This window comes from Ixodes scapularis, unplaced genomic scaffold (genome assembly GCF_016920785.2).
Source record: "Ixodes scapularis isolate PalLabHiFi unplaced genomic scaffold, ASM1692078v2 PGA_scaffold8__174_contigs__length_109621045, whole genome shotgun sequence".
Classification (NCBI taxonomy): domain Eukaryota; kingdom Metazoa; phylum Arthropoda; class Arachnida; order Ixodida; family Ixodidae; genus Ixodes; species Ixodes scapularis.
The window spans coordinates 12,111,923-12,184,011 of record NW_024609883.1 but is presented as its reverse complement, the minus strand read 5'-3'; the positions used below and the strand labels follow the sequence as shown (position 1 = coordinate 12,184,011).

The window sequence follows — 72,089 nt, the reverse complement described above, 5'->3', positions numbered from 1 at the left end:
ACACCCTTCATAAAAAAAGAGGAAACAAAATTGGTGAGCTTTTCTACGGATCCGCTCAAGGGCTGGTGAGGTTTTCTCTGCGTCCGTCGGTTTTGCGTTGAGTTTTACTACGGTGAGGTTCTCTCCGGAATTCGTATTTTTTGGGAGTTTAATGGGGACTATTTCCAGATTCCTCATGTTAAAGAATATTTGAGTATAAATAGAGGTTTAACGCACAGTCGTTGCTGAAAAAGTGTTTCATTTCTTAGTGTGTACAACCGACAGCTGCTAAACGTTTTTCTCTCAGGGTATCAGAGGAAAAAAGAGAAAGAGGAAATACAAGGAACAGAAAAAAGAAAAAAACAACGAAGTTAACTTCGATAAATGCACTATTTCCGGTAAAACAAAAAAGTAAAAAAAAAGCACGAGCAAAATCGCACACACCAAGCACAAAGAAAACAGTAACTAAAATACTTTTTTTTTTGTCGACGTTATAGCGCACTCAAAAAACTATCGCTCACGCTTCCAAACACACAAAAAAACGCAGCTCTTACTAACAACTTTGTATTCAGTGATAAACTTCGGCTTCTACTTGTACTTGAATTATCACGCAACACAGAGTTGTTAGTAGCCCTTTATAAGTGTTTTGTTTTTGTGAGTTTGGAAGCTTCAGCGATAGTTTTCGAGTGCGATGCAATGTCGACCATCACGAACAACCGACTCGCCCAGTCTCAAGTTTTAGCAAAATGTTTTTGTTTTATTTCAAATTTTTCTTTAAAATTATATGAAAATAAGAATGAAAAACAAAGTCGTTTTGGCTCATTCACAACTCTCCCCCTATGTAACTATCGCACGCAAACAGGGGGCCCACTTCACCACCAGAAAAACAGAAAAAAGCCCAAGGGGATGGCGAAGTGAGAAGCCAAGGGTCGGCTCGGACAGGCGCTAGCGCCCAAAGTTCCCAGAAGTCGCGCAGGTGGGCGGTGTCGCCTCAAGGTCGACCGAACCCTCACGCACGGATCGAGAAAGATAAACACAACGGGGAAAAGAAACAAGGGGTGGGTGGACACAAGGCCCTCCTCGCCAAAAGAAAAAGGATTAAGAGGAGCAATCGATGGCATGTCAAGAAAGCAAACATTTTCACAGCAGTTTATGACGGTGTCCCTTTGAAATATTGATACCAAGGTGGTACATCCTGCTAAGTTTAGACATGTAATAAGACTTTGTTTTCCGTTTGATGTCATTCCTAAGTTTACTTTTCATTTTGATTACATTTAGGTCTGTAGAGATGTCATGGCTGTCGGAAAGTGTATAGCAATTGGTGAGTGTCCCTTAATAACGATGTCGAATTTGTGGCCGTAAAATCGCTCATTCATTGCATTTTTAGTTTCCCAATATATTGGATATTACACAGCATGCAGTCTTTTGGCTGTATGCACCGTTTTTTGAATGACAATTCATCACACGTCAACTGGCAGCGGGGCAGGGCAATTCGCCACAGAGGGCAATCCTTCATAGGGCAGTTCGTCACTGTGACGATACGCCAGTCTATTAACATATATATCTTTTTTTGCGTTTTTGATGTTTAACGAGCATGGTGCTTCCAAGTGACTACAACAACCTGCGATTCCCTTCACTGCCTTAATTATGTTTTTTTCTCAATACCATAATACAGACTCATTATTTGCAAACTGACAGTGACTAATTATGTCTCGTACACCAAAATTGTGGAATCTCTCTGTCACTAATGAAGAAATGCATAAATAATTGGTAGGGAATTGTGGGGTGTTACGTGAAACGTTTCATTCGCGCATGCGCAGTGTGTGCTTGTGTCGTACACGTAAATGAGCTAGATTATTTCCGCGTCGCGCATCATGTCTGTGGCTGTGTCCCACCTCCGCAGTCTGTGTAGCGCAGACCTGTATGTCTCTGTCTCGCATGTGGACAATTTGCATTTTTTCCGTATCGCGCATGCCCACCACACGGCACCGCCCGTCGCAGTAAAGCTGGAGTGAAGCGAGCTAAAGAACGTTTCACTTTAAGAAAGAAGCATTGAGAATTGCCCGAAGTCGCGCACGCTGCCTGCTTCCGCGACACTTTCGTTGTGATTACCCCGCTCGCAGCTTGGCCAACACCACCAAAACAGAAGGCCTGTGCACGCGTCGTCACAGTGGGATGGATCGAGGCGTGGGATTGGGCACGAGTGCTGTGCCAGTGTTCGCCTGGGGCTCGCGTCCGATCAGCGCGTCGAAAGTCGCTCTCGGGCCCAATAGCCGAGTTAGCATTATCTGGCTCTGATGACGTTTCATAGAGGGAGAGGAGACCACGCGAAAACCTTCTTCTGTCTAGGTGGTCTTGGCTTGGCTGAGTTCCATATCCGCCATAGCTTGCTCCTTTTATACTGACTTAAGGAACGCCCAGAGATTCGGTGAAGCACAACTAACGCTGACTTGCAGAACTCTATCGGGGGCATTATAAATACGAGATAAATGTTGTTGATTGCGCGTGCTCCATGAATAAGGTAAATAAAAAAGATCAACAATTACCTGTCCAAGTCCCAGTGATGAACCAGCCTCTGACGAATCGCCATATCTGCCGAATTTTTCTGCTACCACATACAAAAATGGCATATCTGGACTTACATAAAAACATATATTGTTATTTAAAAATTGGGCATATCTGCCCATATAAAGCCTATCAAGTTTATATAAGGCATGCCTGGCTAGATATTCTCAATTTTGTATATATCGATATCTGGGTATACCAATTAGGGGTATATCTGCCTCTCATATAAGGACAAATACGTCCCAATCAAATAAGACAATCGTTATATTGTTGCTTTCTAAAAATATCTACCAAAAGACACTTCTCATCTGTGTAAGAAAAATACCAGCTGGATATTGAGCATGTACCAACCTTTATTAATTTTTACAAGAGCTGCTTTACGCCACTCCTGATTTCGCTCAACTTGGTTCGAAGGGAAAGCTGGATTATCGACATTCGCCTGCGTCCATGAAACGTGCATCCACGAAAAGGTGGCCGTGGAAGGAGTCATCACGAAACGCAGGCAGAATAAAAATCAGTATTCTAGCTGCAATTGTGACATGATTTTAGACGGCCAATGGCAGGTGACTGCTGGTAGAATTTCGGGGAAATTATTCTACCGGCTGCCACGGGATAGACGCGGTCTAATTCTAGAAGCCATCTGGAAAAGTACCTGTAATATAAGATCAGTTGTCACGAAGTAGGTAGTAGCGGACGTACGTTGACAAGACCGGATTTGAAAGGTGCAATCCCAGATATATATATGTCGACACGGGGAAGGGAGAACCACTCAAACACAAAGACGACAAGGAAGGGGTTCGTGAAGATTCAACACTATGAAGCACAAGCTGTCATTTATGAAACCGAACACTAAACGGATCACAAGAATTTCTCGGGCATCTTTGAAGAAATCGCGTGTTGCTGATATACGGGTAGGACTTTTCGAATCTACTACAGAAGCATAATCCATAGCAGCCACGCAGGGCGCAGCACACGCTAAACTAGATCCGCAAGCAGGAATTTCGAGATTTCCAACGGCTAATCCGTCACACCACGCTACCGCGCTTCCGCCATTTCCCGCGAAAAGAAAGCAGAGTCAAGCGATATAGTCTACGGCTGATTGGTTCCGCAAGTGTGCGACATCTACCACGCTTTCAGCTTAGGAAGAGAGAGAAAAGGAGAGAAGGAAAAGCCAAAACGGAAGTGTACGCAAACAAGGCTTATCTTCTGGGGAATTCCAACAAGGACCACAACGGATGCATTTGTCACTTATACCCAAGGTTGATATTGCAGTCAATGCTATGTGTGCCCTTGTGTTTCAGGCAGGTACCGTGTTCAGCGTTATCCCGAGCTTCTGGACTGTAGTCACATGACCCTAACCGGAGACACGATTGACATAAAACACGTATAGCGTCTGCCCTGCTGTGAATGTTGAGTGAACAGGACAGCTCTATGAAGTTCAACTTGTGAAGTTCTAAAGAAGCTGCACAGCCCAGAAGTGACCCAAAACGAGGCAACTTTGAAGTATAACCCACATTTTAATTTCAACTGAAAAACTAAGCGCGACAATTTGCGCACGATGTCCAAAAATAAATAGATAAATAAATATATATACTTTTACCAATAAATTTAAAATTATGTGTACACTGTTAGGGTCGCGTTCATAAACTTCAAATTTTTTTACAAATGAGTTGCACATAAAAGACACCACGGAAAGCACATCTTCCGACTTTCAACACACGATGAATCGCCGGCGCTCGCCAACGCCCGGATGCGATGCTGCGCGAACGGTTTTTGAAAGGTGCTGCATAGGGTACTCCGGGCGCGGCGGCTTCGCAGCTGTTCGAAGGGAAAAGGATTCGCGACGACGAAGTGGCGTCTTGCATCTTCAGTAAGCTAACGGTTCATGTTACCCACTAAATTGAGTGGGGAAACATGAACCAAATTAGTTTCACTGCTAGATTTTGCGGGAAGATTGGCGTCAGGTGTCATAAACACCAATTCATTTTCCCGATAAATTTCGTGAGGTGGTTACAGCGATGCCGACGGCGACGCCGACACCGCTTAACGCGAAAACGGGCGCCTGAGAGCTGCAATCTAAAATCCATTGTTTGATTAACTCGCTTTCCGATCTCAGGCACTTCGTCATATTGTCACACGTCAAACATCAACCAAATTTCATTAGCCTTTCAACCTTCAAAATGCACAATTGATTAATTAGTCCAAATGTCTGGAATAACTTCACCTTCAGGATGTTAACAATAGTTAACCAATTACATTAGACTCATGCAATATAGATAAATCAACTATTGTCTTCGCGAGTAGCTATGACTTTTTGCTTTCACGACCAAAACGGGCCCCTATATCATTATCAGGGGATAGATTTCTACCCATATATGCCGTGACCAAAACGGGCCCCTATACCATTATCTGGGGATAGATTTCTACCCATATATGCCGTGACCAAAACGGGCCCCTATATCATTATCTGGGGATAGATTTCTACTCATATATGGCGGTATTTGACCTTTTATACAGCGATATACTGTCGTGTTTTCACGCGTAATGGCGACATATTGGCGTACTTACGCAGTTATATCGCCACATATGGCAGCATTTGCCCACTCATATGGCAATGTCTTGCCGTATTTGCTCATTAATATGGCGGTATATGGCCCTGATATACTTTATATATGGACATATATGATATTTTCCTATGGAACGAGTAGCACTATTACGAATTGCGTTTCGACGAACGGCCCGTGTCCCGAGACCAATGGAGACAACCTGCTTAATATGGATATCTAATAGAAGTATTTATTTTTCTGCGTGATATCATTCCTAACTCCACTTTCCATTATGATTACCTTTAAGTGTGTGTTGACATCATGGCTGTCGGAAGTGATGTGTTTATACGGGAGGGGCCCTTATTCACGATGTCGAGATTGTAGCCATAAAGTCGTTTTTTCATTGAATTGGTAATTCCCCAATGTAATCTTTATTACAGATCCTGCAGTTAATGATGTATATTGCATTAGGGGTTGTGCTGCCGAGATTTTGTTTAATATAAAAAAGAAAACAGAAGATAATTCGAAACGTTACAAACTCGGTCAGTTCTAAAGGGAAAAGCTGGCATCGATGGCCAGGCAGGGACCACAGCCAGCAGTCTCTTGAGGTGTTTTTTATACGAGGGACACAAAATTCCTCTCAGCCAACTATGCTTACGGAATATGGCAAATGAGGTTCGGGAAATATTTCCCAAAGTTTTTCGTCGCCGTGCATAGTATTTAAATGGCGTTTCGACATGTAGTTTAGGCTGGATATGTTCAAATAGTTGTTTGCAACTAAGGATGCGCTTGCTTTGTTGGAGTGGACCTCTAATTCAGATTCAAGGAGTGAGTTACGTTCTAGGGCGGAGGCTCCTCTTCCGGCGTCACTGAAGATGAAGGTTGGATGTTTTATTTTGGCTAGAGTGTTTGTAGACATCTTATATTTTTCTGAAAGTTGGAGTCTTCCGAGCAAACCCTGCGTAACCGAAGAAATGAACTGCACGTAATATATATATATATATACAACGGCATGGTGGCGGGGGGCCAAAGGCGTGGGTATAGAAGAAGAAAATAACCCTGAGTGAAAAACAGCAACAACGGACGATTTAATCATCGACGTTTCGGCCGGAGTCCGGCTTCAGGAGGCCAGACTCCGGCCGAAACGTCGATGATTAAATCGTCCGTTGTTGCTGTTTTCACTAAGGGTTCTTTTCTTCTTCTATATACATATTGTTTTACCCCTTGGGAGGTAACGATCCTAGCGAAGAATTTGACGACTCTCAGCTGGCTTTCTGTACAAGTCTGTTAGAGTCTACTTCCCTGCTTCTACACATTCACATCCAGGAAGCTCATGTTGTTCGCTGAGTCATTGAAGGTAAATTTAATACTACGGTGACAACCATTCAGGTAGCTCAGAAAGGCGAGGAGCGTTTTTTCGTCATCGTTGCAGATTATGAACATATTGTCGATATAACGATCATTCATGGCCAGTGTTTTGGAGTAAAACCACACACAAATTACCTCAAATTTACGTATACTATATTAGCGTAATTCGGGGACATCCCACACACCATTGCAGTGCCATGAATCTAAAGACAATAAGTATTAAAATATTACAGCGTTAAAATCATTCTAAGAGGCAAAGGTGCGCCGAAAGAACTTCTACTGGGGATATTTTCTCGTCATGTGGGATATTACTGTATATAGAGTTTACGTCGTTAGCTACCGAAAATCTTTTCAGGGTTAGTACGTTGGCTCTATTCGTATGTTCAATTAGATTACGAAAATGCATCGTGTCTTTCACGCAAGACCCCAACATGGGAAGTAAATGCTTGATTCCTTGGTCTAGAAATTCGGAAATCTGTTCGGTCGGAGTGCTTATGCCCGGAATGATAAGCCTCCCAGGCTTTTCAGGTCTGTGGAACTTGGTAAGTATACAGATGATGACTGGATGAGAGTTGTTTTTGTTTTTGTATTTCGATAGATATAAGTATATTCGGTAATATTATTTTTGTATAGAGATCTTGGAGCGTCCAATTAATGATATTAATAAACCATTTTAGTGTGGTCGTGAGGTAGGTGTTGATAAAATTCAGTTTTATTGCTACGTTGATGCCTCCGGTAAGTACTGTGCCCTGCTCATGATCATAATTCCGCCACCCTTGTCCACCGGTCGAACAATGACGGTCTCTCTGGACTTGAACTCATTAAGAACACGTTGTGCATTCCTGGTTAAGTTACTTTTTTAGTGAGTTAGCTCGAGCAAGCGAGTTAAAAAATATCATTGAGAACAGCTTGCACATAGCTATCTATACACACTTGTTTTAGTTGAGTCCGGGGTCCAACAAGATTTTAATTAAACATTTAGTCTTGCGCTCCCTAGATTTTCACTGTCCGCCTCTTCTTTATGAAAGTATGTCTCAAGGTGTAGCCATTGCGAGAACTAGTGTAGGTCACCTAAGGGTTCAAATTCGTTTGCTGTACGAGGGGTTGGAACAAACATTGAGGCGTCTGGATGAGATTGAAATTTTCGTAGCGGTCAGAGAGACTTATCAAAGCTGTATGTTGGGCTAGTTGGTATTGGTCTTGGGTTGCCAAAGGCATGGTAGCGTTTTTTTGGACGAGGACAAAAGAAAGAAAGACAAGACAGACACGAGCGCTGACTGCAACTATTTAATCAACATGGAAATGAGGCATATATACACGCTTCGATCCTATCAATCAACCAACCCCAGGCCTAGCCGCCACTTGCATGAACTGCACCTCCTTATCGAAAAGGTCGATAGATGCAACGCTGACACACCCCAGCCCTGCCCTTTTTATTTCGTCTGCTTCGATAATCTCCCTAACAGTTCTATTTTTATGTCTAGCGAGTACGGAGCATGAGTCAAACAGAGGCTTGCACCCGCAGTCATGGCAATGCATTGAAAGGTGGCCATCCCGATAGTTTTTGATGTTTAGGCTATGTTCTCGGAGCCTATCGTTCAGGCATCTCCCAGTCTGACCTACATATTTCTTACCGCATGTTAAGGGAATCTGATATGCAACACCCTCAACACAAACGACAAACGGATTTCGGTGCCTAATCACACAACCCAGCGAGGCTTTGCGGAAAGGGTTCGTCAAATGACTCAGCCTGGCTAGCTTCTCTGGCGCAGAAAAGACCACCTTAGTGTTTATGCGGCTTGCTATTTTCTTTAGGTTGTGCGCCGTCTTGTGCATATAAGGCACGACTGCAATCCTTTGTTTACTCCTGGCCTCTTCTGGACGGGTGTTGCCCTTAGCTCGAAGCCTCTTAAGGATCACCTCGGCTACCGGCACCAGTACAGCCTCCGGGTAACCAGCCGCCAACAGACGTTCAGACTGCTCCTGGACACTCAAATGTGTCACATGGTGACATGACTTATGAAGGGCGTTCTTGAAGCACAAAGTAACAATCCCTCTCTTAACCAGTTTGCCACCTTTCAATGCATTGCCATGACTGCGGGTGCAAGCCTTTGTTTGACTCATGCTCCGTACTCGCTAGACATAAAAATAGAACTGTTAGGGAGATTATCGAAGCAGACGAAATAAAAAGGGCAGGGCTGGGGTGTGTCAGCGTTGCATCTATCGACCTTTTCGATAAGGAGGTGCAGTTCATGCAAGTGGCGGCTAGGCCTGGGGTTGGTTGATTGATAGGATCGAAGCGTGTATATATGCCTCATTTCCATGTTGATTAAATAGTTGCAGTCAGCGCTCGTGTCTGTCTTGTCTTTCTTTCTTTTGTCCTCGTCCAAAAAAGCGCTACCATGCCTTTGGCAACCCAAGGTCAGAGAGACATCAGATAGGTTGAAAACAGCGCAGCCATTAGATTTGATAGCAGCATTAGCTGCAGATGATGCAGTCGCTGGTGGAAGTAAGAGGGACTCAGGGTTGACCTCTGACAAAGAAAAGCCATCAAAGGGAGCCTCCTTTGCCTTTAAATTTCGTACCTGATTAATCGCCTTAATAGCAAATACGTATACAATAATGATGTTTATCCTCAGTTAGTTTGGAAGCTGCATCTGTTTGCTCACCTGTTTCCTGTGTGCTACAGCCTGTGGGGTGGCCGTTGATTTCGGTAGTAAATTATATATCACCCCCGACAATGTATTCGAAGTCTACCAAAGCCATCAGTGTTCGAAAAGTCCTACGCGTAAATGGGCAACAACGATTTCTTCAAAAAAGCCACATAAAGTGTATTGATGTGGTTCGGTTCGGTGAATAATACATTCTGCCACATAGTATTTAATCGTCACGGAGTGCTACCTTCTAGTTTTTTGCGTTTTTGTGTTTCTTCTGTAGTGTCCGTGTCGACATGTATCTCGGATTGCGTCTTTCAAGTCCGCTATTTTTATGGCAAATACACTGCCACCCAATCCTTGACATGAACTGACCGTTCTTCTGCGGGTTCTCTTCCAGATTGCCTCTAGATATAGGCAGCGTCTATTTTCCAGACAACCGGTAGAGCAATTTCCCCGAAATTCTACCTGCAGTCGCCTCCCATTAGCTGTCTGAAATCATGCGAGAACTGCCGGTAAAACACTTTTCTTATTCTCCCGGTATTTCGTAGAAACACGTTTCATAGACGACCTTTCGTGAATACACGATTCACGGACGCGTATTTCGTGGAAACTCGCATATCACCGACACTATTTAGGCAAATTGCACGCTGTAGGAACATTTCGTCGCGCGTGGAACACTGGTCAGTTGAGCATTTCGCGCAGCTTCGCGGCGACAGTCTGCGACGGTTACTGCAAAACTTTTAACGCATTCGTACACGCTATTTGCAGCGACAATCTGGGGTGACTTATTGCAACAAAACAAGCGTTAATCATAGAAGTCTATTAAACACTTTGCCGATAAAACATAGCGTGTCAATGAAACGATCTGTCAATGTAACGTCGTTCAATTAAATGATTGCCATCACCAAAATGAGAAGGCTGCCGGTAAATAACAAGAAAATTATTTTCCCAGCTACCGGGAAAATATAGCCCATAGCCTATACTCTCTTTCACGATAACTTGACGAACCGTGGAGGCTACGACCCCCACGGCCCAATAAGAGCGTCGGAGCGAGGCATGTGCCATCACGTCACGGGAGCGTGCGCCACAGCACCAAATGCGAGCCCCGGAGGAACCGACTGTCGTCTGCTGGCCAAAAGACGTCTCCTGTGAAACCAACCAACTTCGGATGAACGTCCGCCGACGCAACATTGCAGTCCGCTAGAGCAGCCAACTCATCGTGAACAGTTCATGAAAAAACAATACGCTCAATTTACACGGGAATCTGTGGAGGATAGCCAATGCCAGAACGAAGTTTTGAGCGGAAGCGGTCTACCGTCGATTACAGGGCTGCGACCGTTCAAACATTGTTAACAACGTTTTTCTCGGAAAAGGGGTGGTCCAAATTAAGTGTTGCTGAAAAATAACGTGTCTTTCCGGCCGTGTCAATAGATATGCAATCGTGCGAGCTCAATTGCCATTAAAAGAAAAAAAGAAGCCTAGAAGCACTTATGGTGTCAGACGGCGCTGTTGATGTGGCGGTGACGAGACTTTTACGGCCTTCACGTTGGAGTGTTGTCACGTGCCTTGCTCCACAGCCCTTATTGGGTGGCGGGGGCCACAGCCCCCACCGTTCGCCAGGTTATTGTGAACCGCCCTAGATAATTTCTTAGGTTCTTGATTGTTTTGCAATTTTTTTCAGTTTTATAAATGCTTAGTAGTACCTCTTTACATTTCGCAGATCTCTTGCGCGTTTCTGCTAGGAACCAGGCTGTGTGTAATAATCTAGCAGGTTTAAAAACAATGTTTATGTCTATGTTCTTGCCAGTTCGCAAACCCCTTTGCGAGCACTTTTTCCTTACGGGTTTCCTCTTTCTTTTATAAAGGCTTATGAAGTTCGGCACGTCCTAAACCAGTTTAAGATATACAACCTTCGAGACGGTACTTATTTAGGGCTAATGCATGTTGCCATGATATCCAAAGGGCGCGTTCACATTCCCGTTTTATTCCAACGGGTCGACAAGTGTGCCACCCGTTTGATTCAAAGGGGGCCACCATTTTGCCATCCTTTTGAATTTCAAATGTTTTTTTTTTTTAGTACGGAGGCGCTTTGAAGGACGATTATTACCACTAAGTAAAGAAAGCAGAGATCAGAGAAAAAGAAATGACGTACTACTTTTTTGGCTCAATTAAGTCAAAGATCGGTCATGAAAAAAAGCTGAAGGACATCCATCGAATGAAGTTTGATAGCACAGAATAAGCATGAACAAAAGCAAAAGAAAATAACAAAAAAAGCTTCTTCGAACCGTTTTGAGATGAGAATTTACCCGACTATCAACTTAATGCCATTTGATATAGATCGCTATCATGGAGAAGGGACGTTAGTTGGGAATACGTGAAGACGGATCAATGTTGTGGTTTAATTTTTTTCAACAAAAGATTAAGTTAGGAAATTAGTGTCGAAACCTAAAATAACTAACATCGGTGTGAGCGAGTTTTACTTTCGTGACCCCCTTAGTGCACTCGAGTCTGTGTGTATTTGAAAAAAAAAAATTGTTGGGATCCACCTTAAAATAAATAAGAATTGTTCCTAAACGACAAGAGCTATCTGTTACCATAGATTGGACGGTGTTTTCGAACATGTCCCGTGTGCCTCCAGTGGTGCAAGGCGGTGCTCTTCATTGCCGGAGGATACAGGTGCGTCTGCACACCAGTTAGTGAGGGAGTAGTGGTTGTCAACGTATTTCCGGTAACCCATCTCGGACTCTCTGTTCCCTTAAGATGTACAAGGCCTCACTAAACAGCGCGGTGAGTCATGTCCTGTGATCAATATCTGTCATGTTAACACTGGTCTGATAACACTGATATTGATCTCACCAAATTATGAAATACTAAGACGTTCCTGGGTTTAAACCATTTAAATCTATTTCTAAGAGTCAGGAAGCCACGATGGGACTGTTGTCTGTTCGTTGCGGTATAATTGTATTTTTCCATTCACCGTGAACCTTAAAAGTAATGATAAAACAGTTTTAATCTGTGTTGCTATGCAACAATAAGGGCTTAATCTAGGAGGCTGCTAGCCCAACCTTCAAATATTCGTGGCGTTGCTGATAAATGCATAATGCACCAAATAAATCTATAAAGCGTTTTTATAACACCTGTATTGTTTATTTTAGTTACGAAATGGCATGCATCGGCATGTTTTTATTCAAACGTTTATAAGTCGTGGCACATAAAACTCCAAACAAAGCCAGGGCACAAGGGGTATTTTGCCAAGGATAGATTGACACTGGTAAAAGGTTGACCAGTAATGATCCGCTGGAGCTACTGACTGCCTATGTTGCCACGTCATAGTACTAGGTTTTTAATAATGGCCGAGATTATGTACTAAAAAATATTCAAAGAACATTACTATAAACGGTGCAAGGAAAATCGGATATAATGGTTTCGCGTGCCAAACCAGCGACTGGCATCTCGCACGATCCAGGAGAGGACAGAGGATGCATTTCGACAGCTTGGGTATATTTTAACGTGAAACTGAAAGCTCAGCCTCTACCGCAATAAGCCTCCGTCAGATTGCGGACAATTCGACCCGCCACCTGGGGATCCGTGGGTCGGAGCTTTTACTCGCAGCCACCGAGGCGACTATAAACCAGGCAATGTTTGCCTGTCAGTATCGCTGTCTTGTGAACACTGGTAGAATACAACCAGAAAGTGTTCAAGGTCGACCTTAGAGTGCTATTGGCTTGTCAACATTGGAAGCAGGATGTTGTGTACGGGTGGGTAAATATCGGCACGTTATAGCCGCTGGTCAGCGTTTGCTTTTAAATCATACAGGTATTTTGTACGGGGGCTATTGTTAGGAGACATTTATTCGCACAGCACATTTATTAGGTTCGGTGACCATTAGATGGGTTAGGGTTAGTGGGCAAGTTAACTACATTAAGTTCATTGTTTCTATACTTGATCAAGATTATGTTCCAATCAGAGTTCAAAAGAGGCAATCATAATTTATTAGGCTATATATCAATAAATTGAAAAAATTTCTGGAGAGAAAAAACTTCTCTATATTAATTTATTCGCTTCTCCATATTTGTCGCTCCTTTCCTATGTCGAATGCAGGAGCACCAGAAAAAAGGCGCTCCTGCATTTGGAATTGTCTCAATACAAGCTGCAGGTACCTTGTAGCTAGACGTGTGCGGTTGCTGCTTCCTCTAGCTATACGCAGTCAAATTAACGATGAGTGTCCATCACGACCAACACAATTTTTGACACATGATTGTGCGCAGCGCCTATTAAGCTATTTCTGTGCGCTCTGAGCTAGTCTGCTGACGAATATTTTTTTCCGCCATATTCAACATTTTTGTCACTCCCATGTTATTTCGTTTACACTGGCTTCTGGTACTGCCAATGGATTAAACGAATATATTATTAGAATCAAATTTGTGAATCAAGCTGATAATCTTCCCTCGAATGCCCCTCTTTTAGTCGCCTCAGTTACATTCATGAGTAGTGTTGATAGAAAGGCATTTTTGCGTCAATGGCAACGACAATGTCAGTTAATTAGTCTCGTGAACCGCGGTTCGATGAATCGATCGTGGTGAAGCATGGTGAGGCTTTCCTGTGGAAACAGTCAAGACCTGTAGCCGGTCTGCAAGAGGTGCAGAGCGTCTCAGGTTCCGAGGATCCACGAAAGCCGTTTTCGCTTTAAATATGGGGTCGAAAGATTTTCCAAAGGATCGAAGCTTTCGACATGGGACTCAAATTTTGAAGCGGGGTAGACGATTTCCAGGCTTGGGTACAGTAAGTACAGTTGATATTTTTAGTTAACCGGGGTCTCACCGGTATCCCGTGCGCCCTCGGATATATGCAGGAGCGCGTTCATGTCTTCCGAAGGCATATTGTGAAGTGCGGGGACCGAGATGCCGTCTGTGCAATGCACGGTATTGGTCTTGGCGGACTCCGGAGCCAGGACGAGCTCCTCCAACATGAAGGGCGCGTTCTCTTTTTCATCAGCGTGAACAGAGACCGGAGCGTGAATCCACTTAGAGGTGGCGTGGTCTGTTGGGGGAACAAGAAACTACGACGCTGCGAGGCCCAGGTCTACGTTGCTGCTGTTTTGTAGAAGCGACATACGCTCACAACATGGAACTGGCCACGATTCCTTGAACCTTTCGCTGCGCTCCATCGTAACGTAATGTGGAGAGAGCGCCTCCTAAGGAACATTTTGTGCGAGCGTAGAGAATCTACAATGCCAAACCACAAGCTTTGAACTTCAACACCGATCGAGCCCTTTCAGTTGTGCAGTGAAAGCCTCGTTCAGGTCAGCATACTTGTGTTTGTAGCTTGCGCTTTACTGCCACTTAAAGTTAAACCAGCTACAACTAATTGCGCATGCGCCGGACGCGCTTAAAGTTTGGCGATTTCTGCGACACCAATCATTGTACACAAAGGCGACTCCGAGAATTTTACATATGATTGATTATTAGCAAGCGGATTCCTAGTGAGGCAGTGACCAATCCATGACCACAATTCATCTGATGTGCTCTACACATAGATCAGAGTGAAAAGGAAGTGAGTTTTCTAAGGAAAGAAGACAGAAGGAGCCCACATTTATATTTAACATTTTATAGCGAAAATCCTCATCTGGTTTTCTACCCTCGTGTACATTTTGTTTTGTCTTGTTTGGTTTCGTTTTTGGTTCTCAAGACAATTTGATGTTCATCAAGTTAGAAATTTTGAGATGCTTAGAACTTCATATGTCTATTTATTTTCACAAAATATTTACAAGAGCCTTAGAAAATTATAGTGCCGTTCCTTAATCGATCAATAGACCGATGTCACCTGCCAGTTTGATTGCGCCACCGTAGCTGCAATGCATCGAGGGAAGTTTAATCTTTCTGCAGGTGCGATATCCTCGCTGGAGATCGGCGTGTCTAGAGCAGGAGACAGCACGAGCCCTTGGGAGCAAGGCCGTCCGCCTCTTGGGAACTTAAGTTGTGACGGCGTCGCGCATGCGCCGAATGCTTAGTGAGATCGCTGTATTCAAACATATATATAATATATATATATATATATATATATATATATATATATATATATATATATTGTATGTTTGGTTGTTGATTTAATTTTTGACACAATTGTCAAGGGGGTTGGGAAAAAGCCAATACAATCACCTGACTGGGCCCAACCCCTGTAACGACACTCGACAGTTGGGCACAAATCGAGATAGAGGATGAAAATGAAAGTGAAAAGCCAGCTGGCAGAACAGGTCAGGAAAACAATTATTTCAGCCAGCTAAAAACTCTTCAGCTTAAAAAACAACCAAACAAAAAAACAACACTGATTAATAACACAAGTGACTATGTATGTACCCAAGCAACAGTAAAATATTCCCTTAGGTATTTTTGAAATGGAACATGGCAGTGATTTCCTGGGCCAGCTCATACACGCATTAATATTTGTTGAGGATATCAGTAATCTGGTAGGATCATTTTTGAGTATCATAATTAGTTCTCATTTTTGGTTTTCGAAACTGCTGGTGCCTCAGGTTGTGATTTGTTTGCTTGGGTAGGTACGTCTCGTGACCTTTTTCTTTAGAGGGTCGGAGCAATCCACCTTACAACAGAAAGCGCCGTTTCAATACGTGTTTTTCTTTAATGGTCACCTTTCTTAAAGCTTTCTTCGAGCGTTTTACTCGAACCGAAATAAGCCTGTTTTGGTTTAGGCGCAGATACTGTAAATGATGTTTTAAAGCCGGACCTCAACCAGTCGAATCCAAACAATTTGTATTAAAAAACAATAGCCGTAACCGAGCCTTTGCTTAATTTTCCTTTGAGTGTCTGACTGGTAGTCCGCGTGGGACATGGATTTTGCCACCAATGGTTATAGAAACATACCGCCTTTGCAAGCCTTTCAGATGTCCGTTCGAAAGCTCCGAGGTTACTGCCCTGTTCCTACAATGGACTTTTTGCTCATGTTTACCTCTATGTTAACGGAATCTATTGTTTTCGTTCAGGCGATGTTTTCTTAGAATTGCTTCACAAATCACAGATGTTTTACACTTACGCTTAAAGCCGTCTTGTTGTTGTTGTTTGACTATAACGGCATCGATTGTTATCGTTCGGACAACTTCATATTTTTCCGGGGTTGAATAAACTCTCCCATTGTTTTGTGTGCAAGCAGCAAAGCTTATTGTTACCCTTCGCGCCACTGTTTTTCGTTGGCTACGTTTACATGGATGCGACAGCAGCGCATCGGATCCAGTTAGCAAATCGGATCCACTTCAACCACTACGTTTACATGGATTCGGATCGACCAGTAGCAGCACCTTGTGTCGAAGGATCACAACACAAACCTCGTGACCTTCAGACTGTTTCCGAATTGTCCGGTTTGCCTAGAGGCATGCAAAGCAAAGCTCCCGTAATCCCTCGCTCGAGCGCTCGATCCGATCCGCTAGCGTATACATGGATAGTCTCAATTCGAATTGACCATCTCAACCCACCCCGTACCAGCGGATAAGATCCGATCCGATGCGATCCTAGCTGTTTACATGGACCGATTCGATTCGTTAACTGGATCCGATGCGCTGCAGTCGCATGCAATCGTAGCCGTTGTCCTGGGTCGCTTAACTGGTGGAAGAAAATATTCTTTGCTTTCTTACGCAGTGGGGGAGTGACCGAAAGAACGCCGCGGAGTTTCCTCCTCCCTGCACGCGCTCAACTTCGCTACTTTTGACCTTGGAGAGACGAAAACTCCCCCGCGATTCCTAGGCGGTGCACGAGAGCACGAGACAGCGCGGGGAGGCGAGCGTTCACGCCGCTCGCTGTGCGCTTGTCTTTGGGCTCTGTGGCTCAGTTGCGCCAAAATTTCGATCCCGTCATGCCTCGCTCAGGCGAGGAGCGAGAGCAGACGACGGGAGTTCTTCTGCTGCTACTATGAGGCATTAGCACAGCGGAACCGAAAGAAAAAGAAGGTTTTCCGCGAGAAATCGCGTCCCGCGGCCCACAAACTCAAACGCGAGCTTGAATTGTAAGCGGCTCATAATTCCAGAAGGGAGCAGTCAACAACCCGTGCTTTATTTGCAAAATTTAAGCCGCTAGGGTGCCGTACAGACACCGAAACCTACCGGTGTGTAATGAAAGGCTCAGGACAAACACATCAGAGGCCGCGAGATCTCACATCACCCGTGTGCGGGTGAAAAGTGGAACATTTCTCGACAAAGCTCCCACAGCAGAAACCTGTGACGCATTCCCTCAGCGTCTGGGAAAGCTAAACATGGAGACGTCACCCGAGGCTTCAGCAAAATCGTATTTGAACGTCAGCTATTTTGCCCCGTCGTATTTTGTTTGAGAAACCTTTCGTTCTCAACGGCCTCACCAGGGAAATAAAAAGTATTACGAAACGTATTGTTAGCTATTCCACGAACTAGATTAATCCGTATCTTTTCAGTGGTTCACTAATAATAACCTTGCTTAAATGGGAACTGCGCCGACTTTTCGAGCTACCTAATCCAAATGCGTAATCTGAATGTGGATGGCTTCCTGATTCCGGAATGTTATCTCGTTCTCCCACATTCACTCTACAGGGTGATACAAGGAGACGCCAGGAACCTATCGCGCTACGACTTTGTACAGCGTTGCCCACATATGGTGCATAGTTTTTTTTTATAAAATTTGCAAAGAGCGAACTTACCTGAGAAAAAGAGTAAAGAAAGAAAAAGGCTTAGCTCCTATGGAAACGCAGCGAAGCCACCAGTCTTCAAACAACACGGCGCCGTTTCGCACGGGAGAGGTGTCTTTTGATGGGGAGGTGTATGTGCAAAAACAGGGCATTCGCATTGGTTCGCGAGTGGCCCCCGCCTTGTGTAATATATTTTAGCACACTGTGACCAAGCTATAGCTGAAAGACTTGGGAATGAAGATGACTTTAGAGTTTTTAGGTATGTCCATGATTACCTTGTCATTGTCCTCGCACCTAAGGTGCTCACTGATAAGGTTGCCGTTGATTTGATGGAAGTTTTTGCAGCCTGCTCCCATGGGTTGACGTTATGAAAAAACCTCGGGGGGCTCTTTGCAGTTTCTAAATTTGAAACTTATGTTTCTAGAAGACCACATTTGCGGGCATTATGAACTTCGCTCTAAGAAGGCTGTACTCTCCTACGCCTTCGCCCGTTCCAAACTGGTAAAAAGAGCCTGTAGGAAAATTTCGACGATGGAAAGATGATGAAAAAGGCTCATACAATCGTAACCGTAATATGGGACATCCTATACAAGCGAAAAGGCAGCTCCAGTATATTGGATTAAGGTGGAACGATACAGGTAGGCGGAACCATACAAGCGTGTCGTATTTTGGGACATCCTATACCGGCGTAGTGGATTATGGCGGAACCATGGAGGCGGACGGAACCATACATGCATAACGTAATATGGGACATCCTATACCAGCGAAAAGGCGATATCGGCATGGTGGAGCCATATGGCTCCAACATGGTGGTTTCGCCTTTTCACTGTTGTACAGGGCGATTTAGTTTTAAGCTTTACATATATGTTAAGAAACGTCGTGAAAGCTAAATTAATGCGATTTGTGCAGGCGAGTTATACGGCCAGGCGTACATAGTATAGGAACCTAGTCGTAACGATCAGTCAGATAATTAAATACAATTTGTTAATTAACTTTTTAATTAGTAAAAATGAAAATATGGTTTCTATTAGAAACTTGCTGAGTCACTGAAAACCACAAAATCAACTCTTTTTAGAAGGATATATTGCAAAGATAGCATTTTACGCGTTCTGTAAAAATGCTTTATTTGGACGAGTTTCTAGGTTTCAGTTTCTTATCAGAGCTCATCTCTGCGCCCACGGTCCTGTTCCCCAGGGGCTTAGACGTGCAACACACGTGCGCCTTGCTTCCCTCCATCCTACGAGGTTGGCGAGGGGGCGGCTTTGCACTGCGGCCACCAGGCAGCAGGACCGTAGGTGCAAAGATGCGCTCTGGTAAAAAACCGAAGTCTGGAAACGCGTCCACATTGACCATATTTTTAGAACACCATAAAATTCTGCTCTTGTCTTATATCTTCACAAAGAAAGTTGATTTAGTGTGTTTTGATGATGCTTAGCAAGTTTCTAATTGGAACCATGGGTCTATTTTCACTGATTGAAAATTTCAGGAACATACTATACTTACAGAGAGGCTGAAGCGGTTTGTATTTGAAAAAACACTTTTAAATCTTCTTCATTTGACCTCCAGAATCTCACATATCAAAATTATTTGCTAATTCGATGAATCGAGGCTGCATAAAGTCATTTTTAAAGCGCTGTGAAAGCCCCTCCCCTAGAGAGCGACGTCACAAGAGCAGCTTTCAACATCTTTGATCACGCATCTTCAGCGCCTATCAAAGCTATGCACGCACATGCTATTTTTTAGAAACGCAGAAAAATGTGTCACGACTGGTGCCAATGCGGGAGAATATACCTACAAAACTTGCGATTGGACGCGCTGCCCTTAAGCGACACACGCTTGGCGGCCGAAAGGTCTTTTTACGATGTCACTATTGGTAGGATGTTTTTTTGTATTTTCTCACGTTTAGTTATATCTCTGTGGAAAACGAACGGGATATTCAGATTCTCGGGATAAAATTACGCTAGAATGAACCTCTATCTAGTTTTCTGAAAGAAGTCTGGCACATCTCTGTAATAAGCCGACTGATCATTACAAATTAGCATTTTAGACTATGCCGCCCTGTCCATATAACTCACGTGCACAGACTGCGTAAATGTAGCTTTTACGGCTTTTTTTTAAAAATCTGTGAAACATACAAAAAAACACTCTGTAGAATGTCTCCCAATACGATACGATTGTATTATTCCTTTCCCGCTTGCATTGTTCAAGAACAACTTATGGATATGCAGCGTTTTATTGGAATGCTGGATGTCAGCGAGTCTCTACATCAGTGAGTGGTTTTAAACAAGCATGATGTTTGCACACCAATAAGCTCTTATCCGAGGCTCACCAGGAGCACTAAGAGCAGAGGCAAAATGTCGTGACCTGGTAAATTTGGTTGCAGGTATTTATTTTTAGAAGAACTGCATGCAGCAAAGCTTAACTTTGCTCAAAAGAAGATAATTAAAAATTCAATACTGAACAATGGTGTCCCTTGAGCTGTCAGACCAAACTCCCACTCTTGCCACTCAGGAGTTCCTAACTTGTGTGTAGAGGATCAGCACAACCCAGATTTGTGCTGCAAGCGCACCTGCAATATAAATGTTGAAAAAACATGAGATGAAATATGAGACGTTTACAATTCTCTGCAATGTGAAATTAGAGTACAGATCTTGAAGAGGAGGATGGGAGGGTATACCCCTCCTTCCCCTCCTCTCCTCCTCTTCTGCTCCCTCTCATTTAGGGGGAAATTTCCCTGAATTAAGCGGGAAAATTTCCCCACTAAATTTAGCAGGTTAAGTTTCTCACTAAATTTAGCGCGGAAATTAATGTCACATGACCTCAACACAAATGCAGTTTTCCCGCTAAAAGTAGCGGGGAAAATGACGTCGCATGACCGTGTCGCGTCATCCATAAAAATTTCAGTTTCTCAGCTAGACTTAGCGGAAATATTAACGTCACATGACCGCAACATTAATTCAATTTCCTGCCAAGTGTAGTAGGCGGTTACGCCAACAGCCACGCCGCGAAACGCGGAAACGGGTGCTAAGAGTTGTGCTAAACCCTAAATGCATCATGTGAAATAAAGTGAACATTAGAGATACTGTAAGAAAAAGAAGAGAATCTAAGATACCGTTCTCAGATCCTTCCTTTTGTCCGTTCTCAAATGTTTTGATTTCAAGAAATGTTTATCTCTTTATTCATACCCACAGAACCCCTCCCACTTTCAGCATGAATGCAATAAATCAATGCAGACTAGTCCTTGTAAACTATAATGCACTAGAAAATGGATGTTTGCCACATAGTTATGTATGAGTCAGTGGCTCTGATCTCTATATACATTTGTATTGAGGAACATTCTCGAATAAAACTTCTGGGCTTCGAATTCAACAGTTTGTACTTCCATAAGGAACACTGTATGGCAGTGATTTTTTTTGTCGCACATCAGAAACACCACAGCACTGTCATCCTTGCATACCTAACAAGAACTTGTACTTTTTTTAGCATGGCATGTGCTATTCTAATGCCCATACAGCCTCCTTTAACAAAATTTTCTTTTTAGAGCTTTTTATTGGTTCTTATTTAGCTCGCACGACAGATTCGGTACCTTGAATTCTCACTCGCCATCAACAGTTTTATATATTAATGTAATAGCGAAAGACAAGATGTATGGACTTGAGTACGGCTCAACAAGCACAGATATTGAGAAAAGTACTGAACTCAAATGTCAAAATAAAAATAAGCTGGAATACTTTGTCTTGAATACAGTTAGCAGATTTAATATGAATAATATGTGTTAGACGCACGCTCAAGGAAACCTGTTGCCTCTATATTCATTCAAATTACTTTGCAGAACCCAGCGCTGCAGTCTCAGGTGCGAGTTCGCTGAATGATTCTACTGAAAATGAGTGTAGACGGGAAAAGCAGTTTGATCTGCGATAATGAGCACTACATAAGTGACATGTCATTATTACTGTTACACTGCCGAATGTTCCAAACTGTCAGTCGCATCACTGTGAGATCCCTCCGTACGTTACAGGGTTTGGCTCTCTCGAATGCTTTGCGAGAAAAATTATGAACTGGAAATATCTAGAGTAGTTCTAGAAAAACAATTTCCGGAATCTTATCTCAGCATCGTAAAGAATATGAAAAGTTTCTAAAGACAAGGTTAGTGCAGGAGTTGAATAAACTAAATACTTCGTTTTGCGAAACCATCTTGCCGTAGTAAACGTATGAAGTTCCCCTAGGTAGAGCTAGTCATTACGGATGATTGTGCCCATTGCGTACCATAAAAATTTAATTTGCGCCCTAAAATATTTACAAACTCAATTAACTCTGAATAAGTGGACCACTTGGCATTAAAGATTGGCCTCACCATGAATGTCTGCCAACATCTACATAATAATTTCCATGAACCTATGTATTTCAAGAAAATATTTGGTGCGAGCTGCTGAAAACACAATAGCACTTTTAACAAGTGCTGATTGTTGGGCAAGTTGGTACGGTACGTTAGAAAACATGATTGGGCATTGAAGACGGAGACATAGGAAGGAGAGACACCACAGGGTGCTAACTTTCAACTGATTTAATTCAAGAACCTCAGCGTAGAAACACACTGCGTCACCGCACCACATCTCAACCAATCCGTGGCCCTGCCACGGACCGCATGTGTTTGTCCTTTGTCTCTCTTCTTCCCCTTCTCCAGGGATTATTTTCATCAATCTTGTCCAGCTCGCTTGCACCTTTGCATTTAATTGCATTATAATCAAGTACGCCAACTCCTTATCCGCCAAGTCAATTGACGCCACACTGACACAACACGTGCCGGAACTATTTGTAGCGTCAGCCTCCATAATCTCTCTAACAGTCATATCTTTGTGCCTAGCAAGAACAGTAGACGAAGCGAATAATGGTTTGCAATCGCAGTCATGATCTGTCGTGTCACTGTCATGACTGCGGGTGCAAACCATTATTTGCTTCATCTACTGTTCTTGAGAGGCACAAAGATAGGACTGTTAGCGAGATTATGGAGGCTGACACTATAAATAAATCCGGCAAAAGTTGTGTCAGTGTGGCGTCAATTGGCTTGGCGGATAAGGAGTTGGCGTACTTGCAGTCCGTGGCAGGGCTACGGATTGGTTGAGATGTGGTGCGGTGACGCAGTGTGTTTCTACGCTGAGGTTCTTGAATTAAATCAGTTGAAAGTTAGCGCTCTGTTGTGTCTGTCCTTCCTATGTCCCCGTCTTCGAAGCGCAATCATGTTTTCTAACGCACTTTTTAACACTAATAAAAAGCCTGTGTTGGGCCACAACTTAAGCAGTTTTCACTTCATTATGAAGAGCATTTACACATATGTGAGCCATGAATATAGGCCTGCACTGAATTTTTTTCTTAAGCTGAACGTGCTATGCTCTGTTTATTATATAAATCGTTGCAGAGCTGACAATGTGCGAGTTCCTGTTTTTTTTTATATTTCACATGTCCCGACTGCTGGGTGTGGTAGGTACATAAGATTGATGACACCAACGAAACACAATGATTATTTTAAGAATTTGTTTGGGTATAGCACGAGCAAGGCGATCTGCGGGAAGTTATTTCTGTGACACCGTCGAACCTACATCCGCGGGCTTTAAGTTCACGTGTTAATCATGTCTGCAGTCTCTTTTTTGTAATTGAAACTCCATCCAACCCAAGATTTGAATATGTTTTTTTGCATTTTAGGCTTAGTAGTGCTTTTGCTGTTCTATTAATAGGTAAGAAGAATGCTTATTTCAAGTGGCATACCTAACACCTGGTGGCACGAGGACTCCTCTGTCGTGACGCTGATCGAAAGTCACAGGCAGGGAGATACTGCGATGCTCTTGTTGCTGGGATTACCTCCCCCATGGTCCTGGCCAGACCGCAGAAAAAGATTGAGTCCAAGCTTGTGGCCACTAGGATCTCCAGATATTCAGGCACCCAAGTAGCTGAAAATAAAAACAAATCACAATCAAGTACTTGGCAGAGCTACATTAAAATGGCTAGCATATTCTTTCGTGATCAGCACATAGATCCTCTTATTTTAGTCATAGTTCACCCCCCAGGACAAGGCCACGTAGGCCTTAAAATGATGGGTACCGAATTAAGGCGATTGATCAAATGCATTCCTTTAACCCTCTTTCGCCCCAACCTGAGGGACTTCTGTCAAATATTCCCATTCAACTGTAAAGACTATAAAAAAACTACTACTGCAATGCAGAGCCGTATAGTGGGAGAGTTTAGCCAGGGGATGTGGCGACGAGGGCGCCGGAGAGGAGGAAAGGGAGGAGAACACCGAAGGAGGGATAGAGAAGGCAGCAAAGAGGAAAAGAGGAGATGACCATCATTTTGACGCAAAACTGTCGGCACGGAGCACTGTTGAGGCTATGCGTCGTCTGCTTATTTTTTTTTTTTTTCCTGAATAAAAGTGCGTTCAAACATGGAGGAACTTCTTTCTTTAGGTTTTTAAGCCACCGAGGAATAACACTATATCATTTTATTGCCAGAGCCTGCCAAATAAAAGGAAAGAACCGAATTTTGAATATCGATCCCATGCCGGGCGAATGAATGAAAATCGCGGCTCTCCCCGCTGAGCTGGGAGCAGCCAAGAGTTCACGCGCATGCGCTCACGCCTCTTGCTCTGCGCCGCGGGCTGATCAGCTCACTCGGAAGGGAGACGTTACGGCAGCGAAATCATAGACTGCCAGACTCTCCCCATATATGGCTCTGCTGCAATGGAAAGATTTTCCTACCCTCGTGCTCAGCGAGTGTCGACTGGGGATACAACTCCAGTTCATACACTCGCTCAACATGAGGGTAGAGTGTACCAGCAGAGGGCAGGTGTCTGGATAGAAAGAGTTTAGTTGGCACACCACGAGGCTAACAAATAAGAATGTGTACTACTCTGAGCAAAATGCCAAAAAAGCGTGGATCTCGGCTTGACACTAATAGCGGCACACAGTATCTATTTTACTGACAAAGGGGTACTAAATCATTATTTTCAGCTACCTAACTATACTAAATATTCTTCCCGGCTTGCGTTTTAGGAAAATCTTTAAATTTACAAGAACTATTAATACAACGGCTAAAAAAAAGCAATGGCAAAACCAGCAATCGAATTCGCCTGCTCTCCAGTAGCACGGCATCTATGGCAGGCAGACCTGCAGAATGAGCAAGCAGTTTAAAAAACAGAGTATGTCCTATGTATAACTTTTTTTATGCTGCAAAGCAAGCGCTGGAAGGAGGTTTCACGACATTAACGAAATGTCTTGCAATCAGTTGAGAACAAATTAGAGCAGTGAACTTGTCCTTGCTTCTAGCATAACGTTTTAGTGTTGCCCATGGAAACTCACATAAATTTGTAAATAAAAACAAAAAAGACTACCCAAGTAGCACAGAATTTTCTAAAATCATCGGCCATGCCTCGGCCATTGCTAGGCCAACGATCAATTTGGTCGGCCACCGGCAGATCCTCGGTGGACAACCAAAAACCATGGTCGGCAAAAGCCAGGCCACCGATGCCTCGAATTCAGCTCGGCCATTGGCAAAGGGCAGTGCTCGGCAAACTCCGGGCCATCCAAGGTATTTTTTTACATGTTGGCCACCAAGGAAGGGCCTAGCCCGGCATTTGCCCAGTTGCCAAGGCCTTGTTTTCACCTCGGCCACAGGGCAAAAAAACGAGGGCCGGCATTTGCCAGGCCACCGATGTCTTGTTTTCACTTTGGCCATTGGGCAAAAAACAAGGACCGGCATTTGCTAGGCCACCGAGGCCTTGATTTCACCTCGGCCATTAAGCAAAGACCGAGGGCCGGCATTTGCTAGGCCACCGAGGCCTTGTTTTCACCTCGGCCATTGAGCAAAGAACGAGGGCCGGCATCTGCTAGGCCACAAAGGTATATCCAAGGGTCGTTTTCAGCCTGGCCATGGAGCAAATACCGACGCGGCATTAGCCTGGCCACAGATGTATAACCGAGGTCTCGTTTTCACCTCGGGAATTGGGCAAAAAACAAGGGCCGGCATGTGCTAGGCCACGGAGGCCTTGATTTCACCTCGGCCATTAAGCAAAGACCGAGGGCCGGCATTTGCTAGGCCACAAAGGTATATCCGAGGGTTGTTTTCAGCCTGGCCATGGAGCAAATACCGACGCGGCATTAGTCTGGCTTTGTTTTCACCTCACCATTGAGCAAAAAACAATGTGACATTTGCCTGGCCACAAAGACATAGCCGAAGGTCATTTTCACCTCGGCCGTGGGGCAAATAATGCTAGCTGTGGCCTTTTCATTGCCCCTAAAGGTATAGCAGACAGCAGTTTTCTCCCCAATTTAAAGGCAAAATAACATGCGAGAACAGATGTTTGTGTTTGTAGGTTCATCATGTTGCAGGCAACGATACTCAAGCTCTATAATCGGTTGCAAGTCAAGAAGGTAGGAGAAGCTCCTCCCACAAGTGTGATGCGCCCGTTTCAAATCTCTCCGCAGTCGAAAGAAGAGTTCACTGGAAACGCTCCTTGTTCCGCTTCAATGGATTCCCACTTGTCCCCGATCCTACTTTTTACGAAAGCGACCTTTGTATTCATCGGAGAGGGAACCGAGCCCCTGAAAGCAGCCTTTGTATCCATCGGGGGGGAAGCTAATCCCCGAAAGTCGTATTTGTTTCCGTGGGTGGGGAAGAACTCTAATCTCCCTCTCGTGGCTTCCACAATGCTAAGTCAAAGTGGAAAGATAAAGCAAATATGTACAGAAAGGCAAGACACTCCTCGCGCGCTGGCCGCGACGTCACGGAAACGGTGGGACGCTATTGGATGCGGAGGTGGCGGAGGGATATCTGATTCCCTTTGAGGGGCATTTGCCGCTACCTTCTTAACCTGTAACTGACTATAGGCATCACTGTAATGCACTCAAGGCACTGGGGTGGATCAGCTAGGAGGCATCCAGGTTGAGGTCTTTGTGATCTGAACATCATATGACGCACCCATTCTTATTGAACCTTCATGTTACAGCACCTGCTGCTTCGCTGTGCAAAAAGAAAAAAGATTGACAAAACCTACCTAGTTGCAATTGCTCATGATAATCAAACTCTAGGCTAAATTGCAGTTGCATTAGCTTTCCAACAGCCACCTCCGAAGTCTGGCACAAATGATGTGCAATGTTTCTTGTCACCCCGTACGGGTGTACGAAAAAAATTGGTGTCATTTACAGTGTATGTTATCTACTAGGCAAACAAACAACATAGAAACAGTTTACCGATTTCACAAGAATATAGTCTCCGAAGGATATATATATTGCCTAGTCAAAAAATTTCAAAGGTGTTGGTGGCCAGGCTGTTGGTAACTGATCATGAATTCAATGGACACTGTAAGAAAGGGTCATCAGTTCGATTCACTGTCAGATTAAGAGTGCATGTCCCCAGGTTAGTCAATTTATACCAGCAAAAGAAGACACCAATGTGTTGAAATTCGAAAGATGTTTGTCTTGTCCGCCTTCTTTGTATAACTCTTTTGTATTTTTTAATCACGGCTGTTCAAGAAGTATTTAACCTTTGGCAGGAAAAAATAGATTTATTTGCCTTGAGGTCTAAAACTCTAATCCCCTTCAAACTACTCTCATTGGGATAGCACACACTTCAATGTTTGAAAGGCTTAGCTGTTTATTCAGCCAGCTGTCCCGGTGCCCTGAGCCTCTTGTGACGTAGTTCACATGGTTTCTGAATGAGCCGAAGTCCTATCTTCTTTGATGACTTGGCTGCCTCCAGTTCCACATGGCCCAAGCCTCAGCGCAATGCCTGCAAAATGTTATGAGAGCAATTCACTTATAGGATCAAGACAAACAAAATTTAATTTAGACTAATAGCTTCTTTTCATGTCACCATTTCAGAACAATGTTTCTACCAAACTAGACAAGCAGAAAACCGAAGAATTGCCACTCATATCGCTGCATGAAAAAGTAGAATCTGCTTGTAACACTGGACTGTGCTTGCCAGAGGCGAGTTACAGCATAATGATGTGCTGTATTACCAATTTCATGTGATCATTTAAAATCCTCTAAAACTGTAAAACTACGCCACCTGAAAAAAAGTATATGAAGTATACAACCACTACTATTTGCATTGACAGCTGTCACTAAATACTGTTTTGTCTGAACTAAAAAAGGTACAGTGGACTCACAATAAATCAAACTCTGATATTTCATACTGTCAGTTAATTCAAACAAATTTAAAAATTTAGTTTTTTTGCTATGTTTTAATGCATCTGTAAGCTGTTTAATTCAAACAATGTTTTCGCTCCATTCACACTATTTGTCCATTGCGGAGGGTTAGCCCCGTTGAGTGCGCTTCTCATCGAGCACCTGTGTACTCCGGAAAAGCAATACACGTGAAGCTCGTGGTCATTGCTTTGCCGCAGTATACGGGTGCTAGGTGAGAAGCATACTCGATGGGACTAACCCATCCCGATTATGCAAGGAGCACTGTCCTGACAACCTGCTTTCATTATTTGTGCTTCTCTGATTATTCTAAGGGGGATTAAATTCCAAATGAAACAAAGAATATTTGCATATAGCAAGCAGATTTATAAATTCCTTCGATTAGGATAGCTGGGCGTTTCTTTAGGTTTAATTTTATGTGAAATCTGTCATTTACAAGCCACCCCAATGTAGGCATTGGACTTACAGAAGCCACAGTTCATAGATGTAGTTATATTAAAACTAACTGAGCTTAGAAGTGGACAAGGGGAAGGTTGGGAACAACCTTCACAAGTTAAGCTGAAGTTTTGTTTAAGCACGGCACAACAGTAGTAAAAGGCTTTGAGAAACTATTCTATATTCAATTAGAAAATAATCGGCCAATATTAATTTTTGCTTTAAGCCTCACCAATGTTTTATGTGTGCCCTTTTTTAAATAGGCCTATGCAGAGGATAGTATAAACAACTGCTTGGTATATGTAGTTATTCCTATAGCGATTTCATACTTTGCCTCATATCACTTTTCCATCAATTTCCGATAATTGAAACTTCTCACATTTCAAATTAAAGTCTGTGGCTTCCAGGAGTTTGAGTTACTGAGAGTCAAGTGTATTAGAAAATATTTCCGGTCCTCCAAAAACCAAGAACCTGAACATTGACTTCAAGCAACAGCTTTTCTAGCTGCCAAATAAATGACATATGCCACACGAGAAGTGTAAAGCTTCCTTCAGTGACATGAATAGCAACCTTACACGAAGATGAGCACCAGTTCACTTATGCACACGAGGCGGCTGTCGCCATGTAGGAAAGTAACACAACTCGCAAACGTCCCACCCCAAACTCCAGGATAGCCTAGGTCTGCTGAAAAGCCTCGTCCGTCTATTTTGGAGTCCCCAAGTAGCAGCAATCAAGAAGTCAACTTCCCCTCAAGGCAGACTGCCCTCGAGCCCCTCCCAGTGGCCTTCGTTATACCAGAAGCCCAAGATGGATTACGTTAGTGAAGAGTCCTCTCGCTCGTTGCCTAGGAAAAGGTGAGGAGGAGCATCACCACTGGGAAGGTCTAGGGACCATTAACGCAGCACATCTCTATCTTCTGTTTTGGTTTGATCACATTTACACTGCATTGGAAAACCATAAATGCCTGCAGAAGCAAGTCACTGGACCTTGGAAAAACAGCAGTGGACTGTTTTTCATTATTCCACACTGTTCATTGTTGGATTTGTTACACCAGAGACCGCTATTTCACTAGAAATGGCAGTTGGTGGCTGCACTGTCATTGCACAATTAATAAGAGCATGAGTCTCTGCCCCCCCCCCCCCCCCCAATGGAAGTTTCTTTGTAAAACTGGTGCTCTAATGCTGTGGTTCAAGAAAATGATGATGATGAAGATACAAATTTAAATAACACTTGAATGTGATGGGTTTTAAAGCCGCAAGCCACATGGTCTTGAGCAGAGGTTGGTGACACCTTTTGTCATAAAAGCACCTTCAAATAAAATATTGATAAACATTAGTTCTCTCTAAACAAAAGAGGAAACAATCACTTCATTCTGTGATTTTGGTTTGCTTCAACTTGCAATAATTTTGACATTGCCTTGAAGTTTCACTGTAAAAGAAATTTCTTATGATGAATGTTTCGAAGACTGGACTCAGCTAAATTTAAATGGAGAGAAAAGTTCTTAATTAAGCGGCACACAACAGAACATATAGAGGGAGACTTTAAGAAACCCTTTCCATGGGTGCACTTCAACTTACAACCATCTCCAAAAGAAAAATATTTTGCTGGACCTTAGTGTCTTCTATTGAAGAGTACGGCTGGGCAATGGATAGAATAACCGACCAATTAATCAAATATTGCTTTAACCTAGATTATTCTGTTTATCCGGTCAACCGGTAAAACTTTGACGAACCAAAAGAAAATCAAAATTAAATGCTTTTACCATACAGAAATGGCCAAGTACATGTATATGAAGGGCAAAGTTTAGGTGAAATTTTAACCTAAAATAAACTGTAAGGGCAAGATTTGTAACTCCAGACAAGGTGCAGAGGTTACATGTGCTCTGGCCACTTTAACATATATTGAGTGTCTGTTTAAGAGCAGTGAGAACAATCAAAGGAAGCCGCTCTTGCCGATGAATATCAACAAACCTCTTTGCCTCATGCAACTCAAGTAATAATCTGCGAGTGTGTCCTCAAACTGTTGTCAACTATGTATTGAAGTTGATTCATAATCAATTTTGTATACTGTTTATCAAACATTCAGCAAAGGCAAACAAAAATATATATAATTTTGAGTATGCATGGAAAGGAATGAGAATGGTTAATCTATTAATAATCGGTTAAAGGATGGCAATTATAATGAGGTTTAAATTTATAATCAATGATCAGCCCTACAGTCCAGTCATTGTTGCTAGAAGCTGAAATGACCAAGCGACGACTGACAACAGTGGCACTGCCTTAACAAGAAAACTTCAACTAGCGATAAAAAATAGCGTTCAGAAGAGATTGCAGTGGCATGATGCCTGACTCGGCCTGATCATGGTTGAGAACTGCACACCTTTCTGCAGATGTGCTGCTTCTGGGATTGTTGATAGTCACCATTATATTTGCCTGCTGAGTCATAGGACAAAGTTATTTGGCTGGTACAAAGGCCACCGGCCCAGATAATTGAGGCGCCAACAAGCATGGCTAGGCGATAGCAAAACATTAAGATGACTCAAATCGAGGTGCTCCTAAACAATGAGAAACAGGCAGAGTAGCATAGCAGTGGCCATGCACTCTTCTCCTCAAACCACCTCTTATTGCTACTTCAGCATCTCTTGTAGAAGCCCAGCAAGCAGTGGATTTCGGTCATTGCACTAACATTTCAACTTGCACTGTCCAGGACTCAGCACGACCCCCAACATACTCAAGGACAGAGATACAAAGAAGCAACCTACTAACCTCTGTGTAAATGTGATCAAAGAAACAGGGAATACCCTCGGGCTTAGAGCCTAGAGAATAGAAAAGCACCATACACAACATTAACTTCCTAAAAGAGAGGGACATCAAACCTGGTTCTAGGGAAAAAGATATAGGCTAAAAAAGTTCTTCCACTCACAGTCAAAACATAGGGAAGACTTATTCACCACAGTTACGAGCTTCAATTTTGTTACTGATTCTTTCAGTATAAATTTGTGGACATTCTCTTGGGTCAAAACTTTTTCAGGACAGATCCATAAAGGGTCACAATTATTCCCTCGAATGTTTTCACAGTTCCAAATACAGATCCGTTTTTATGCAATCTTTGCAACAAAATTCTGCAAGAAAAGCAACAAAAAAAACCCACTTGATTAAATGTAATATTTGTGCACCCTTATGGGATCCTGTTGAAAGAGTTTTGACCAAAGGGAATGACTACAAGCATATACTGCAAGAATCAATAATAATAATAATAATAAAGCACAGAAATGCGTTGACTAGCCCTTTCTCTGTTTCGACTCTGAGTGGAACAGGCGTACAGGGACATAGCCAGGGAGGGGGAGGGGTGCTTATGGTGCTTCAGCCCCACCCCGAAATCCAGCCGACCCTATAATATTATACACAAGCATTTTGACCCCTTACCCCTCTCCGAACCCCAAGTAATGGACATCTCAGCCACCCCCCCCCCCCCCCTAAAAAGAAAAAAAAAATTTCTTGGCTATGCCACTGCTTTTTGCCTGAAACTTGACCTTGTGTATGATGTTTTTGTACTTCCTAGGTTAAAAACTCAAGCTATTCTTCTTTCAACCACATTTACTCAGAGGTTCGTAGGTTGCTTCGTTTCGTTTGTTGTCTTGGGGACCTTCGGGGTTGCGTACAGTAGAAGGCTGCAATATCCGGGAACAAGTTCCCTTTATAGAGTGGTTGTAAGCAGGAAAATATTATTTGTAAAGAGTGCCTTTGTGTCTCCCTCTTCAGGGTTGCCTATTTATTTTTAGCCCATTGTTTTAGACTTCAGTGTTTGCATCATCCTTCATGAATCCCTACTACTGTATTGGGTAATTCACCTTGTTTAACCTGTGCCAGCTTGCACCTCGGTTTTGTTCTTTAAAGAGACGCTAACACGCCCTAAAAATGTGCATATTTTTTTTCATTTTTTTGCCAGGCGATTTAATTTGTGTCATGAGACTAGTCAGGAAATATTTTACTACACAGCCACATATATATTTAATAAAGCCAAAAACAATCTGCAGTTCGAAACCAAAAAGACGACGACGACGAATTTGCGTGCACCGTTCGTCGTGCGATTATTTTGCACGACAAACGCTCGATGTCTGCGCTTGAAGATCAATTGGCTGGTATCACAAATGACCGTTCCGATGTAAAGCCCCCTCATCCGTCGCAACGTTGGTGCATCATGCGTCACCATCGTAACGTCCAGCCCGCAGTACGTCGCTGTATTGAATATGATATGTATAAAGACTTCCTGTGATCTGTGCAGGATTTTTTTTTTCAATCAGCATTTTTGCTGGCTTTTGAAGACCAGAAAAATGGGGTTCATATTCTTCTTTTTTTAATGTTGTGTGTACGCCTTAGATGATGCAAAACTTTGAATATATTTGGTACGTACAGTTTAAACCCCAGATAACCATGAAAAAGAGAGTGAATGCGATAGCAAGCAACCAATTCAAGAATGGCTTTTTTTGAACAGAAACAAACAAATTTGGATCCGCAAGTAATGTTCTGGGTAGTTGGAATATCGTAGGTCATGTTCAAACACAAACCTCGACAAGCATAAACACCCTATCAATGTCCCTTTAATAGATTACTGTACGAGTTACATTTCTAGACACAAGCATAAACAATGTTTGTGATTAAATTGCAAGCACACAGTTAATTCATAGGAATGATTGAGAGCATACTTTTGTTCACTAGTGCTGATACTGACTAAATGATAAACCATCATTTAAGACAAAAACAAAAAACGGTGCAAAGGACAGAAGAGAACAGACGCATAAAACACAGTGCTACGGTGTGTTCACCTCCACCTCTTTTTCCATATTTCCATTCTTTGTTTCTAACCCATTTGTTAATAATTTTTTGTTTGGGATTATTTGTGCTAGGGGTTCACTGTAATGACCCACCTGCCATGGCATTCACTTTAGGCGCAGTTCTCCCTTCAAGACACCACCCTCGAAGAAGTGCTGGGTGGGCGTCCCTTTCACTCTTGTGATGCAGTTCCTCAGGTTGCCATAGGTTGCAAGCTGCCAGACAAACCAGCTGAGTCAGGAAAACTAGTCCTGCAGCAGCAAATTTCACTTTAACACTTCTAGACAGAAACACCCATGCACTTAGAAGAAGACAAGACAAACAGCAAAGCAAGTGGTTTGCCCTTCTTAAATGCCTTCTTTCATTTCGCTGGGAACATATGTATCGGTCACACACTAGTTTACATCCAGTGGTATGGCTTAATTTTAAGATGAGCACTCTCTTATATAACTTCAAACTTATCTAGAAAACAATGAATATAATGGGTCAGACATAAAAAGTTGTTATGAAATAACCTGTATGTTTAATCAACATTTCCTGATATTATACACAAACAGTAATGCAGGGTGGGACTGTGCTTTAATTAGAAATTTGCAACCGATTAACAGTTGACATTTATTTAAATAATTGATCGGTCAATGAGTGATTTGGAGGTTTATGAAATTGTTAACATAATTTGAAATTGTGAATAATACAAAATACCGTTGGAGAATGTAATTGCTGGGATTCGCATATCCTATGCAATGGAGGAACAAAATGTAATAATGAAGCCATTTCTATTTAGTGGTGTGTTTGGCACACAATCAAAGGTCATGGGTTGATGTGGCAGAAGCTGACATAAATGCCAGCTACTAGGTATTATTGAAGTAATTAAAAAGTGAGATTTGGAATGCAATGCAAATAAGGCATTATCCTCCAACAGGAAGCACAACAGCAAATATGGTATAGCCCTTAGACAAGGATGCTGTACAAAGTTACTCCATGTAATGGCCCACAAGCTCCCTAAATTAATAAAAACAAATAGTTCTTGCTGACATAATAGGGCAACCTTCCATCAACACAAGTGACGTCAAGGCAACTGTTATTGCATGACTGCCATGAAGCACGAACATCCACACAGTAGTCAATTTGTGCTGTCATTTCATTCAACTCACGTTACGATGCTTGCTAATCATGTCAGCTTCAGCCTGGTCAGGGTGGCACCTAGCACAAGAATTCAGACTTCACTGTGGTTTATATCATGAAGAGAGACACACCATATAGTAAGTAAAAAAACCCTAACAACTAGAACTTTTAACAAGGAGGAGGGTGCAATAGCTTATTGTACAGAATGTCCCTGAAAAAATCGAACCCTGGTTTTCGCACCGCAAAAATAAACTAGACTTTGGAGAAAGCCCAAACTTTGTCGGAACATAGCCGCAGCCGTTCAAGCGAGATGCTTAAGTTTTAATGCATATCATTACCGGAATAAAAAGTTAGAAGTGGAAAACTGTTTTTGACTATGAGAGGACGCCGTCCCTGAGAATCAGCAGCCCTACCAAAAAAAAAACGGTTTAAAAATAAACCGGAATGAATCCGGAATTTTAATCCGTCATATGGGCCCCTAAGCAAACCGGATTTCTAGAAACCGTAAATGAACCGGAAATACCCAGTCCGGAAACCCAACCGTAATTGGTCGAAGCGGAAGCTGAACCGTATCTGGCCAATCCGTAGAGCTTCACCGGAGTGGGTCTAACCGTATATTAAACCGTATCAGGCAACACCTGAATATAATAGAAGTAGTTTAATAGAGTGACACACCTACTGTTTCACCTTCCGATGTACTGCAGCTGATGCTACAAGCCATCCCTTACAAAAATGTCATATCTAGACTTATAATGAAAATACAGATATGGATATATAAGGAATTGGGCAGATATGACCACATCTGCCCAATTCCTTATATACCATATATAGACTGCTTTATATTATCCCGTGTTTGGGCCTGGCAAATAGGGTACCCACCTCATATAAAGCAATTTTCATGTGATGCTCCTTCTAGCATCACATTAAAATTATTGCCATGGGGCAGGTACCATACTTTCAGGTCCAGACATGGGATCATATAATGCATTTGTATGAATATCCACAAAATATACATTTTACTGCTATCCCACACTGTCAAACGTGTGTTTACGTAGATACATCGGCAGAATAGGCCACTGACCAATCTTTAGTGGCCTGGTTCGAAATTTGTAATTCCGACAAATATGTATGCTACAAAAATCAAATGCAGGCGATCGCTAGTTAGCAAACACAGTAACATATCATTCGACGTCTGAAAGTCACAGCCCTTTGGCGGGATTGGTTGTCGAGGGAGCAGACAGATATGGTTTGCAAAAAAAGTTTTATACATAAAAGCGCCAAAATTCCAAACAAGCACTTCCGCCGTTCAAGAAAAAATAATAGTGATATCACACGAACAACCATTAAAATAAAATAAAAATGTAATAGCACACATACTCCTATTAAAATAAAATAAAAGGAAGGCGACAATTAAGCTGTAAACTATACGAAAGTTCCAAAGTCGTTGATCCTGACTCACAGGGTAAAGTTCTGATTCAACTCTCCGGTCGAGCACAGCAGTTTTGACATGGGCTTGCTTGCTAGCCTCGTCGTTGAAGTCCTTCCTTGCACCGTGCGATGTTCAAAGTCCCCCAGTCGCTCCTCGCTGGCCTTGTTTTTCCGTTCAGTCCCGAAATCATCCCTTGTGACCAACACGTCGCACGCACACACACGCACAGACACCATTCTTCGCCGGAAGCAATACAAGATGAAAAGTTCATTACTGCTCCTTGAACACGACGAGGTCACCACCGTTTCCCGGACTGGGAAATGACGAGGGCATCATATTTTTAACTAAAACTTAATAAAGAAAAAAATTAATAAATAATGAACACATGAGCAACAGAAACCCGGACTAAATCATAAGAAAAAGTGAAACAACGAACACACAAATAAAAAAAAAGAGTAAAAACACAAAGGACTTACACAGAAAGCTTTTTGTCGGGTCCAGCTCTCCGCATGCAATGGCGTCGTCGGCCGGCCTTTAGGGAGGCAATCCTCCCCCATCCGCTTTGACCCCCACCCCCGCACCCCCCGTCTCCCAAAGAGTTCCGCCGCTACTGATGAACCTTGAGCGAGTAGTCTCTGCATCGGGGAAAAAAGAAGAAAAACAGCCTTGCAAAACACCATTCACGCACAATTAATAATACTGGTAAAAGCAAGCGATCTACAGACAATAACAAGCTTTCTGAACGCAGGAAATAAGCTAGCCCTAACGAACAAAGAAACAAACTTACTTCGGTTCCCGTACCATGATCTTCGCTGCTGAGCCGATTTGACGAAGTTCCACTTCTCACAGTCGCTTCCGTCTTTTTCGGACACGTTTGAAACTACAGCAAACTCCACGCATCACGACTAATCGGGAAATTTAACCGTTATCCGGTCGCGAACGCAGGCATTCAAACGCACACGGCCGATACGGCCGGCAAACCGTGCGAAACATAGGCTGTTGATTCGATGAGATTGTTTTCGTATCTTCAAAACGTTTCAAATAAAAGGATAAGCAAACCGCATTATAAAACTCATATAAGACACAGCAATAATAAATTATTGCAGACGTCATTATTGCCATAATATTATGAATAAGTCCTGTATACGTAGAAAATATTAAATACGAAAGTAAGTACAACGGTTCGAAACGACTTCAGCAGACATGTATCTTTCCAGAAAACACCCTTGGATAACCGGGCAACTTTAGCCTAGTTTGCTGACGCGCTATCTTGCAGAGCGTGCGGACGTTGGTTCGAATCTCGGAAAACACTCTTTTCCTATGGTTTTTTTTTTTCTATTGGTTTTCATTATTTTAAATCTTTTTTTACCTTTCGTATTAGTTTTTATTACTTTAAATATTTTTTTTCTCGCCTACTTGTGTTAGTTTTTATTATTTGTAATATATTTTTTCTCGCCTTTTTGCATTAGTTTTTATTATTTAAAATATTGTTTCTCACCTTCTTGTATTAGTTTTTATATTTTTTAATACTTTTTTTCTCACCTTTCTGTATTAGATTTTATTATTTTAAATGTTTTCTATATTTTTGCAGTCGTCGGCACCGTTCTTTAGGGTAATAATCACGGACAAGGTGAAAACAAAAAGTGCGAGCCTAAGTTTGAATTGTTGCAAAGCACAAACCGTGGCCCTCTTGTTTTGCCGGGATAATTCATAACCGTAGGCAAACAGTACAAGCCCTTTCAAGGAAGAAAGAAATGTAATAATAATGAGCATATTGCGAGCAAAATGGGAAAATGTGTAAGTGGTAAAACTGCCACAGTAATGCAGCTGAAGTTTGTCTGAAAGCGGCCATCTTCACCCGCTGTCGAATCAAAAATACCGTCATTTTAAGGCAGTAATTTAGCTGAGCTCATAGCGCGCTACGTATTAATTAAGCACATCTCTTAATATTCTGACTTCCGGAAAGTAGTATCTAATTTGTTCTCGTAGATCAGTGCTATCCCCCGCGTGCCGCCAGGTTTTATTTATACAGGTTGCGCTCCGCAGTTTTACTTTTTTATTAGGCCTAGACACGTTTTTATTCCTGAGATTCAAGTGCAGCACGGATAATTAAACTATCTTTCAGAAACGGCATCGTTCAACGTTGTAACAATTATTTTTCGTAGCGTCAAGGGGTCACATTCACAAACCCGGCAGTGTGATCATCCACAATGCAGTGGTGTTTCTCGCTTTTTTGCGTTAAAGAAATAAGTTTTTATATTCGCGATCCTCTGGAGCGGTATGTCGTATAACATAATTTATCAAAGCAACAGATATCGTTTGGCTATGGGAACGTTCGAAATATTTCTGTTAGATAATCGTAACTACCACAGAAAGCAGTTGATTCCTGTTTGAAATTGCATATTTTCGCACTCAATTTCGTAGCGTCAGAAGCAATAAACACATCTCTTACTTTTCTAGTCTCTAGAAAGTAATGTTTATTATTGTTTTTGTAACTCAAAGCGCGTGCTCAATCATGCCACGTTTTTTTTTCTTCATTTTTAGGCTCCGTTATACCGTTTTTAGTTTTTATCAGGGCCAAACACCTGCGTATACCACCGGACCCTAAGTATAGTACATCAAATTAAACTAGCTTCCTGAAAAAAGTGATGTTCAGCGTTGTAAAATTTATTTTTCGTGGCGTAGGCGGTCACATTCTCAAATCCTCTGCAGCTAATTTTCTTCACCGTATTGTTTTTTCTTGCGTTTTCGCGATAAAACACGTCAGCCTTGCCATGCTGGGATAAAATACCCTAGCGTCAGCAGTCATTTAGGAAGGATTGATCAACGCAAACATTTCCACTCGCTATCCATGAATTGCCACAGTTTGTCAGAATCTCAATGACTTGACTTCATAGTGAAAAGGACGAAAAAAACAACAAAAAACGATGCCGGTCAGTAAACGGATCTTCCATGACGGGGCTCGCCAGCTTGAACACCAAAGCGCCGATGCCGGCCAGTCACTGAACTTCCATGTAAATACTGGCCATCAAAGGATATATTAGCTTTCACTTCACAAAATAATTTTTAATTTTTGTGATTGTTTTCTGTTCAGATAAATTCTGTATCACGGTTAATATGAAACATACACTTAACGACAATGTCAAACCGGTCACATTGTTTTTTCTTTCTGTGTTGTCTCAAAATCGTTACTAGCGACGTTTCAGACTAAATGAATACTATGTTTTCTTTTCCGCCAGCTCTGCATGACAGTCAATTTACCTCGTTTCTTCATATTGGCTACTGCATGTCAGGAACATTGGTGGTTTTGGTAGAACCGAATTGGATGGACATCTGAGAATTCTAACTTATTAGTTATTACACTGATGGCGACACGTACTGACACATGTAGCGATGCAGGAGCGTCATAGATTTAGAAATAGACTTTTTTTATTATAAGCACGACTAATGATTCCAACCAAGTATCCTTAATCCTAAAGTTAGATTGAACGGAAATCGTATTACCAGATGCACCACTCGCTGAAAGTAACTCTGTCAAATTGCCACAATATTTCAAAATCCGTCCTCCAAGGCAGACATGAGAAATTTTTTTTATTTTTTATTGTTCGGCTAATATTGGTTAAAACCAGTTACCGGTAAATACTTTACGGTTACGCTTACGGTTACGTGTTTTTTTTTTAAATTTCAAATAGCAATTTTGTTTCTGTTACGGTTACTGAAAATTTTCGTTCCTAAATGGTTTTCGGTTTCGGTTACGGTTTAAATCCCTGCTTTGCGTACCTAAATTGATAAAAGCCCCTAAAATTGCCTGCATGTGCACCATAATAGAATGTTCAGCATGCAGGCATAAACAAGGAGACCGCAGGAAAGCTGTCAAAGATACTGAAATGACACTTCCCGATTGTGCGTACATCTAGCTGTGGCATCGAATTAGTTCTTGTTTTTGTTTGTTTTTATGTGGAGAAAATTATATAAAAAATTATTTGACAGTTATCAAGCAATTATTTAAAAAATAACTAAAAAATACCAAAACGTTGTTTAAGCATAATAATGAATAAGTATTGCAGAGTGCATAAAAATTCTAGATGGAATCAGATGGCAATGACTTGCACAAAAATCGCCGTGATATCTCCTTTTTGGCACCGCATATCAGCTGGCTGTCTTCTGCGGTCTGAGCTTTGATCGACGCAGCAGCCCGTACGTACGGTATCGGGATGGATTGTTTGCAACTTGATATTTCAACCATACGCTTGAAAGTCTTCGGCATCAGGCGGCTGATCCGATTTTCTTTGGAACAAGATATGGCAAAGTATGGTTTGTGCAAAGCAGATATTTTCAGTCTAGACTTTGTCCAATTTGTTTTTTAACCGAATTTGATAAAAAATGGTTTGTTCGAACCGCATATTGTGTGTCTGGAATTCATTCAATTGTACTTTGAACCGGACTCCAAAAATCACGGTTTGTTCAAACCAATTAGGAAAATCACGGTTTGTGTGAACCGGAATTTTTGACTGTCTGGAATTCCTTCAATTTGACCTTGAAGCGGATTGGGAAAATCACGGTTTGTGCGAACTGGAATCAGTCTGTCCGGAATTCCTCCAATTTGACTTTGAACCGGATTAGGAAATTCACGGTTAGAGCGAACCGGAATTTGCGTGTCTGGAATTCCTCCACTTTGACTTTGAACCGGATTAGGAAAATCACGGTATGAGCGAACCGGAATTCGCCTCTCCGGAATTCCTCCAATTTGACTTTGAACCGGATATGAAAATTCACGGTTTGTGCGAACCGGAAGCCACCTCTCCGGTGTGACTCCGGTTTAATCTTAGTCCGGATTTCACTTTCCGGACTGATTTCAAACCGTTATTTTTGCTAGGGAGACAGAATGCCGCTGTTTGTGACAGCATCTCACAGATGGTGCCTCTATCTGCCAAGGATCAGAGCCATAGATAGGGGAGAGTTTGACCATCCATTGTCCTCGGTGAACCCAGGCGGACCCTTGACTCCTCCCACCGGCATTGACGTTGGCCCTAGCAACCGCGTGGCAACGGCGAACCCGCTGCAATCGACACGCTCCCGACCACCATTTTTGTTCTTATTCCCCGTACATGTGCATAGGCTACCCTGGAGGTTTACCGGCTCCTTGATTTTCTGAGCTTTTATTTTCAAAGACGAAAATGATTTGTTGCTGCGCCATCGGGTGCTCTAACAGCAGCCATGACGGCTTTCGGTTGTTTATTATTCCGAAAAAAGAAATGAGGGAAACTCTGGCTAATAAAAATAAAGCGCGACACGTGGACGCCAACGGCTGGTTCCCGACTTTGTGAGGTAAGAGTCTTTTCATTTATTCCAAAAACTTTCCACTATGGAAATGATCACCCGTGCCTTGCGTGATCGCATCTACAGCTACAATCACGGATGGTATGGATTTATAAATTACTGTAAATAGCATTGATCTGGTCATATATGCAGTTCAAACTTTGGCTCAACTCAAGAAAGTGAGACATAATTATAGTTCGTTGCAATCAAGATAAGCATGTGCGATCACTAAAGCTACAATCCTTGTTTGTTGCATAAAGATATACGAGCACATGGAATTTAAATGAAACCAAACAAAACGGCAAAGTTAATTTTAATTATGCGCATTTCTCATGTTCACTATCTGCAACTTCTAAGGGGCCCTGGTTATGACAGCCCTGTTTAAACTAGTGACTGCTAAGTAAATTGAAAGTTATAAGTTGTCCTGGATTTAATGTACATGATGCAACTAAGCATGCAAATGTTAATTATAGGGCATTGTTAAGTAAAATTTATCATATTTTTCTAGGCAATTTGAAGGATCCCAGTTTGAGCAAAATTGCGCAGATGGTTGGAAGAAACTGAAACAGACTGCCATTCCAACAGTGTTTGCACATTCTAATTGCAAGAGAAGGAAATCACCAATGATGCGAAATGCTCCATTACCAAAGGTAAGTATGCCACATAACGGGTGTATTTTTTGTTGTTCGGTCACATGTACTCCAGGCAAAATAAAAAAGAAGAGTGACATTAGGACACTTTTAATTTTCCCATTTGCTTACCCTGCTTGAGGGACGCTAAGAACAAAATTGTTTGTGCAGTTAGGCGGCTAGGTGCAGTTAGGCGAAGCAGCTCAGTGGCTTGCTCCGCAAAGACGTTGTGCAAGCTTGTACAGCGTCCCAATAGACCTTTTTCTAAATTTCCCAAGCACCGAGTGTAGTTACAGGCATTGCACGTGCTAGCGTCTGCAGTAGTAATTGTTCTAAATCAAAAAGTCCAAAACAAATTTTGCCTCGCACACACGTTCGTTAAAGCCTTATTATGATTATTTACTTTGAATTTTATAAGAGAAAGGCCAGCGCGCGCGGACCGTAGACTTACACTTCCAGCGTTGTTATCGATGCTTGGGTAGGTTAAAAAAAGGTCTAATGGGACGCTGTCAGCTTTTGTGTGCTATCAATACCCGGCCAATGGAGTCAAGGCAATCCGCTTTCCAAAGACGTTGCCATGCCGACAATTATCGCGTTCATTTAGGCTTAGTAATGGCCAGAATCAAAAAACTATAAAAAAGATGCGGCAAGGTCATTGCTCATGCTTTGCGATTTAAGTGAGGTAAGGCAAAGCGAAAGCCTCCTGCACGATTCGTTGCAGACTAACGCGCCCGATATTACAGCTACAACGACATATTAGTTCCAAAGCGAGCGGCACTCACTCACCGGGGCACCGCCACGTTTCTTCGCATCCCTACCGAGCCAGTCACGTGATATAATAATCCCCCTCCTAGGTACTGCGGCTAACTTTAGCAGCTGTTAGCGCTTCAAGCAAACGGGCCGAGACTATGTTGCTCACGCGTTAACTGCGGCCTAAGGAACGCTAGTTGGTAATAAAATAAAACTGAACATAAACAATTATTGCAAGTGCATGTAAACGACAGTTGGCGTTCGCGAGGACAGAAGCAGATAATGTCTGCTTCGGTATTTATCAAAATGCCTTTTCACAGAAAAAAAAAAATTCATGTGACTACAATTTTAGGTTCTTCAATTAGTTTTATTTCCTTCTATAAAGAACCGACAAAGTTGGGGACAAGGATGCAATGCTTTTGTCAGGTATTGTAACTTTGCTGCCAGTCGCTCGGGTTAGACCATTGAGGGAGCGCTGGAAGCCTCGAGGGCAAGTGGCGCCATCTGCACAACCTACTCGGCAACGGCACATGAAGATCCGGCATGGAACAAATCAATTTACGACTGCATCTCAAAAGACATTGGCTCAACCTTCCAAAATGAACCGATAATGATTGTGGGTGACTTTAACTGCCACATATCAGAACTGGATGGTAGGGAAAGCAAAGCAGTAGAACTCAGGAAACTAGTAAAAAACACAGCATAAAGGGGGGGGGGGGTGCAACGATTTCCGGACTTCGGTCAAAAATTTGTGGAAGTTGCCCTCTGACACTTCTGAAGTAACAAACAGAAAACCGATTGCTCCTGTGTGTCCTAGTTGTTGCATAAAAAGATAAATATTGGCATTTCGGGCACCCCTCAACTCACTCCCAGTCTTCAGGGTCACACCTGGTCCCCCTCCTAGTGACGTCCTTCGGAGTGCCGTGTGGGTTCCCGTGTGCTGTCTCGGAGGACACTTCCTCTCCCTCTCTCTGCTGACATTAGCGGGCGTTAGGCTGCAGCTTAGAGCCGAGCGAAGTCACGTAATCTTCTAGCCGTAGTTCCTCCGGCTGCCACTTGCGGCTGCAAGTGGGGGAAAAAGCTCGGCTTTTGCTTTGCAATTATGCAGCGGAATCGCGACATTTTGAAGGAAGGAAATGGTTTCTCTATCCTCCAGGGCACGATAAACAATGTAAAAATGAGGAGATGCAAATTATTTTAACCATAAAATTGTTGAACCTTCCCCCCCTTTAACTATAGTTAACCTGGAGCCACAATGCAAGGGAAAAACAATCTGGAGCCGCAACAACCAAAAATCAACAATTGACTATATCCTCATAAATGACGAGGCAGGCAAAGAAAACATCAAGATAGATGCTATAGACATAGACGAGAGCAAGGTGAGCAGCTGTGCAAGCGATTATAACAGAATACTGCTAAAACTAAACACCAACAACCAAAGACAGAAAAAAAAAAACATCCAGGAAAACCACTGGAAGCTAGGAGCAGAAGATAAAATAGGAAAATTTGCATCAGAGTTGGAGAAAAAATTTACAAAAGACAACACATATGAAGAACTAATGAGCCTAATTACCCAAACAGCCAAAGAACAAGTGGAAAAAACCAGAAAAGGGAAACAATAAAACCGAAGGCCCTGGTTCGACAGGAGGTAAAGGAGGCAATTGGGAAGACGAGAGATCAACAGGCAGCACAGGTAGGCACAACGAAAAGGCTACACCCAAGACTACCGTGGGAATGTTTTGAAGAACAAAAAGTTCGAGTGAAGGCACTATACCCCGTTTCACCTCATGTTGTACCGCAGCGAAGGCTAGAAGTGCGAGCTCATAGCGTTGGCAGCTGCCCTAGGTGCACGAGAGCTTGTGCCGCCGAGGTGTGCCATAGAGCAAGGAGCTCACGCTTTTAGCCTTTCCTGCGGTACAACACAAGGTGAAACAAAGTATAGTGGCCACAAAAATTCAACAGTTCTGCAGAAAGACAGAGGAAGACATACTGAAAAAGGGAAAAAAATCTAACGAGAAATTCTGGAGACAAATTACTACAATGCATGCAGAAAAAAAGAAAGAACAGACACATATGCTGCAAAGAGGGGGCAAAGACCTGAAAGAAAAATGCGAAATAGAAGAATGGATGACTGAGTACTTCTTACAGCAACAACAAAAAACTGAAGCAAACCCCGGAAGAGACATACAGTCAAAAAGAAACTTTGGGAAAACGCAAAATACAGAAGCATTCCATACTAGATCCCATAACCACGGGGGAAATGAAGAGGCAAGTAAGACGACAGAAAAACAAGAAGGCAACCGGTATGGATGATATTCTGAACGAGTTCCTGAAGGCAATTAAGAAAGAGGCAGCAAACAACCTCAGAACATGCTTTAATGAACGCCTCGTGTCAACAGAAATACCGTAAGTGTGGAAACAGGCAAGAGTAAAGCTCCTATATAAAGGGAAACAAGCAGACCCAAAAGACCTCAATGCCTATCGACCAATCGCAATAATCAGCAGTCTGCAAATTATTTGCAAGCATAATAAACCACAGGCTACAGATCTTGTATGATAAAAACAACTTTTTCGTAGAAGCTCAAGATGGCTTTCGGCAAAACAGAAGAACAAGCGATAACCTATTTACGTTAATCCCAAGCCATAGAAATGAAAAACATCCAAAACTCCCAGTTGTTCCTGGCATTCCTAGACCTCGAGAAAGCATATGATGCAGTACCACACCAAAGATTATGGGATAAGATGGAGAAAAGCGGACTCGAAAAGGAAAGTGTCGAACGCCTGAAGAGCTTGTACAGGGGTTGCGAGGCCTGGTACACATTAGAAAACTACAAATCAAAACCAGTACCAATAAGTTTTGGACTGAGACAGGGGTGTCGCCTATCACCAACACTGTTTAATGTGTACACAAACGACCTTCTCAAACGTCTCAAACATCTGGAGGAGGAAGGGGCAGGGTTGCGCTTGAGCACTACGACCAAGGACAATTAAAGAGGAAGAATACACGCGCATCCCATGCCTGGCCTTTGCGAACAATGTGGTGCTCCTCGCAGAGTCCTCAACCGATATGCAGCACATGATTGACATCTGCACAGGGGTGGCAGCGAGGGACAACCTTAAATTTAATGCAGGAAGAACGCAGTGGATGGGCTCCAACGTGAATTTGGACACCAGCTTTTACCTACAAAATTAAACAGTACAGAAAACAACAGCCTACAATTACCTTGGTGTAACAATAACGCACAGCAAGGACTACCTGACCAAACAGAAAAAAAACGTAATTAAAAAGTCAAACAAACTGAAGGGGGTGGTGTGGCATCTCGCCAGGCACTCATACAATAGACACTCGGTTGGGAGGCTACTATGGAAATCCCTTGCAGTCCAAGCAGTGACTTACGCGAATGACGCGATTACATACAGCGAGACAGTGGTAAAGTGTCCGGATCGACATCAATACAGACTGGGGAGATGGCTGCTGAGCTGCACAGCAAACGCAGCGGTAACCGGGGAAATGGGATGTCTACCTACAAGATACGAGAGGCCAGGTTGAAGCTTGCATAGATGGGCAGACTAAAGTTCCTTCCCCAGGAGAGCTACGCCAGAGGGATGTACTACCACATCCGATATCAGGGGTCCAAGACAGGCTGGATGAAGAGAATAAAGACCATAGATTCTAAGTACGATGGGGGCACAACAAGACATCTGGTGACGACGGAACAGGAGTGGGCGAGGACAATACGGGCAGAGGTGACACGGGCCGGAATAGAGGACTGGAGAAGGACAATGCAGAGGATACTGAGCCTCCAACTGTACAGGAAACACAAGAAGGAACCAGCGCCCTATCCACACTAGCAGGGAGAGCGAGCCAGCGCGCTGCTGTTCCAGGCTCGAACGGGCTCCCTACTGACCCAGAGACGCAGATTTGAGCTTTATGGAGAAGATCCAAATGCGGGCTCTGTGGCGGCGACGAGGAGACTGTCGAACACATCTTGGGACAACGCAGTAGCATCGACCAGAAAGGGCAAAGCGCGTTGTAGTGCGGTATAGCACAGGCCCTTGGCTACGGAGACGAGGCCGAGGAGGGCAACGACGACGACAGTGACCGTAAAAATTACACGCCATATGGGGACTTGAATCATCCGACGGAGGCAACAAAACGCCGACTCGTGGCGTGGGAGCGACTTTGCCGCACCGCAAAACCCCTTGCCTAGAGCGGAACGCCTGAACTGTGGCCTGAACAACCTCAACAATGCACATCCCCCCCCCCCCCCCTGCCGCCCTACCACGCACACGCCTGCTGTCGCACAAGCCGTCTCGCTAGCAGACGGACGGAAGAGCGCAGTGGCGCAGCGAGCGCAAGTGAGAATTTATCTCGGCCTCAGGGTGCGCCGTGCGTGCGGAGCAAGGCGACAGGCGGCGCTGGGCGGAGCGCTGTTTCAGCTCATTTTGTCCGCGATAGTACAGGTTGAGAAGCTGAAAGCAGATCACCCCGTTATCATGTCGCTAGTACCACGGCAGAACTTCAAAATAAAATATTAACGATAAACTCGCGGATACCATAAGAACCCCAAAATATCGCCGTGAGAATGCAATTGAATGAGGGCACTCTGGGCACAGGGTATTTTTAAAGAGCGAAAGCAATCCGCGAAACCACGAAAAAGACAGTCAGACATATGTGGTCGCTCCCATCAAATGTAAACAATAAAAGGTTTCTATATTCACTTACCAGGTTCCCGAACAAATAACAAGTGTTCGAAAAAATGTTGCAGATAATATCTCACCTTTAAATCCGTCAACACGTCCAAACGACACGTCCAGATGAAACTGCGAGTCTGCGACGCCATTGAAAAAATGGATTGACTTGGCCGGCCGGTTTTACGGTTTTATTTCAAAGCGCTGCCCAAGCAAAGAGACCGAAACTATACTTGAGGTAGTTTCGGTATAGATTCCGGCAGGTTTGAAAGATCAAGGAACGAAAGTAAACCCGGAGACAATGATAAACAAAATAACAGACAAAACAACTTGCCCTCTCCGTTATTTTATTTCTCCTTGTCTCAGGGTTTAGATTATGTTAAAAAAATTAAACGCATTTTTTACGTGCGTTGTGTGTGTGTGTAGGTGTGAACGCGAGAGTCCGTGTGCGTGCCTCTGCGGATGTGATTGCGTGTGCAACACTGGTGTGTGCAGGCGTGCATGCGTCTGTGTGCATGTGTGCGCGGGAGCGCGCGCGTGTATGCCACGTCCCTGTGCGCGTGCGTGTATGTGTGCGTGCGTGTGCATGTCTGCGTGAATGTGCGTCTCTGTGTGTGCTTGCGCGCTCGCGTGTGCGTGCGTCTGTGTCTGTGTGCGTTTCATTTTCTTAGCCCTGGACATTGGTGACATAATTTTTTTTTTACAAAAAGGGGGGGGGGGGGGGGGGGGGTGTCCGTATGCCGCAACCCACCGCCACATTTTTGGGGGGTATTGGGGGGATTCCCCTGGCTACGCCACTGGCCCTGGATGTAAAACAAAATGTAATTTGTGTAGCTAAAAGGCGGCAGAATATTAACAGTAGCGATCAGGTGTGCCTGCGGAGACTTTCAAAGTTCGTTTAAAAATAGGGTGTAAAAAGAAAACAAAAAGTCATTTTGGGAACAAACTACGGCCAACCTATTTCAAAAATTGCAAAAAAAAAAAAAGAACTTTTAAATTTTTGCAGTGAAGACAAAGGCACCGGCACGAGCGCGTGGCTTTAGAAAGTGCCTCTTATGAACGAGTGCTCGTACAAACAAAAGCACACTACTGAGCGATGCTCAAGCGCCTCTCTGCGCCTTTGTCTTTACTGCAAACATTTCTGAGATGGAGTATGGTTAGAATTTCGAGCGCCTTTGGGATGATAGCATCAGTGTCACGAAATACTGTGACGTCATCTAGGCTGCAAGCCATACTCACGAAATCCCTATTTCTATACTGAAAGCATTTATGAAAATAAATATTCTTTGCATTTAAAAATATTTTTAAGGGCACACATTGCACTTCGGGCATACTGTGAATCAGTGTTGCGGAATGGGCACCCCCATTCCATTCCAATTCCATTCCGGGGAATTAGAGTTTTCGATAATTCCATTCCTTTCAACTCCTAGGAATGGGGACACGGGGCCCATTCCCACTCCTGGAATGGCTGAGTCGCTCCCATTCCTCCAATTCCTAAACGTTAAAAGTGTCACTTGACAGCTGCTATACGTTGCAGGGTTGGGCAGAAATGTTCAGAAATGTATTTGGAAATACAAATGCTGGGATAGATGAAAATAGTAACTAAAATAATGATACTCAAGTCTCAAATATATCTGTAAAAATGTATCGTAATACGTATCGGAAATACATTTTAAAAAGAGGCAAAAAGTCTTTGGAAATACAAATACAAGAATATATTTTAGGGAGGGCAGAAATATAAATACTGATAATACATTGTTCAAATTTCTTTGAGACGCCAACTGAGATGAGGCTTTAAGTTTGAAGTGGAAGTTTTTTGTTTTGGTCCCGAAATTACTTTTCTGCAGGCTTGGCACTTCGCCTTGAAGGTAGTGGTTCCGGACGAAGAGTCCTCAATGGATTTAAAAAAAAAAAAAAAAACGTTCCATCAAGGATAGACCGCAGTCCCTTCCCTGGCATTATGTCCGACTGACCAGTGATGCGAAAAGATTTCGAACTCTAAAATTAATTCCATCAAAACATCACCACTTCCATGTCCAATAAGGGCGCCCCCGTCAGCACTGATCACATGACGTCATGGTGGGATGAACTAGTATTCTTGAATCTGTAGGTGTTGCCTTGAACATGAAAGTTTACCCACGCTGCTCTATGAAAGGACAATACATACTATCGTTGTAGCTGACCTCGTTGAAGACCATGCAGGCAGTTGCATTTGGAATTTTTGAGAAAAGTGGACCACCAGAAGCATCCTGAACCACATGTATTATCTTCTGTTACGGTCGAAAAATCGATACGGTGGCATCTCTGTTGTGACGGTCCTTCCTGCCGACTCTCCGCCTACAACGCATGAATGGCAGTCTTCAAGTTTCGCCTAGCATCATTCAAACAAACGTCTCGTGGATTGCGATCTGAGATTGCTGGCACAGGTGCGAGCTCTTCAAGAAACAGCGCGTTCGAGACGACTCGAAAGTGTACGAAGTCTGGGTCCGCACAGCAAGGCCACGTCTGGCCTCCTTCCTGGGTATCGGATCACCAGAGCAGCAGGTCACGTTCACGTCGGCTGATGACGTACCAGCTGTGCAATATTACAGGCGCAGGCGCATTCGGATGTGTGTTGAACTTCACTGGTGAAAGGCGCCACCGCCCTCCCCCCCCCCCCCCCCCCCCCTCCCCTCCCCTCTCTGTTCTTTGCTTTGACGCTCGTTTTTTGTTTTGCATTTTTTTTCTTTTGCGCATAAGTCTGCTAGGGCCTTACGCGGGTTCGCAGTTTCCCACTCATTTTATTTCTGAACAACCGACTCTCTGACTGGCTCGGTATAGCTGAACGTAAAAAATAAATAAATAAATAAATAAAATATAAAGAACCTGGCCCATTCCATTCCCATTCCATTCCGGGCAAAAGGCATTTAATTCCATTCCCATTCCATTCCCCTGAGCGCTGCCGCCATTCCATTCCCATTCCATTCCGGGGTCGCGAAAATGCGGAATGATTCCGGAATCATTCCAACTCCGGAGTGGCAACTCCGCAACACTGCTGTGAATTAGAGTAGCTCGTCTTTATATTTACCCATTTTCATTAATTCATTTATATTCGTTGTTGAAGTGCTACAAATATTTATTTTGGAAAATGTGACGAAGCCATAGCATAAAAAAAACAATAAATTTTGCACAAAAATGCACAAAAATAAATAAATGCAGGCACAGTTTGTACTACGCGACGAAGGGATAGCACAATTGTTAAAAAAAGCACAAATAAAAAAATAAAGGCAGAGTTTGTACTAAAACAAAAGAAAGCGTCATTTCCAATCTCCCTTTCAAATCACGATTCCAGAAATACTAGAGAGTTTTAGTAGATCGTTCCCATGACTCCGATAACGATACCCGATACTCCGCCACCGCCTCCCTTGAGCATGCATAGTATCGTTATCGGGGCTATCGGAGGTATCGGAACGATCTACTAAAACTCTCTATTACTAGTGTTTCCGAAAGCGTTATTTTTTTTTTTTTCTCCACCTGGTTTCCGAAACCGAAACCAAAAGTATTCAGAATTTACAGTAGCACCAAAACAATTTTGCACAAAAGCGGTCACTCCAAAAATATTCTCGCAGGCGCGTTAAAAAAAAGCCTTTGTTTATACGACGTGTAAAAGAAAAAGTAAAAAAGAAAAAAAAAAGAGCATTTAAAGTTTTGCGTTTGTGACCACCACTTGCTCCGTAGTTCCAGATGGTCTGGCACAGTCTGGCGTACGAATGGGGACCGCGCCGTCGTCGACGTCGCTGTGTGGTTTGCGTTCATTTCTACGTTTAAACCGATTCCTTTACGTTTTTTTTCTTTTTTCTTTTACAGGTACTTTGTCAAGAGTAACAAACGATATCTGGGAGACGCTGATGGACGCTGCGTCTAGTCAACGACCGTAGGTTGTGCACGGCTGCCGGAGCACCTTCGGGAAACGCTAACCGCCGGTAAGCAAGTGTTTCTCTTTTAAATTGATTCGATAGCGTGTTGATTGAACATATTTGAAGGGATATCCAGCTAGTTTTCGTTGTAGATTCAAAGTTTGAAGTGAGACGCATGCCGAAATGACAGAGACGAGCTTAGAGCATCGCCGCCGGGCGTGTCACGTCCGAATAGATAACTCGAGCCAGTCCATCCAGGCTGTCCCTATTCGCCCTCCGAGTGCGGATAGGGGGCGCGTTAAGTCGGCGCTTCTTTACTCCTACTCCGACGCTCCGAGTTTCATACTCCGGGCGCAGCAACTAAACGGCGCATAGCGTACAAGAGCGCGATACACCGAGGCTGCGTTCCAAACCTACTCGAATGGATCCCAGTTACACTGGCCGATTATGTCACGTGACAACAAAAATAGAGAAACGCTGGACGCGGGTAGGTTTTCGATAACCACCTTTACTCTAGAGTTAGATCGGTAGATCGAGTAAGCTCCTTCCGACCGTGAATACGGGTGGCAGAAGCCGAAAATATTTCGAAGATAAATAATTAGGCCCGTGTGGAGCCGCAGACTCTAAAGCAAAAGAGACTGCAACGTATGAAGTTTCTACGAACGTTTCAATATTCCTGAAAGGTTTTAAGACTCGTTTCGTGCACATATCTGGAAGGTTACCTTGGCCGATCTACAGGGTGAAACAAAGAGACGCCAGGCTCTTTAAATTAATTGAAAAATTCGGTATCTTATAGCGAGTTCGTTTCGCACGCACTGGCACCGTTCGAGTTCTCTCCCAGAATGCATCGCACTCACAGAGTGTTGCACGGAAAACTGGACTCAAACGAACTTGCCAAATGCACCGAGTGCAGAAGACTGATGCTGCCGCCATCTATGTTGTAGAAAAGGCACCGACCTCGAACCGAAACTAGCGCCTTTCTGTTCCGAGCATAGAGGTTCTGAGTGATGCGTGGGAATGCGAGAATGCAGTTGCTACCAACGTTTATCTACTAACGTTGGCAACTGCAGCCTGTAGTTTATAGTTGCGATGTCTTCAAGCAGCTCGGCTGCCGTAGAGCTAGTTACAGACGGCGTAAATTTCCGCAACCAGCTGTCTACAAAGCAGCTGGTTGCGATCTTTCAATTCTTAAAACCGTTTACACTGAAGAAAACTAATGATGCTGTCCGAGCAGAAGCTTGATCCGTTTGAGCATGGTATTATGTGTGAACCACTGAAAGGGTACGGCTTAAAACTAGCCTGTTAGAATATCCAGCAAAACTGGGATTTTCGATTTAAATCGTCACTATAGGTGGATTAGATATTAGCTTTGGTGAGGGCGTCGAGAACGAGAGCTTTCTCGAACAAAATACGACGGGGCAAGTTAGCTGCTTAGGTAAATGTTAAACATGATGATGTTGCCCAATCCTCGGGTAAAGTCACCATCTTTAGCTTTCTCTGATGCTTATTGGGTAGTCATAGGGGGAGTTTTATCAACAAATGTTCAATTTTTCACCCGCACACGGATGGTGGTAGAAATCTCGAGGGCCGCTGTTGCGTGTTCTGAGCATTTCTTTACACACTGGTATATTTCAGCGTTTGTACGGCAACAGAGTGATTTAAAACCTGCAAATGAATCACGGGTTGTCAATTGCTTCCTTCGTGAAATAGCAGGCGCTCACAATTCAAGTTCGCGTTTGATTTCGTTGCCCGCGGGACATGATTTCTATCAGAAAATCTACTTTTTTTTTCCGTAGAGTAGATTGTTGGGCTAGTTGGTTTTAGAATTTGGAATACATTTTAGCGCTCAAAAAACAGGGACAAAGAGGCGAGAAACAGACAGCACAGTGCGCTTTTGGAATACATTTTAGCGCTCAAAAAACGGGGACAAAGAGGCGAGAAACAGACAGCACTGTGCGTCTGTTTCTCGCCTCTTTTTTTTTCCGTTCGGTTCCGCCACATATCGTAGCAGACGAACCCTCGTCGTCTGCTCCCGCTCCTCGCCGGCCCCGCCGGAGCGAGGCATGACGGGATTGCATTTTGGCGCACTCCCGATTTTCTCGGTGCAGCGAGCGCATGCACGCGTGGGGTGTCAGCGATGAAACGAACTCGGAGAGTGCAACCACTCGTGGAGCGCCGGCCGAAACGAACCCGTTCCTTGCTGCGAGTGGGCACGCGTGGGCACGAGTGCCGTGAAACGAACTCGCTATTAACCTATCGTGCTACGACTTCGTGCAGCGTTGCCCACAGATGGTGCATTTTTTTTGTAAAATTTGAAAAGAGCGAACTTACCTGAAGAAAAAGTAAAGAAAGAAAAAGCCTTAGCTCCTATGGAAACGCAGCGTAGCCACCGGTCTGCAAACAACACGGTGCCGTTTCGCACGGGCCACAAGAGATGGCGCAAGCGGTCGTGACGCCAACTGCCGCCAACGAACGAGCAGACGACGCAGACAGGAACTGCGGTTCCTTGTTGTTACCGCGCTTGTTTTTATTTCTGCGATTGTTCCCGCCCGCGGAACGCGCTCCGCTTTTGAGTCGAAACGATTGTCTGCTTGAGGCGCTGGCTCTCGGCGCCGTATGCTCGTTCGTTGGCGGCGTTCGTTGCGCCATCTCTTGTGACCCGTGCGAAACGGCGCCGTGTTGTTTGAAGACCGGTGGCGTCGCTGCGTTTCCATAGGAGCTAAGCCTTTTTCTTTGTTTACTTTTTCCTCAGGTAAGTTCGCTTTTTGCAAATTTTACAAAAAAAGTGCACCATCTGTGGGCAACGCTGCACAAAGTCGTAGCGCGATAGATTAAGAAACCGAATTTTCCGGTCGATTTAAAGAGCCTGGTGTCTCCTTGTTTCACCCTGTATTTATAGGGAGTATTCACTGGCGGCCATAGCTATGTGCGCGACTGCTGAGCTGAGCCTGTGCTGACGGCGTGCTTCCATAGTTCTTTCGCCACGTGCGTTTCGCACCATCAAGATTGCCGGTCTTAGGAGCCTATTAACGTGAGCTCTTTCCGAGCATGCGCTCTCGACATCGCCCTCAAATATGGCGTCCAGTGAATACTCCCTATTGACCATGCATGCTGTTACGATTTCAATTAAAGAAAACATTCTTGAACCGGCTCGTCGACGCAGGAAACCCCCAAATTTGTCAGATTCCCTGGTTCCGTCGGTTCCGTCTCGCAGCGAGACGGAAGCACGCCGATACCGGCGCACCGTTGTTCAATTGCACGTCAATTCGTTTTTAGGCGGTATGCATGGAGCAAACCTTTACGCAACGCTAACAGGTGTTTCGGCTTTCCAATCTAAGTAGTGATGGGACGAATCACTGGAGATTCGGATTCGGAAATTTCCGAACTTCCCGCGACGAATATTCGGCTGATTCGGAGATTCGTCAGGTTCGTCGCTGGTTGCAGACGGCACTATGAACCTTGTCGTAAACCTCGCGAATGCGGTCAGTTGTGTTTCAGATTTCGTCTTGCTTACTTCAACTTATGGTATGTACTGTACTGTCATTCTAAATCCTGGCACGCGCCCAGGTCCAGCTGAGCTGATCGGTGTGGTTGGCGTAGGCCTAACAAATGCACGGTTTTGGTTTCTGTGCGGTTTCGAGGGGATCGGTAAAATGTAGCGAAATGCTGTGTATTATACATAATGTGGCGCAACGCGCAATAAATATATTCAGGCAAGGAAATGATTCGTCTCCTTTTCTAGAGCTAGCTGCGTAAGACGCGAGAGCGATGAAAAGTGTTGCTCGTCCCAGCTTCGACCGCATACGGCACCGGCGAAGAAAAACGTCACACTGGCACTGTCGTTTCTCCCTCTCGGCAGCAAGTATTGTATACTTGAACTTTATTTGATGAAAAAGAAACAACATAGGGGTGTCTAACCCAACTTTATTGTTCAGGAACAAACACTAATTAAGATATCATTAACTAGAAAGGTACAAATACTCCTTCCACCGTACATAGTATGGCGCAAGGACTTTTAGATTGTTTCCCGTGTTTCGATAACAATACCGCAGTGGACACACGTTAAAGATAATCGAATCGAACATACTTACATATGTGTGGTGTGTGCTGCTGGTGCTACTATGACCGTAATTATGGGCATGAGATGTGTTCCTGCCGAACCGCACGTACGGCATCAATCTCTTGTGGGGGGGGGGGGGGGGGGGGGGGGGAGGGGGGGGGGGGGGACTGCTGCGAACCTCGGACGAGCGCGGTCGACGTCTCTGGTAACCCCGGAGTACGAGAACTTGATCTTCACGTAAACATCAGCTCGCTCCGTCGACCCGCCGCTGCACCGGCTGCACGTCCGCTGAATCCCGCCGGGCTGGGGTGGCCACACCCAGCCTGACGAGATCCACGAGGAACTTTTCGTGCTTGCGTTTCGCTGGAAGGGCAGCCGCGGTTGTCACTGCCATGGCCCCGCCGACAACGCCGGAGGTCCCTGGTCCACAACCGACTGTCGCCGAACCGCCCGGGCCACTCGGGCGATGAAAACATGCGCTTGTATGCTTGTATTTCCACGTGGACCAAGCATGCCTATTTTGGTCGTAATCCGGAACCGAAACCAATGTTCCCACGATGCCTGGTTTCCATTCTCGACAAACATCCAAAATATTATAAACAAAGCGGAGCATTTTATTAATTACTATGATATTATATTACAACATTATTTTGTGCACTTTGTAGAATTTAGTGAATTTAGTATCACGAAAAGTTGAAACACTCATCAACGTGATCTGGCAACCATGGCAACGCTTTGAATATTTCAGAACTTTTCCGAATCGCTTGAGATTCGGCTACTTTTCCGAATATTTCCGAATCTTCAGATTTGGCTCCGAATCTCGATTCGGATAAAGATTCGTCCCATCACTAAATCTATGTATCATTATTCGCTGCGGCTGGGCTAAGCATTCTAAGCAGGGCAGCGGTCTGACTGTCCTTTCATCACAACTGTTCTGTCGCCGAGCTATCAGCACTTCGCCCGAGAGATCAATTTGTTTTCAGGCAAGACGCACGACCAAACCTTTTCCTCAACGCTCGCTGATGTTTTGGCTTTCAAATTGAAGTATCTTTATTCGCTGGGCTAAGCATTATAAAAGGAAAAGCGCGGTCCGAATCTCCTCATCTCTGCAACTTTTCTGTCGCTGTGCTACCGGCACACTACCGTTTGACAGACGAATTTCTTTTTCATGCGAGATGCACGAACAAACCTTTTTCGGAACGCTAATTGCTGTCTTAGCTTTCAAATCAAATTGTTTTTACCTGCTGGATTAAGCACTGATCTACTGAAAAGGGGCAGCGCTCCGGCTACGCCTCTCGACTCGACGGTCTCAAAAGCAGCGCAGCCATCTTGTTTGTTTACGTGACATCATGGAGCGCGAAGAAGTCACTCGCGCTACGAGAAATTTTCGGTGCACGAAGAGCGCGCTCGAGTGTCGGTCTCCGGTGGAACTCCTGTCCGTTTAGTGAAAGGAGCATCAAACTCTCGCGCTCCGGAGCACGGACTTAACGCGCCCCGTGGTGGATTCTAATCTGCACTCCGAGTGCGAATAATTTTGGATTCTTATCCGCACTCCGAGTGCGGTTTGTGTTGGATTCTTATCCGCACTCCGAGTGCGGATTGCATGCGGAGGCGCGGACGCTCGTTAGCACGAAGCTGTTGAGTCTGTTGGATCTTATTTACCTGCACTCCGCGTGTGGCGCGATTTTGTCGCGGGAAACTATGAACGCAGTGGTGTAGAAGTTCTCAATTTTGTGTTGGGAATGACATCGGCTTTTATGCAGCCTCGACGAGTCAGTGGGAATATTGGCGGTTCTAGTTTCAGAATTAGATTAATTTCAAGCAAATATTTTTGCTTTTATTGAAAGAAATAATTAGCCTTGGGTGGTGCACTTGAGAGTAAACGGTGCTCACGCCTCGGGGATCGGACGCAGGTGATCAATGTGTATGTATGTGTTTGTGGCGGGGGGGGGGAGGGGGGGGGAATTTTTTATTAATATTTTCACTGTGGCTAGCATTACGTCCAGTCGGAGCACTGAAACACGTATACCTAACCCCCCCGCCCTCCTCTCTCTCCCCCGTGAACCTGGGAAAGGCGGAGATTTGGACTTAAAGGCGGACCAGCAGAAATATTCTTCCGCCTGGCGGAAAGTCCTCCTCGCCCTCTTTCTTTCTTGTATTGTAGCACGGCGAGGCGAGGGGAAAGGTCGCCTTTTGCGCCGGCTTCTTCTGAGAGGATAAGCCGAGAAAATCCCCATTTTGAGCGACGGGCGATCGGTGCGGCAGCAGCGACCTCGTGACTTACAGGTAGCTTCAGATCCTATCGCGTAATCTGCCCCATTTTTTGGCGCTCACCAAGCCTAGCTTCTCGGGTGTAGGTTTTACGGAGCTGCAATCACCGAATTTCAGCTGTCGAAGGTCTTTTGTTTAGCCTGTGTCAAAATAAACACATACTTGAGAGCTGCGATGCATCCCCGCACCCATTGAAGCAACGTGTCATGGATATTTTTGGTTCATCAAGGAGCTCAAAAGACATGCGCGAGAAGTGGTGACTTGAATATGTAAGGATGACTTACATCTTCACAAAACATTCCATCTTTAAAAAAACGGCTTATCACGCTCAAACCTGCCTCAAATTGGGATCGATGGAAAAGAAAACGATGCACCAGGCGCGGGAATCTTCTAGAAGTTCTCTGTTTTCTAGCAGCGAGCATAAATTATTGGAGAACTTTAGCAGTCTATGTTTTCAGGCCACATATATTTAGCGGAAGCTCGCGCTGCCACTTCGATGCATTCTCTGAAGCACGCGCCTGAAGTGGCAGCGGGCCTTTGAAAACGATTTACTAAAATGCCCAGTTGTGTGCCTAACTCGCGGAACATGATGGCCAGCAAAATGTATGAAATTCATATTTACACATTCCCAACAACCACCTGAGGTGAGAGGGCATCAAGGGTGGATGTCAATTTTAGAAAGTTTTAGTGGGTCACTTTTAGCCACTTAGATAACCGTACGGTCCGTACCCCAGAACGAAATGTAAGCTAGATTCGCTCTTTACATTCTTTATCGAGTGTGGCTATGGAGCGGAAAAGACAATATTAAAACTTTTTTTGGCGAGTCCAACGTGTCGTGTTATGGTTCAACGTTGCTTGTATCGGTACCATACCACGGGCCGCCACTTCGAAGTATTTGTGTGTCTCAAAGAAACTAAAGCAAAAGCAGACAATTTTTTTTAACGTGACACAGAATTGTATTTAGCATTGTAAAAACGTTTAGGTACCCTACGCCACGCAGTTAGCACAAACAAACAATCGCTGGTGTTTCCCGCTTTTTTTTTTCTTGTTAGAACTGAATGATGTTTAGGAAACTGTTAATGCGAGTATCCCAGCTAAGCGGAAGAGTTTAGTGCGAGTCGATACATTGCTGGGGAAAATAGCAAAAAGCGCCGTTGTCGTGTTTGCGCTAACAGTGTCGCGTAATGTACGCATACCGCTGCACAATCAATGCTAACGGAGTGAATCAGTACATTTAGTGGCCCCCAAAGAAGTGGTGTTATTTTGTTTTATTTTTATGGTTGAAAAGTTGTTATTTTTAAACAAGCAATTCGGTAAAAAGAGTGCTTCCGTTGGGCACCAACTTACGAGGCATCAATTTGTTCTACACTAAATTCTGCATGGCCCTTGCGTAAAAATGTCAATATTGTGTTCGTGCTAGCTGTGTCACGCACAGTAAGAAGACCAGTTCATTGCTTGAACATTTAAACAAGGCCTTTCTTACGTTTTCTTACGCCAAATAGACGTTTTGCGAGTACGCTCCATTAGTGGTGGTTCATAAAATAACCTACGTTGTTTATTTAGAGGAAGGAAGTGGTGGTGAGGGGGGGGGGGGGGGCGGATTGAATACAAAAGACGACTCAGGGAACCTCGAACTTTGTAAATATTTCGCTCAACCTATAATCCTGTGCTAATTAAATCACTTTTGCGTTGACTGTTTTAGAACTTGTTAACAGTCGCGCTAAAGGCCAAGATGAGCGAAAAGTCAGATGCCAATGTTTATTTGAGCAAGAAGCTTATATATGCGAGATAGAACTGAAAAAGCGTACGAGTGTAACCGTAGCTATCTCCGACCAAGCCTGAACCTCACTTTTTCGCCATTTTATAGAAAGTCGTTTTATCGAATGAACGGACATTTCATCGAACGCCGTTTCATCGAATCGCTAAGGGCCGTTTCATCAAATTTCTCTGTTATGGCTCTGTACCGAGTTTAGGGGCATAACAGTGCTTTATAGATGTTTCACCTTGCATTTGTTAAGACTAAGGTAGTCACTTGTGAAATTGTTTTGAAGGTGGTGTCAAATTACTAAAGATAAAAGCAATTGGCATAAAAAGAAATAAAAACAATTGGGTATGCGACTTACTGAAAATCTTTACTCATATACATATATGACTGAAACCACGACGCTGCAAATAAAGGACAGACACTTAGAACACTTTTAAGTGTCCGTGCTTTCTGTTTTTGCCTCATTTTTAATTGTTTTATGTGACATGGAGAGGGGTCATTGTTTCATGGAGGCTTCTTCTCGAAGCAGGAAATGTTCACGATGGAACTTATCTCGTCACTGCACCCAGTGATATAAAAACAGAAACAAAAGAAAAAAAAAGAAGATAATTAGATGAAGTTGTGTATAAAAATTAAAGTAAATTCCTAAATATTACACACTGTAACGTTGTTCGATGAAAAGGCGTTCGAGGAAACGGCTTCTTTGAAACGGCGTTTGAGGAAACGGCGTTCGATGAAACGGTGTTTGACGAAACGGCTTCGATGAAACGGCTTTGATGAAACGGCGTTCGATGAAATGGCGTTCGATGAAATGTACGGACGCACTTATAGCGGTACGCGTGCATTGCGTAACACTTTTAGCCCGAACGCGACATCGGCGCTATTTACTATTTCTGCCCAGCAACATGTATTGTCTAGCACTGAGCTCTGCCACTTAGGTTGGATAGTTGCATTGACAGTTTTCTAAACATAATTTATTTCTAGAAAACAAAATTAGAAAGACCGGCAATAGTTTGTCCGTGCTGTGTGGCAGTATACCTAAAATGTGTTTGCAAAGACAAATTACAAACGCGTATCATGTTAAAAAAATCGGCTACATTTTATTTATTTATTTTTTATTTTTAATGCCTCAATAATACTTTAAAGTGGCAGCACGTTCTATAGCACCGATTTAAGCAACGTTGAACTATAACACCAGACGCTTCGATAGCTGCACTCGATTAAGAATGCTCACAGAAAGGTTAGAGCTTATATATTGTCGTAGGGTGCGGTTATCCAAGAGCTAAAGACGATCCACTAAAACTTTTTAGTATCGACACACACCATTGCTGTCTTCTCACCTCATGTGGTTGCTGGGATGCGTAAATATAAATGTCACGCACATTCGTTGGCCATCATATTGCGTAAGTTACGCACATAATATTTGTGCTCGTTGCTAGAAAACAAAGACCTTCTAAAAGATGCCCGCGCCTGGTACATCGCTTTCTTTTCCATCAATCTTAATTTGAGGCAGTTTTGAGCGCGATATGCCGTTTTTTTTAAGATGGAATGTTTTGTAAAGATGTAAGTCATCCCTGCATATTCAAGTCACCACTTCTCGCGCACGTGTGTTGAGCTCCTTGATCAACCGAGAATATCTATGAAACGTTCCTTCAATGGGTGCGGCGATGCATCGCAGCTCTCAAGTATGTGTTTATTTTGCCACGGGCAAAACCAAAGACCTTCGACAGCTGAAATTCGGTGAGTGCGCGGGCGCAGCCTTGCAGCTCCGCAAAAACCTACACCCGAGGGGCTAGGCTTGGTGAGCGCCGAAAAACGGGGCAGATTACGCGATAGGATCTGAAGCTACCTGTAAGTCACGAGGTCGCTGCTGCCGCACCCATCGCCCGTCACTCAGCATGGAGATTTTCTCGGCTTATCCTCTCAGAAGAAGCCGGCGCAAAAGGGGACCTTTCCCCTCGCCTCGCCGTGCTACAATACACGAAAGAAAGAGGGCGAGGAGGAATTTCCGCCAGGCGGAAGAATATTTCTGCTGGTCCGCCTTTAACTTGGGTTACGTCGGACGTAACGCTGGACACTTCGTAATATTTTACCCACTCCAAAACTCGGGGACATCCCACTCACATCAACACCCCCCCCCCCCCAAAAAAAAAAAAAAGGTTCTGGCGATAATTTTTTTTTCTAGGGTTAAATATTTTTATTGACGAAAGAAAAAAAACTAGAGCAGTGCACAATTTTTTCTCTGTATTGTCTTGTGCTTAGATGCGGTGGCATAGGAAAAGGGGGCAGGAAAATCAGTCATTTCCAGTAAACAATATTATTAAAAAAGACCCTTCCCTTTCCTATGCCACTGCCCTCATCATCTCAACGCAAGACAATACACGTCTTCTGAACACTTTTAACACTACTAGATGGGGGAATGCCTGAAAAGTCCCTGGCCATTTGTTACTGTAGCTTTTCTTTTTTTTTTTTAAAGAATGATTTGCGCGTTTGTGAGTAGACGACGATAGATGTGATGGCTGTTAAAAGTTATGGGTTTCGGGCGCGGCGGCAGCGGAAGTTTGGGACATCTGTGTGTGTGTGTGCTTGAGGGGGGCGGCAATTGCGCCTTGAAATTTGTTTGCTCGCCGTCCGTTTCCACATTACTGACCTCACCAGCTAACTACGACACAATGTTAATGCGCTAACTGTGGCAAAGCTTCCGTTTTTTTTTGTTTTGTTTTTTGCAAATAACAATAATTTGTTTAACAGAAAGAAGAAAAAGAAAATACTGAAGGAAAAATAGGATTGCTTATTTCCTGCTTTCATGCCTTTTTACAGGTTCCCGGAGCGCAAGTACAGTTCAATGTTTACCCAAATGCGCCACTTAGCACTAATCAATCTCGAAAAAAAAAAGAGAAAAAGAAAGGTGAATTTTTTGCATTTGCAGTAATGTTTTGAGGTGAGCTAGTCGGTGGTGTATAAAAAAAACATAACTAAAACAGCGCAAACGAACACAAGGACAATTAGAAGAAGGGACACAGATACAGCGCTGACTCACGTCTTTTTATGTTGATTTGTTTTAAGAAGACGAAAAAGAGAGTAAGTCGTGAGTCAGCGCTGTGTCTCTGTGCCTTCTTTTACTTGTCTTTGTACTCGTTTGCACTGTTTTAATTATATGTTTACGATTATGCATTTGTTTCAAATTGAACTAATTCCGAAACACAGGTCTTCCCCCAAGTAAACACCGTGCAACTACTAATATTTCTGTGGAATCGGCGCTGCCAACATCAGTGATGTGATTGCTGCACCAATTGTGCCAAACTCTGCGCCAAGGGGCTAACTCTGCTACATCCTGCTACATTTCGCCAAAATATGGCTAATCTGTGCCAAACCTGCGCAAAAGGACCAATCTTGGTCGCCTTTCAAAAACGAAACTAAACTGAGAACCGTAATTGAGCATGCGTTGGCTAGGTGGCACAAGACGCTGCCCGGCACAAAGTACCCTGCATCAATCGTCTATGCGGTCTTGCATGATTTTTCCCGCCGTCTCGCGTTTCGCAATCTCGTCGTCTCGGGAATCTCATCTCGCGTCTTTTTTTCTTTTTTTTAATTTTTTAGTGATAGATGCGGCCGTGTGCGCGGACACTCCGACGTTAGTGTGTCGGGTTCCAGACTTGCCGTCATGCTGTGAAACAAAACCACGTTTTTACGTGGCAAGAGTTACTTTGTGCTCACAATGCTCACAAAGTAACTCTCGTCGCGCGACGTCGTGTGTTGCCGTCCCCACTTTGCTGCAGATATAATGCTTTCTAAACTGAAACGCATCGACATTCCTGCTCTTGTTTAAATCATACGCTGCTATAAAAATCCCTCTTTAACTCAATGACTGCTGTGTCGAAATAATAATTACCTAGGTTTCTCTCGGTGGGCTTTCTCCCGAGAGGGACCCCGGTACGTGAAAAATCTGCCGCGAAAGAATGTTGATGATGAGAAGTGACCTAAAGCAAAGAAGGCAATGCCTGCACGCTGAACCTGCACAGCACGCTTGTTTGTCTCGAGTTCAGTCGTTGCACAAAGCGCTCCAAAAACTTCTTGACCCTGGCTCGCAACGTCTTGCATCGATACGCTCAGGTCCTTTTTTTTTGTGTGTTTAGCTTGTACCTCGCCCACCGGCCTGGCAAGCACGCACCGCTGGACTGTTTATTGTCGTATGCTGGACAGTTACATTTTGTACATGTATATTATTTTGGGAACCAGTTGGCAACAAAGGGGAGTGGCATGGTTTCGGTTTCGGTCGAACAGCCGTTGTCTCTGCTCATGCGACGAAGCACGTCTAGGTGCAAGCCTGCCGAAGTTGCCCTCACGTGCATGTGAACATGATTGCACGAGAGGCACCATCCAGGACGCTTGCAATCTAATGTCTTACGTTTGCTTACTTTTTATAAAGATCTGCCACGTTGAAAACCAGTAAAACAAAAGCAAGTGTTTTTTTTTGTTTTTTTTTCAGAATTGCTTGGCAACGCTTACAGCACTGTATACTTGTGGGATGTCTCAGCAGCAAAAACACAAGCAGCGAATTCCGCCCAAACACGTCGCATCACAAAACAACACAAAGTGCCCTTCGTTTGTCCAGCATTTAAAACAAATATTTATTTTTCTAAGAATGTGTGCTCCAAAAGTCACTTTTTCTGCTCCGAAACACTGTTTTCGCTGCTCCAAAAGCCACTTTTGCTGCTCCAAAACACACTATCTTGGCCGCTCCAAAGGCCACATTTGCTGCTCCAAAACACTGTTTTGGAGCAGCAAACACCCAAGTGCAAGACCTAAGCACAAACTTAGTGGGACTTGAATGTGCCTATTATCAGTGCTGCATTTGAAATCAGAATGGCAGTGCCCTTATATCTGTCCTTTCAGTAAATTTTACATGATATAGTTCCTTAAGCATCTGTCTCTTTGCAACATGTCAGGATTACAAAATTGTGAAATGATTTTTAATAATTTTAACGACCACATTTTTTTTTTTTCAAAGTTCAGTTTACACTTTAAGGACAGCGACCATCCAGTGGTAGTTTTCAGCACTTTGGAGACGTCTGGAGGCAAGTTGGCTCACCAGATAGCAAAATTCGTTGTCATAGCACCGTTCAAGACCAATTATTGGCTACAATTGGAGGACGACGACCATTCCGAGGTAGTTTTCATCATTTCAGAGACGTCTGGAGGCAGGTTGGCTCACCGGAAAGGGAACTTTGTTGTCATAGTACCATCTAAGATCAATTATTGTCTACAATTGAAGGACGACGACCATTCCGAGGTAGTTTTCATCATTTCAGAGACGTCTGGAGGCAGGTTGGCTCACCGGAAAGGAAACTTCGTTGTCATAGCACCGTCTAAGACCAATTATTGGCTACAATAGGAGGACTACGACCATTCCGAGGTAGTTTTCATCATTGCAGAGATGTCTGGAGGCAAGTTGGCTCTTTAGAAAGGAAACTTTGTTGTCATAGCACCATTCAAGACCAATTATTGACTTCAATCGGAGGTCGACGACTATCCCGGGGTAGTTCTTAGTACGTTGGAGCCATCTGGAGGCAAGTGTGGTCACAAAATAGAGAACTCGAATATAATAGCACCATTCAAGACCAATGATTGACTATGATATGGGGACGATGACAATACTCTGATTATCTTCAGCATTTGAGTTTCCTCTGGAGATCCCCCATTGCCTTGCAGAAGTGTCTCAACACCTCTCGCGGAAGTGTCTCAACGTTATTCTCAGTCGTCGAAATGGATGGGCATTGGCTCCTTTCTGACTGCCACTCGTGCATTCTTCATAGAACTTCTGTATCCATTCAAACGCATTTCTTTGCGAGAAAACATTTACATTTCCATAATACTGTGCACAAAATTTTTTTTATGGATATCGGTATATTCATATATATGGAATTAGTGGACACCCCTTCATATCACGAGAACGATGACTGATTCACTTGTACAAATTAAGCATGGGACAGCCATTCTTCCTAGCACCTCGGTCCCAACTGAACTGATTTAACAGATTCAAGCCTGCACAGCAGTGACTGGAGAACCTTGTATGAAAAGTGACGATAAGACAGTGCAGCCAACAGAAGGTGTAAGTTGACCAAAGTGAAATAAGTTTTTAATCACCCTCGTACGACATGGATGCTTCGTAACGTCTGCATTCTGGCTCCAACCATACTTATTCATTGTTTAGTTTACTTCATGAGCCAATCTTGGTAACGGAATACATATAGCATTTACACCAAGACACTCTTTGTGGCTTTGTTTTAAAAAATGAAAGTTACATTAAAGCGGTTTTGCGCAGGTGAGGTATACGGCCAAGGGAACATAGTATAGGGGGCTAATTGTAACGATCAGTTGGCTAATTAAGTAAAATTCGTTAATTAACTTTTTAATAAATGAAAATAGACATGTGGTTCCAATTAGAAACTTGTTCAGCGTCTCCTAAGGCCACTATATCAACTCTTTTTCGAAAGATATAACGCAGGGGCTGTATATTACAGCGTTCCATGAAAACGCTCAATTTGGACGCGTTTCTAGGTTTCGATTTGTTATTGCAGTGCATCTCTGCGCCCACGGTCCTGCTCGACAGTGGCTGAGACGTGCAACACAGTTGCGCCCAACTTCCCTCTATGCTACAAGGTAAGCGAGGGAGTGGCTTTGCGCCGCGACTACCGGGGGAGGAGGAGGAGGAGGAGGGAGGGAGGGAGGGAGGGAGGGAGGGAGGGAGGGAGGGAGGGAGGGGAGGGGAGGGGGAGGGGACAGGATTGCGGGCGCAGAGGTATGCTCGGATAAGTAAGCGAAACCGAGAAGCACATCCAAATTGAGCGCTTCATCAGAACGACGTAAAATGCTGCCCATGCTTTATGTTCTAAAAAGAGTTGATTTAGTGGTTTTCAATGGCGCTTAGCAAGTTTCTAATTGGAACTATGTGTCGATTTTTAATTATTTAAAAAGTTAATTAACGAATTTTAAATAATTAGCTGACTGATCGTTACAATTAGCCCCAATACTCTATCCCCCTGGCTGTATAACTCATCTGCACAAACCGCATAAGTGTAACTTTCACGGCTTTTTAAACAGATCTGTTAAGTTTTGAAAGAAACACCTGGTATATCTTTGTGTAGGTTAAAACTTTCCTACTTTGACCTTATTATGGTCATAAAAGTCAAAATTAAATGGGTTGTTAGCCTTCAGAGAGTGATGAATCAGTCAGCTATGAAATTAGACTGTTTGTGTCTCCACTGCAGAAAGAAAACTTACCATATGCAGCATGACTGCTAACTTGGGGTCTTTACATGTAACCTTGTAACTTGACCTTCTGACTTTCTTTGTGTTGCATCAGTCATTATTCTGTTAGCTCATAAAATTGAAGATAGTTAATTTTAGGTTAGTTCAAAAAGCAAGCTGCATTACGGTCTGGTTTCTCACTTATTTTAAATAGTCAGTGTTACGTAAATTTTCCCCAGATTGGTAAAGTTCCATCTTTCTGTGGCAGTCGTGCATTTCATTCCTCTGGTTCTATTATGCTGTTCTAATTTCTATGCCTAGGTGTTGAGGGTTTTTCTAAGTGTCTGTTAGTTCTGTCTTTTAGCAAACAAATACAAGCTGTGCCTTAGACCTAGACATTGTACAAAGTTTCTTTTCTATTTCACCTGTTCTGCCTCAGATCTCAATCATGAAAACCAACACTAGGATTATCACATTAAGCTTAGGTCATTTATGACCTACATGATTTTCCAAAATAAACCATTCAGATTCCCGATCAGCCTTCATAAGCATTTCATGTTTTTGTTAGTACCTGAATTATTTCCTTAAGAAATTAGATGAGCAGATGCTGGAATAAGCAAGGCTTGAGTCTAGGGCTGGGGTCCAGTTGCTTGCCAAGGATAATTTAACCATACATATTTGTATAAAAAATTTCCAAGTGCAGCCAGAAAACAGAAATACTGGGTATTTTCATGATGCCTACTTCACCACACAACTTATGTGCATTGCAACAAAGTGCACTCCAAAAATAAAAGTAAATATTGTATTCAATTTTGACAACAATTTAAATATATCGAAGTGCAAATACAATTACTGAACGATTATTAGCTTCTACGGTACTGCAGAACATGTTGTAACATCTGTACCCAGAGGGGCATGGCGTGTGAGCTGTGGCACAGTACACTGCCTGTCTCCCTAGTTGAACGTAAGGCGGTGGCGGTCTTTGAAGTATGAAAACTCACACTAGGTCATCACATTCTGTCTATGAGAACAGTCATCTCTTCGCACCACCCGCCACAGCCTGCCCTAATACAGTGCTGAGCAAATCTCGCATCTTAGTCGTTATGATTTCTTGTCGCCGCTACAAAGTGCGGTCACCAGATAAGTTTCGACTGTAGAACGACACAGTTTTCCGAAGCTGAGATTTTACTCTGGAGACAAAGAAACTTCTCTTAAAAATTGTCCCAACACTAAAAAAAAAAAAAAGCCTTTTCGTTGCATTATTGTCTAAATGCGTTGTTCACCGCAATTTCATGAGAACGGAAGAATGGGGCTACAATCGGATGATCGACGAGATCGTGCACTGCCGCTATTCAACGCGCCGATTGGAAAAAAGGAAATGCGTTGAAAGTAAAAATCTGACGTTTACAACACCCTGTAACGCCGAATTAGAGCACAGCTCTTAAAGAAGACGAGGGAAGGGTACTGAGGGGAGGGTATACCCCCTCTCCCTGCTCCTCCTCACCCACTCATCCTCCCTGCTACTCCTCCCCTCCTCCTCATCCTCCTTCACCTCCCCCTCACCTCATCCTTCAAGCTCCCCTCTCCTCCCCTCCTTCCTTCTCTTCCCCCTCCTCCTCCTTCCTTCCCTCCCCCTCATCCTCCTCCCTGCGCATTGCATCATGGGTAGTGTCCCATAATGCACCGTGCGGTTACGCCGACTCCACTCAAGCCGGAAACGGGTGCCTAAGAGCTGCGCTCAAAATAAACAAGGTTTTAAATAGCAATACGTTACAGATATGCGCAAATAACTGCATACGAATAAGCACGCTGAAATAAAAATCAATGGGAAGATGGACGTGAGCCGTGCGTGAGCCCCACATCTGCATACCTTCCCCGGTTAGGGCTAACACACACTGAGAGTGGAAAGTCAACTTGAAAACGGGTCGATAAACACTTCACATAATATTTTGCATCTGTCGCAATCAAAGGTTATTCTGTTGAGGCTCTCACGCTGCTGTAGCCTAAAACACTTTGTACAACCAATTTGGTCCACCGTGTAGACCGCCACAAACCAGCCGACATGTTTTAAATCCAGGATTAAGAAACGACCAATTGAAGTACCCGATGCTGAGCGCTCACGATAGGCATGGTTTAGTGCTAGGTTTAGCGATAAGTGAGTTTGGTGCAACAGAACAAAACCAAAACTCGGCTTAGGTTCCCTGCTAAGCTCTGATTTGCGCTAAGCTGCATTGGTGCAACTGGCCCTAAGTCTAAGACCGCCGCACTTTACTGTCACGACCAAGAAGGCACCCAAAACAGGCAGTAGAAGATGCTGGAAAGGCCGCCGGCGGCAGTCTTTGCAACGTCGTCTGCTCTCCGCTCCTTATCTGGGAAGCAGCTTTACCGCATTGCACGCGGAGAAGCCGTTGTGGCATGCCGATAGAGGCGTTCGGAGCGCTAACGACAACATGCCGGCGGAGATGACGGAGAGAGCCTAGATTTAAGAGAGGGAGCAGTAAGTGCGCCTGCATTTGATTGTCGCGTGGCCAGTCTAGCGAGAAAACTGGGCAAGAAAAGAGGGACATAAAATATAATACAGATGAAGGCTTTTAGCTTGCAACAAAATATATATTGGCTTCAAGTTGCTTCCCAAAGCTCCATGAGGGTGTGACACAAAGAGGGAGGGGGAGAGGATGGTGAATGAGAGAAGCAGGGGGCTATGTGCCTATGCCAACAGCTAAGCATATGCAGCGGGAAGTAGTCTGCTGAGTGGTCAAGTGACATGACGCCATTGGCTACAATATGTTTGCTTTTTGAAGCCTACGTTTTACCTTTCTCTTCCCTTAGTGAAGGCACCTGTATTGTTTTCAAACGTGAATTCTGCTGTTTGATTATAGGGAATGAATTAGACTGCTGCACTTCCATTTTGTGTTAGTTCAATCAATCAATCACTCATTTTATTTGCACCTGTACAAGTACAAATGCTGGGAGGCAGACAAAAAGCCAACAGTTGCTTGACAAGGTATTCTCTTTCATCTTCTTGACAAAGCGAGCTACAAAAACAGCGAAGAAATAACTGTCATATGTCTCACAGAGATAAAAACAGGAAAAAAACAACAACAGAATGAACACTTGTAGGTATGACATTGTCATGAAAACACTTATTGGTTTGAGAGCCCTGTGTTCTATTTCAACATAGAACACATGGTTGTGCACCCTAGAAGTGGAAGTTCGAGAACAGTGATAATATGCAACCACCAGCTCTGCAAAGAAATGCTGCATGTAAAGTATACATACATTGTTATTTTCAGCAGGAGGTCGCATTTTTTGAATGTGCTCTCGCTGCACAAGCATTTATATAGCAGACGCATCTGAGGGTTCTGTACTCAATCGAGTTATTTTTTAAATTCTGAATATTAGAAGATTTGTACCTAACAATCCATCTTATTTTCTAATAGCACCCCAGGAGCTACTATCGCCCAAAGATGTCACAGGCGGTCATGATTCTTTGAGGCAGCGGAATTTAACCGGTAAGTTGCCCCCCCCCCCCCCCCTCACCGACTTTTTGACATGTGTGCTTGCCTCTAATGGCCCTTTCAGAAATTTGCATCAGGAGCTGTAGCTTTGACAGCATCCGTTGCAACCTCGATGTCTGCAACGACCACAGTGTGTTGCTTGGACACACATTTGACACAACTTCAGCAATAGACTTTTGCTAATTACCCAAGCACCAGGGGAAATGCTGGAAACGTAGGTACACATGCTGCACACGCTTGCCTTCTCTGCATAAAGGATTCGAGGCAAAAAACCAAAATAGGGTTTTGAGGAATGTGTGTGCAATGTGCTATTTATTTTAGATTTTTACTTTTGAACAGATTTGCTTGCAGACACCAGCACATGCAGTGTATGTTCATACATTCTCAGCATTCTCTTTTGTGCATGGTTAATTTGGGATATGGTCTCTCCTGACATATATGGCAGTATGTAGTGTTATTTCTGTGACAGAAGATTCTCTATGGCCATCAGCTTTTTCTTTTATTGGCCATGCCTTAAAAAACAAGGTCTTTTCAAAGTATGATGGGAAGAAGGTAGGTGTTTTTGTTTGTATAGGCTTGATGTTGTTATTATTCCCAGGACATCCTTCTTGGAGGCCTAAATAGAAGAGCAAACTGTGATTCACCGCACTAGAACTTGAATACTCCAGTCTCACCGCATTCTTGTGTTGCAACTATAGAAACATACAATAAGTTTCCTTGTGCAGTGTATTACTGCAGAAGAAAGCAGGCATGGTTCACACACTTGCAACTGCCTACAACCGGCACGGCAGTCATAAGCATTTATAGAGGTTTAAAGCCAGTCTTTTAACCTCTCCAGCCAGAAGCAGTCTCAAGTGTTTGAAACAGCCTTTGTGCCTGTTTTATTTCTGTTAATCACTACCCCTGGAATGAGATCAGTTATGAGGAATCGAAGCAGCACCGACCGAAACCTAGTTCAGGCCAACATCTTTATGCGAGTTTTTAATGCACATTCGCAAGCCTGTTGAAAGCATTTTACGTGCATAATCTTTTTCTTTCAAACTCACTACAGATATAGGCACTGCACTAGCATGACTCTTCCCTAGTTTGTTAATTTTTCAGCACACAGTCGCTGACCAACATACTAAAGCAGGCTCCTCTGGTCCGTGCAATTTGCTTTGTAAGCAGTCGGTCAACTGAACCTTCGGACTATGTCCAATCTGATGTCGAGGTTGGGTATACTGTCCCTATCACATGAGCAGATAGCTGAAATTGTAGCCGCAAGGCTAGCTCCCTCCCCCGTGTGAAAGTAGGGTGTTTTTCGGGTGGCGGATCTAAGGTTTGGAAAGCCAGTGCTTTCCTGTGGCCCTTTCAACCTTCCCTTGACACTTCTGCTTGTACAGCGCGTGCTGACAGCTACTTGAAGTATCTTTTTGGTTCTAGCGTTTGTCTCGACCACAGTTTTCAAGGGCATAGGAGAATAGTTTCATTGATTGACCCTTAACTTGACACTGTAAGTCAAGCAGGCTGTCATGACCATGCTCATCTCTTATTGGTGCTGTATCTTCAGAGTTTAATGTATTAGCTGTTAATTGAAAGTTGGCTTTGAGGCAAGATGCCGAGTTATCAGGTTGTAAACCAGACTGAGGTTCCTGCAATTTGACTGAGGCTTATTGTGCTGCAAGATCAGTCTAGGTTCACAATACCTGGGTGGTTGAGATAAATCTTCAAAGTTTTGTTCTAATTAAATCTGTATAATTTTCTTTTTTAGCACCTTTCAAGCTAAATGGTTGATGGTTTTTTTTGTGCCTTGTCTTTTCAGAAGTATCTTTAACACCTTCAATTTCTTTTCCACTGCAAGCCTGGTACTACAGCTTGTGGCCCGTGCAGAAGAATAGAGGGATGAAACCAAGGCTCAAGTGACTGTGGACTCATGGCCCTCAGACAGCTAGAGCACCAGACCAGGCACAGACCAGAGCCATTTATGCTCCACTTCTAGAGGACATGTTGCGGTTTGAAACTACCAAGACTTATGGAAGCTGCTGACAAGAGGCTGTTGGTATGTTCAGTTTTATTCTTTAGTAGAATTACTTCTCGGAGCATTGTAATTATTTGTGTAATAATGGCAATTCCTTGTTCAATATCTGCAGAATATAATTGTTA

At 43.6% G+C, this 72,089-nt stretch overlaps 2 long non-coding RNA genes across 2 annotated transcripts; one reads left to right on the top strand and one right to left on the bottom strand.

Annotated features, from left to right (window-relative positions):
• Window positions 1-34,407: 34,407 nt before the first annotated feature.
• Window positions 34,408-47,336, bottom strand: LOC121833463. The gene is made up of 3 exons (XR_006076725.1): window positions 47,276-47,336; window positions 43,362-43,556; window positions 34,408-34,445 (listed from the first exon to the last, which is right to left on the bottom strand). It is a non-coding gene; the product is annotated as an uncharacterized LOC121833463 (long non-coding RNA).
• Window positions 47,337-50,975: 3,639 nt separating this feature from the next.
• Window positions 50,976-69,925, top strand: LOC120837844. The gene is made up of 3 exons (XR_005714995.2): window positions 50,976-51,148; window positions 65,760-65,841; window positions 69,870-69,925. It is a non-coding gene; the product is annotated as an uncharacterized LOC120837844 (long non-coding RNA).
• Window positions 69,926-72,089: the final 2,164 nt, after the last annotated feature.